This window comes from Lithobates pipiens, unplaced genomic scaffold (assembly GCF_037356315.1).
Source record: "Lithobates pipiens isolate NorthernLeopardFrog02 unplaced genomic scaffold, aLitPip1_a1.2 Scaffold_41, whole genome shotgun sequence".
NCBI classification, from domain to species: Eukaryota; Metazoa; Chordata; class Amphibia; order Anura; family Ranidae; genus Lithobates; species Lithobates pipiens.
In genome coordinates, this window is record NW_027507861.1 from 7677018 (window position 1) to 7749106 (window position 72089).

General features: G+C 46.7%; 3 protein-coding genes across 3 annotated transcripts in view; 1 reads left to right on the forward strand and 2 right to left on the reverse strand.

The window, feature by feature from the left end:
• Nucleotides 1-805, forward strand: part of OR52M1 (olfactory receptor family 52 subfamily M member 1) — a 1040-nt gene extending 235 nt beyond the window's left edge. Inside the window, exons 1-2 of the mRNA XM_077466952.1 lie at nucleotides 1-464; nucleotides 554-805. The exon at nucleotides 1-464 is cut by the window's left edge and continues 235 nt beyond it. Coding sequence (XP_077323078.1) covers nucleotides 1-464; nucleotides 554-805 — 716 coding nt within the window. The remainder of the gene's footprint in view (nucleotides 465-553) is intronic.
• A 33204-nt stretch (nucleotides 806-34009) lies between these two features.
• On the reverse strand, nucleotides 34010-35988 carry LOC143956828 (olfactory receptor 52K1-like). Its single transcript, XM_077467003.1, has one exon. It carries the CDS (start codon nucleotides 35975-35977, stop codon nucleotides 34967-34969), a length of 1011 nt encoding a protein of 336 aa, XP_077323129.1. The 5' UTR covers nucleotides 35978-35988; the 3' UTR covers nucleotides 34010-34966.
• Nucleotides 35989-66008: 30020 nt separating this feature from the next.
• On the reverse strand, nucleotides 66009-67033 carry LOC143956734 (olfactory receptor 52K1-like). Its single transcript, XM_077466924.1, has one exon. The coding sequence runs from the start codon at nucleotides 67027-67029 to the stop codon at nucleotides 66052-66054; it is 978 nt and encodes a 325-aa protein (XP_077323050.1). The 5' UTR covers nucleotides 67030-67033; the 3' UTR covers nucleotides 66009-66051.
• Nucleotides 67034-72089: the final 5056 nt, after the last annotated feature.

The following is a 72089-nucleotide window of genomic DNA, read 5'->3' on the forward strand; positions in this document are numbered from 1 at the left end:
CGGTGCCCAAGCTTCTCTGCATCTTCTGGTTCCAGCAGAATGAGATTGACTATCATATGTGTTTTCTTCAGATGTTCTTTTTACATTTGTTCTCTACCATTGAGTCAGGAATCTTTGTAGCCATGGCTTATGATCGATATGTAGCCATATGCAACCCTCTACTGTATTCTGTCACAGTGACCCCAAGTGTTATTATTATAAGTGGAGTATTATCGGTTATACGTGGGGTGGTCTATATGCTTCCCTTGCCTTCTCTGGCTCAGAGACTCCACTTGTATGCCAGTAATGTTATCTTCCACTCGTACTGCGAACACATGGCGGTGGTAAAGCTGGCTTGTGGTGACGTCTTGTTCAACAATCATCTTGGCATGATCGTTGGCTTCCTTGTGTTGGGTATGGATTCCGTGTTCATTGTTTTCTCTTATGTGATGATCCTTCGAGCCCTTCTGAAGTTAAGCATTAAGGCCGCGTACACACGGGCGGACTGTTCGCCCAACTTTGTCCACTGAACAGTGTTTCAGCGGACAGTCCGCTCGTGTGTACGCCGCCTTAGGCTCACTTAAAAGCCTTCGGGACGTGCAGCTCTCATGTCTGTGCTATCCTGGCATTTTTCACACCAATCCTTTGCTTGTCCTTAGTGCACAGATTTGGGAAGAACGTCCCTCATCATGCACACATCCTGCTGGACAACTCTTACCTTCTCATCACCCCCATGCTGAACCCTTTGGTGTATGGTATAAGAACCAGGCAAATTCGAGAGAGGGTGGTCAAATGTTTCCTTAAACAGTCTCCTGATTTGTTTTAAAGCCTAAACCAAGCCAAAAATATAATTTTGGATAGAACTGGGGAGGGTAAGGCTCTCATTTTCACCCATACAACAATCTTCCCAACAAAGACAAAGTCGAATGAGGAAGGGTTGGAACTTCTGACAATGGTTTTATTGCTGGGGGGTTGTAGACAGAAATTAAACCATCAGAGAAACTGTGTTTTTTTTTTTCCACTCAACCCTAAACTGAAAAAGAAATGGTATTGCTATTAAGAATAAATGTTCCGTGTATTGATATTCACATACTGCTAGATCTGTTTCTGTTTTCCCTTTTTTGTATTTAGCCAATAAAATCAATTTACGGTGCAAAAATCTGTTTGTCTTTTTATTCTCTGAGTATTTTGGGGGCATATGTTGTAGATTGAGGCCAAACCTCCAGAGGAAAGGAATTTCTTCTGGTGACGGTGACAAAAGCATTTACAACCTACTTTATGTTTTGGAAGTCTACGAGTGGGTCATTGCTCGACTGATCACTCAGGAGATGGAGTGAGAAGTGTATAAGTGGGTCAGTGGTCATCTGATCCCTTGCGAGATGGACTGAGAGGTCTGTGAGTGGATAAATGGTCATCTGATCCCCTGGGAGATGGACTGGGGGGTCTATGAGTGGGTAACTGGTAATCTAAACCCTTAGGAGATGGACTGAGAGGTCTATGAGTTGGTAACTGGTAATCTAAACCCTTGGGAGATGGACTAAGAGGCCTTTGAGTGGATAAGTGGTAATCTGATCACTTGGGAGGTGGACCGAGAGGTTTGTGATTGGGTAAGTGGTCATCTGATCCCTTGGGAGATGGACCGAGAGGTTTGTGAGTGGGTAAGTGGTCATCTGATCTCTTGGGAGATGGACTGAGAAGTCTGTGAGTGGGTAAGTTTTCATATGATCCCTTGGAAGATGGACTGAGAGATCTGTGAGTGAAAGCTCATCTAAACTTCTGATGCATTTTGGAGATTGGTCTGTAGATGGTCTATGGAGAGGTCTATGAGGGGGTAAGTGCTTTTCTGATCACTCAAGAGGTGGTCTTTGGAGATGTCTAAGAGTGGTTGAGTGTTCATCTGATCACTCGAGTAGTGGCCTATGGAGAGTTCTATGAGTGGGTGGTTGCTCATTTGATCATTCGAGAAGTGGTCTATTGAGAGGTCTATGAGTGAGTAGGTGTTCATCTGATCACTTAATAAATTGGTCTATAGAGAGGTCTATGAGTCGGTGAGTGCTCATCTGAGCTGGTGGTACATTGTGGAGATTGCTTAGTAGATGGTCTAAGGGGGTGCTCATCACCAGAGAGATGAATTGAGAGATCTATGAGTTGGTGAGTGTTCATCTGATCCCTTAAGAAGTCACCTATGGAGAGGTCTATGAGTGGTTGAGTGTTCATCTGATCACCTGAGAAGTGGTCAGTGGAGAGGTCTATGAATGGATGAGTGCTCATTTGATCACTTCATAAATGGTCTATGGGTGGGTGAGTGCTCATCTGATCACTCGAGAAGTGGTTTATGGAGAGGTCTATGAGTGGTTGAGTTTTCATCTGATCACTCGAGAAGTAGTCTATGGAGAGGTTTATGAGTGGTTAAGTTTCACTCTGCTCTCTCTCGAGAAGTGGATTATGAAGAAGTCTATGAGTGGGTGAGAGTTCATCTGATCACTCGAGAAGTGGTCTATGGAAAGGACTATGAGTGGGTGTGTGCTCATGTGATCACTCGAGAAATGGTCTGAGTGGGTGTGCGCTCTTCTCATCATTCAAGAAGAGGTCTATGAGAGGGTGAGAGTACATCTGATCCCTCAAGAAGTGGTCTATAGAGAAGTCTATAAGTGGGTGAGTGCTCATCTGCTCTTGTAGTACATTGTGGAGATTGCTTAGTAGATGGTTTATGGAGAGGTCTACGAGTGGGTGAGTGCTCATCTGATCTTGTGGTACATTGTGGAGATTGCTTAGTGGTTAGTCTATTGGAGAGGTCTATGAGTGGGTCAGTGCTCATCTGATCACTCGAGAGGTGGTCTATGGAGAGGTGTATGAGTGGGTAACTGATCATCTGATCCCTTGGGAGATGGACAGTGAGGTGAGTGAATGCTCATCTAATCTTGTGTGGAGATTGCTCACTAGATGGTCTACAGAGAGATCTATTAGGTGGTGCTCATCACCAGAGAGATGAATTGAGAGGTCTATGAGTGGGTGAATGCTCATTTGATCACAAAGGTGATGGAGTGAGAGTCCTTTGACTTGGTGAGGGCACATTTGATCATGAAGTGGAGGAGTGTGGGAGTGAGGAGGGGGGGGGGGGGGTCTATGAATGGGTCAGTGCTCATCTGATCATGTGAGAGATGGGTTGAGAAGTGGATGAGTGTCCATCCTACCATCTGAGAGATGAATTGAGAGGTCTATGAGTGGGTGAATGCTCAAAGGTGATGGAGTGAGAGGTCTTTGATTAGGAAAGTGCTCGGGTGATGGAATTCAAAGTACTTTAAATGGGTGATTGCTCATCTCATAATTTGGTAGATGGATTGAGAGATCTATGAGCTCGGCTGGTCATTCAGGACACAATGTTAGGGGCCATTAAGTGGGTGAATATTCGTCTGACCACTTGGAACATGGAGGGAGAGGTCTGCGAGTTGGTAAGTACTCATCTACAGTAAATACTAGGGAGATGGCATGAGAGGCGTTTGTCAGTAGGTAGGTTCTCTTCTAATTGCTCAGGAGATAGGAAGTCTACGAGTGCTTGAGTGATCATCTTATTAAATGGAAGATGGAGGGAGAGGCCTTTTTTAAATACACGAGTGCTCCTCTAATCACTGGATAAATGGTGGGAGAGGTCTATGGAGAGCCACTCTGTACTGTGTACAATCTCCAGGAACAGCTAAGCTTTGTAAACAGTATAATAAGTGTTGATTCATCCTCCTCTCCAGTCTTCCGGTCCATCCGTACACTGACCGGATAAATTAGTCACATCCCTCTAATTACTAATAGAATTACCTCTACACAGCTCATTAGACCAGGTGACAGATGGTGACCTGGAAAAACTCAGATCCTCCAGCACCATAAAACAGATTGAGGTGTACAGACCCGGGAACTCAGAACAGGGATGGTGGGAACCCCTCATAATGGGCACAGCGGGTGTACAGACCCGGGAACTCAGAACAGGGATGGTGGGAACCCCTCATAATGGGCACAGCGGGTGTACAGACCCGGGAACTCAGAACAGGGATGGTGGGAACCCCTCATAATGGGCACAGCGGGTGTACAGACCCGGGAACTCAGCACAGGGATGGTGGGAACCCCTCATAATGGGCACAGCAGGTGTACAGACCCAGGAACTCAGCACAGGGATGGTGGGAACCCCTCATAATGGGCACAGCGGGTGTACAGACCCGGGAACTCAGCACAGGGATGGTGGGAACCCCCCATAATGGGCACAGCGGGTGTACAGACCCGGGAACTCAGCACAGGAATGGTGGGAACCCCTCATAATTGGCACAGTGGGTGTAAAGACCCGGGAACTCAGCACAGGGATGGTGGGAACCCCTCATAATGGGCACAGAGGGTGTACAGACCCGGGAACTCAGCACAGGAATGGTGGGAACCCCTCATAATGGGCACAGTGGGTGTACAGACCCGGGAACTCAGCACAGGAATGGTGGGAACCCCTCATAATGGGCACAGAGGGTGTACAGACCCGGGAACTCAGCACAGGGATGGTGGAAACCCCTCATAATGGGCACAGCGGGTGTACAGACCCGGGAACTCAGCACAGGGATGGTGGAAACCCCTCATAATGGGCACAGCGGGTGTACAGACCCGGGAACTCAGAACAGGGATGGTGGGAACCTCTCATAATGTGCACAGCGGGTGTACAGACCCAGGAACTCAGTACAGGGATGGTGGGAAACTGCCATTCCTCTCCTTGACAGTGAGGTGAGAGGTTGCTAGTTCCTTTGCTCCTGTGCTTCCAGAGACCAGGGGCTAGAGTTACTCCTCTGCCCCAGGAGGGATGCTGGATCCTGGGGAGGACCCCGGCGGGGGTCCCCTGGCTAGGCCTGTGGAAGATTCTGGGCCTTGCCAAAGGAGTGAGGAGTCCCTGCCTGCCGTTAGACAGAGGATTGTTGGGAAGCTGAAGCAGATTGAGGAAGAAGAGGAGAGATTGTTGATGTTGATGACTGAATTTCGGAAGAAAAAGCAAGTTTGTGCCAAATTGTACAGCAAGAGGAGGTCAGCTCTGAGGCCTGAGTTGAAGGACTTGGAGCAAGCTGTTAAGAGGCAGAAAGAGCTGGTGAGCTCTCTGAAGGAGAACGGTGGCATTTTTAAAGAGAAATATAAGAATGAGGAGCGATTTAATCGCATGAGGAGAAGAGCCGCGTCCTGCATGGAAGGTGATCCAACCTGTGAGGAGATGCAAGTAAAGTCGGAGTCAGCAGAGAGTGAGAAAGTGGGCCCGGAGGATGAGCCCAGTGTTTCAACACCTCAGACACCTGCTGAGCCCTCAATGGCGGAGGCCTCTGTCCCCTTCCCTCCCCAGCAATATGGAACATCTGAGCCGGAGGATGAAGGTTCTGACATGTTGGATGTGATCAATAAACTAGAGGCCAGTCCAGATTCAGCTCCCCAGGAAGGTGAGGAGAAGATGGACACCATTCCTAGTCCTGTGGAAGAAAGACCTGTGGAGAGAGCAGGTGCAGGTACAATGTGTGTGCAGGATGGTGGGATCTTTAATAACAATGGGCCTGCTGAGGGTTGTAGTGCTACAGACAGTCAGCCCAGACCCATAGACAATGTACTGCAAGCAATAAATAACTGTCAGCTTCAGTCTGCAGAGAGGTCCATGGACAATACAGAGACTTTGCCTGGACCAGGCACAGCGGCTGTTCCTGTGTATGGTGGAGGAGATGCTGGGAGCAGTAGTACTACAACTCTCCAGGAGTCTGCAGCAGCCAAGACTGTGATGGCTCCCAGGATTGAAGCTGAGTGTTCGGGGGAGGGGGTGGGTCCTGCTAATCAGAAGACTGCTATCCCAGCTGATTCAGACTCTCGGCCAGCAGGTTTGAATGTATCTGAGGACAAGACTGCAAAAGCTGGAAGAAAAACTTATGCTGGTGTTGCTGCCACAAGTTCTGGGAAGGGGGAGCAAGCAGGGAAGGAGCATGGGGATGTTCTATCTTCCTCCCTGTTTAAAAGGAGGAATGTTGTACAATTGAAATGGGAAGGTGATGGAAACCCCCCACATAGGAGGACAGTGGTGGATAAAATCCTGCAGATGGGGTTTAGGCCTGCAGATATCTTCGCCCTGATCAGTCCAGCAGGTTCCTATGAATATGATTTGTCCTTTATCCGTCCCGAGTCTCTGGACATATTTTGGGAGAAGTTTGAACACGTGTGTAGGGGCCTGCCGGACTGGAAAGGGCTCATCCCCAAACTTATATCCCGCCAGCCCCTCATTAAAATGGTGACAATACTTGTGCGCAATGAATCCATACCACAAGGGGATCTGACTGTATGGTTGAGGAGGTATGGGGACGTCCTGAGCCCCCTAAGAAAGATTTTGGACGATCGGGGAATATGGACAGGGGGATGGTCTGTGCAGCTGAAATTAAAAGTCATTGATAATGTTGTGCAGCATCTGCCATCCTCAGCTTTCCTGGGGAGGGACAGGCTGACCATCTTCTACCCGGGCCAGCCAAAGCTCTGCAATAAATGTGGAGATAAAGGGCATCTTGCATCCTCCTGTCCAGTGATGAAGTGCTCTCTGTGTCAGGGTATAGGGCATTTGGCAAAGGACTGTAATATTATCAGGTGTAATCTGTGCAATGCAGTGGGGCATCCTTACAGTCAGTGTCCTGAGGCAATGCACAACAAGCCGGAGCTCATGAGAGAGTTTTTCCGTCTGGACATGGAGGATGCTCAGAGCTCATCAGCTGGAGGGCCTGTGATCCCATCTGAGTCTGTGCCAATACCCAATGTGTCTGTGTCTCCCCAGTCTGTGCCCATACCCAATGTGTCTGTGTCTCCCCAGTCTGTGCCAATACCCAATGTGTCTGCGTCTCCCCAGTCTGTGCCAATACCCAATGTGTCTCCCCAGTCTGTGCCCATACCCAATGTGTCTGTGTCTCCCCAGTCTGTGGGTAAGGTTTCAGTTGCCAAGAATGTGTCCAATCCTTCTGTGTCTTATCCTTCTGTGTCTTCTAAAATTGCAGAGGCAGCAAGAGGTGCTGAGGCTGGTGCATTAAGTGCGGTGCCAGTCCCCCTCCCCCGACGCTGCAGGGTCTCTGTTAAGGGTCATGGGGTGCAGAGGAGTGGGGTGGATGGTGAAGAGGCTGGCCTGGTGGTAGATAAGGGAAGGGAGAGTGGGGGGGAGGATAGGTGTGGGGAGGTTGTTGACTCTGATTTGTCCAAGGATGATATGGAGTGGTTGGAGGATAAAAGGAAGAGGGGCAAAAGGAAGGGGAAGAAAAGAGGTGCAGTTACCTTAAGTCCTGAGGTTTTGCATGTAGAAAATAAGTTTGGGGTCCTGTCAGATGATGATGATGATGATTGGGACTCGTTCAGTTCAGCGTCCTCCATGGATGATGAGTGTCAGGGTGCAACGAAGCGTGCTGGTTCTCCCGGCAGAGGGAGTAGTCAGGCTAAGAAACGTCTGCCCCGACTACCCTAATGGCAGTTCCCACTCCGTTTCTATAGAAGGTTCCATGCATGGTGATGGTGATGTTCCTTAGTCTGGCTCTCCCGTAGGGATTATGTTGTATGCTTTTTGGTTTGCACCATTTATTATGTTCTTGTTTTGTATAGTCATATTCAATTATTTTGTAAATATGTTTTATTTATTTATTATGGTTTTATTGTATATAAGTTGTTGTTTGTAAGATTTTCAATAAACAAAATTAACCCCTCATAATGGGCACAGTGGGTGTACAGACCCGGGAACTCAGCACAGGGATGGTGGGAACCCCTCATAATGGGCACAGCGGGTGTATAGGCCCGGGAACTCAGCACAGGGATGGTGGGAACCCCTCATAATGGGCACAGCGGGCGTACAGACCCGGGAACTCAGCACAGGGATGGTGGGAACCCTTCATAATGGGCACTACATAAACCCGGGAAATCATTTCTGGATGGATTGACGCTTAATTAAAACAGGGAATTGGATGATTTGTGGCGGGTATCAGTTTGCCAGCTCACTATTACAGAGGGAGGTCAGTTCAATATTCCCCTCTCAGCTTCCTGTTTTTTTTTTTTTTACAGATTAAAGGAGAGGCCCGGAGTAAAAGAAATAGACGCAGGGCCGGTATCACAGGGGTTAGAGGGGCTGGGGAGAGGGTCATGAGCATCAGAGGGAAGCTGCAGGATAGGTTAGTAGCCGGCTGTATGGGGCATGGTTTGAGCTGGGTGGAGCAAGGGGGGAATTGGTCAGTAGACCGGAAGGGGAAGGTCTGCAGTCAGAGCAGCAGAGTGGAGCAACTTCCCACCCTCCCGCCCTGCATGTGGTGGGTTTTCTGCTGGTTAGGGAAATGGTGGTTGGTTTAGCCAGATGTGGCGATTGGCGGGGTGCAAGGTCCTTTTTAGGTTCATATGGGCACAAAAGTAATGGTGTAGGGACCTGACTGAGGTACGGCTCCCAGTTGGTGGATGCGTACCTGCTAGTTGTCTCCTAGTTGGTGGATGCGTACCTGCTAGTTGTCTCCTAGTTGGTGGATGCGTACCTGCTAGTTGTCTCCTAGTTGGTGGATGCGTACCTGCTAGTTGTCTCCTAGTTGGTGGATGCGTACCTGCTAGTTGTCTTCCAGTTGGTGGATGCGTACCTGCTAGTTGTCTCCTAGTTGGTGGATGCGTACCTGCTAGTTGTCTCCTAGTTGGTGGATGCGTACCTGCTAGTTGTCTTCCAGTTGGTGGATGCGTACCTGCTAGTTGTCTCCTAGTTGGTGGATGCGTACCTGCTAGTTGTCTTCCAGTTGGTGGATGCGTACCTGCTAGTTGTCTCCTAGTTGGTGGATGCGTACCTGCTAGTTGTCTCCTAGTTGGTGGATGCGTACCTGCTAGTTGTCTTCCAGTTGGTGGATGCGTACCTGCTAGTTGTCTCCTAGTTGGTGGATGCGTACCTGCTAGTTGTCTTCCAGTTGGTGGATGCGTACCTGCTAGTTGTCTCCTAGTTGGTGGATGCGTACCTGCTAGTTGTCTTCCAGTTGGTGGATGCGTACCTGCTAGTTGTCTCCTAGTTGGTGGATGCGTACCTGCTAGTTGTCTTCCAGTTGGTGGATGCGTACCTGCTAGTTGTCTCCTAGTTGGTGGATGCGTACCTGCTAGTTGTCTCCTAGTTGGTGGATGCGTACCTGCTAGTTGTCTCCTAGTTGGTGGATGCGTACCTGCTAGTTGTCTTCCAGTTGGTGGATGCGTACCTGCTAGTTGTCTCCTAGTTGGTGGATGCGTACCTGCTAGTTGTCTCCTAGTTGGTGGATGCGTACCTGCTAGTTGTCTCCCAGTTGGTGGATGCGTACCTGCTAGTTGTCTCCCAGTTGGTGGATGCGTACCTGCTAGTTGTCTCCTAGTTGGTGGATGCGTACCTGCTAGTTGTCTCCCAGTTGGTGGTTTCCTGGCTGGAGGCCTGTGAAGTGACAAGCAGGTCCTGGTTTTTATGCCTATTAGGACCTTGTGGCTCTTTTTATTTAATAAACTGTCTGGTCTGGTTTGTTTTATGTTATTGATTTGTTAATTATTGATTATTCATATTTTGTTTATTAACCCTTTCCCGCCGAGCTTACGCAGATATGCGTACTCGGCTTCCGGGGGAGTATACCGGGATGATGCCCGCACCTGCAGGCATCATCCCGGTACCGTTTTTTGCAGCAGGCGATTGGCTATCCAGGTATAACAACCGATGCGGCTAAAAGCCGCTCGGCTGTTATGCCGGAGGAGCGGGAGGGGACGTCTCCCCCCCCCCCCCCTCCCGCCGCCTCCCGCCGCTGTTACCGGTGCTCCCGCTCGATCTGGAGCACCGATTCCGTGTCCAATGCCTCCGGCTGCTGCGGAGGAACTGGAACGAAGCCGTAATCGGCTTTGTTCCAGTCTCCTCATCGTAAACACGGAAGCGACGTCATGACGTCACTTCCCGTTTACTCGGCTGCCAATGGCGCCGGTTTTAAAAAAATATCCGGTATTCAGAATCGCCGTTTTCAGGGATCTGAATACATTGAAATCTAAAGGAGGGGTGGGGGGTCTTTTTTTTTTTCCCATAAAGAGGACCTGTCACCACCTATTACGGTCACAAGGGATGTTTACATTCCTTGTGACAGCAATAAAAGTGATCAATTTTTTTTTTTTTTTTAAAACAATTTAGTTATTTTAAAATAAATAAAAAAAAATAAAAAATTTAAAGCGCCCGCCGTCCCCGCGAGCTCGCGAAGCAAAGAAAACGCATACAGAAGTCGCGCCCGCGTATGTAAACGGTGTTCAAATCACACATGTGAGGTATCGCCGCGATCGTCAGAGCGAGAGCAATAATTCTAGCACTAGACCTCCTCTGTAACTCTAACCTGGTAACCGTAAATTTTTTTTAAAGCATCGCCTATTGAGATTTTTAGGTACCGTACTTTGTCGTCAATCTACAAGTGCGCGCAATTATAAAGTGTGACATGTTTGGTGTCTATTTACTCGGCGTAACTTTATCTTTCACATTATGCAAAAAAATTGGGCTAATTTTACTGTTTTTTTTTTATTATTCATGAAAGTGTCCCTTTTCCCAAAAAGTTGCGTTTAAAACACCACTGCGCAAATACCGTGTGATACGTAGTTGTCTAGTTTTGTGTCTACGTAGTCAAGCTTGGCCTAATTTATAGCCATCTTTTGTGGTACCTGATTGGCTGTGTTCAGGAATTGTTGTATAATATTGTTGGCAGTGTGTCTCTATTTTCTATATTCTGCATATTAGTAGTAGTTAGCTTTAGGGGGGTTATATATGTACTTCCCTTCCCTCTCTCCTCCTGTGTAATTCATATATACACTCCTCTGGATAGGATCTGATATCTATATGACACCTCTTGTGGCTCTGTGATAGGCTAATGGTGGAGGCGTACCTCTATTTTATGTACACACCCCATTTGAGCAAATTTACAGTGGCGCCGAACCCCTTTTATAAATAACCTCCCCTGATCTCCCAACGCTCGCCTAGATTTTTTTCCAACTCTCGCCTAGATACTCTCAACGCTCACCAAGATTTTTTCCAACGCTCGCCAAGATACTCCCAATGCTTGCCAAGATATTTCCAACGCTCACCAAGATATCTCCAATGCTCGCCAAGATTTTTTCCAACACTCGCCAAAATATCTCCAATGCTCGCCAAGATACTCCCAACGCTCGCCAAGATATCTCCAAATGCATGGTGCCTTGATACAGAGGCATAGCTTAAAGCTTGTGGGCCCTGATACAAAAGTTGACCTGGGGCCCCCGACTATCACCACTTTCACTGTGCACCAAGATACTCCCAACGCTCACCAAGATACTCCCAACGCTCGCCAAGATATCTCCAAATGCATGGTGCCTTGATACAGAGGCATAGCTTAAAGCTTGTGGGCCCTGATACAAAAGTTGACCTGGGGCCCCCGACTATCACCACTTTCACTGTGCACCAAGATACTCCCCAATGCTTGCCAAGATAATCCCAACGCTCGCCAAGATACTCCCTATGCTCGCCAAGGTACTCCCAAAGCTCGCCAAGATACTCCCAACGCACGCTGCCTTCATACAGAGGCATAGCTTAAAGCTTGTGGGCCCTGATGCAAAAGTTTACCTGGGGCCCCTGACTACCGCCACTTCCACTGTGCGCCAAGATACTCCCAACGCTCACCAAGATACTCCCAACGCTCGCCAAAATACTCCCCAACACTCGCCAAGATGCTCCCCAATGCTCGCCAAGATACTCCCAATATTAATAATATTTATATTTCAAATTAAATACTATTATTAAATACATAGTTATTCAGGTTGAATAAGTCCATCTAGTTCAACCGATAAACATAAAAAAATAAAATATTAAATAAAATATATGCAAACAAATAATACAAAATAATGAAATTTTTTTAATATTTAAATATAATTAATAATATTTTTTAAATACATTTTAATATATATATTTTTTTTAAATAAGCATAATAAACTTTGAAATGATTTGACATTTAGCATGTAAGGTTATAGAAAACATTTTATTGTTATTATACATATTTTTCAACAGCCAGAACAAAAACTACAAAATTGTGTCGTAAAAAAAAAAAAAAAGTCTAAAGAACGCAAGATAAAATTGTATCTTAAATTTTGTGTATTTGATCGATGGACTACTTGATCTTTCTACTGTCATAGTCACTCTTGCTATGTTTCTAATATTTAAAAATAAAATTTGAATAATCAAAAACATAAAATAAGGTACAAATATGTTTCTGTAGTAGGACAATGGCATTCACCTATGTGTGTAAATTAATATAAAATGAATAATTTATGACGATGATTATTAATATGATTATTAAAATTATTAAAATAATTTAAAATGATTTTTATTATATTCTTTATATATCATGTATATCATGTATGCATATTAAACATTATTAAAAAAAATACATCGTTGTATAGTTATTCAGGTTGAAAAAAAAGACCATCTAGTTCAACCAATATATATAAAATAATAAAATTATTAAATAAAATATATGAAAACAAATAATACAAAATAATAAAATAGTAGTAATATTTATATATAGTTCTTATTTTTTTAAATACATTTTAAGAATATATATTTTTTAATAAGCATATTAAACTTTGAAATTATTTTATATTTAGTATATAATGTTATAGAAAACATTTTATTGTTATTAGACATTTTTTTCCACACCCAGAACAAAAACGTCAAAATTGTATCGTTTAAAAAAATAAAATGTCTAAAGAACGCAAGATAAAATTGTATCTTTATTTTTGTGTGTTTGATAGAATATCAACTCAATGGACTAGTTGGCCTTTTTACTGTCGCCAGCAATTTTGCTATGTTTCTAATATGTAAAAAAAAAAAAAAAAATTTGAATAATCAAATACATAAAATAAAGAAAAGATACAATATCTTCCTGTAGTAGCATGATGGCATTCACCTATGCAGATAAATTAGTATAAGATAATATAATTTAAACAATATATCACTAAGTATTATTTGTAAAATGTTTATGTATATGTGTGTGTATACATATATGTATATATATATATATATATATATATATATATATATATATATATATATATATATATATATATATATATATATATATATATATGTGTGTGTGTGTCTATGTGTATAGATATATATATATATAAAAACACATAAACACACACACACACACATAATTATTACAATTAATAAATAATTAAGACAATAAAATGTATACAAAGTAAAGTGATAAAAGATTCAAAAATAAAAGTTTATTATTAATTTAATATTATTAATAATAATTGCTTAAATCTTTTTATATATTTGTATTTATAATACTTTGTATTATAAGTATAATATACCTTGAAATGTTTTGACATTTTGCAAATAATGATATAGAAAGAAAAAAAATGTCTAAAGAACGCAAGATAACAGTGTATCTTTTTTTTTTATATTTGATAGAATATCAACTCGATGAACTATTTGGTCATGTTACTGTCATCATCACTTTTGCTTTTTTTCTAATATGTAAAAAAAAAAAAAAAAAAATGTGAATAATCAAATACATAAAATAAAGAAAATATACAATAGTTTGCTGTAGTAGGATGATGGCATTCACCTATGCAGACAAATTATTATACGATAATACACATTTTTATTATTACTTAAATTTAAATGATTATTTTTGTAATATCTATCTATCTATCTATCTATCTATCTATCTATCTATCTATCTATCTATCTATCTATCTATCTATCTATCTATCTATCTATCTATCTACACACACACACACACACACACACATAATTATTACAATTATTAAATAAATAATACAATGGAATTAATCCAAAATAAAATGATAAAAGATTAAAAATAAAAGATTATTATTAATGAAATATGAATAATTATTGCTTAAATCTTTTTTTATATTTGTATTTATAATACTTTGTATTTAAGTATAATATACTTTGAAATGTTTGGACATTTTTCAAATAATGATATAGAAAGAAAAAAAAGTCTAAAGAACGCAAGATAACAGTGTATCTTTTTTTTAATATTTGATAGAATATCAACTCGATGAACTGTTTGGTCATTTTACTGTCGTCATCACTTTTGCTATGTTTCTAATATGTAAAAAAAAATTAATATTAAAATACATAAAATAAAGAAAAGATACAATAGTTTCCTGTAGTAGGATGATGGCATTCACCTATGCAGACACATTATTATACGATAATACGCATTTTTATTATTACTTAAATTTAAATGATTTTATTTGTAATATCTATCTATCTATCTATCTACACACACATATAATTATTACAATTATTAAATAAATAAGACAATGGAATTAATACAAAACAAAATGATAAAAGATTAAAAATAAAAGATTATTATTAATGAAATATTAATAATTATTGCTTAAATCTTTTTATATATTTCTTGTTATAATACTTTGTATTATAAGTATAATATACTTTGAAATGTTTTGACATTTTGCAAATAATGATATAGAAAGAAAAAAAATATCTAAACAACGCGAGATAACAGTGTATCTTTTTTTTTTTATATTTGATAGAATATAAACTCGATGAACTATTTGGTCATTTTACTGTCATCATCACTTTTGCTATGTTTCTAATATGTAAAAAAAATAAATAAAAAATTTGAATAATCAAATACATAAAATAAAGAAAAGATACAATAGTTTCCTGTAGTAGGATGTTGGCATTCACCTATGCAGATAAATTATTATACAATAATATGTATTATTATAATTATAACTTACATTTAAATGCTTTTATTTGTAATATCTATCTATCTATCTATCTATCTATCTATCTATCTATCTATCTATCTATCTATCTATCTATCTATCTATCTATCTATCTATCTATCTACACACACACATAATTATTACAATTATTAAATAAATAAGACAATGGAATTAATACAAAATAAAATACCAATTATTAAATAAATAAGACAACAGAATTAATAAAAAAATAAAATGATAAAAGATTAAAAATAAAAGATTATTATTAATGAAATATTATTAATAATTGTTTAAATTTTTTTATATATTTGTTTTTGTAATACTTTGTAGTATAAGTATATTATACTTTGAAATGTTTTGACATTTGGCATATAATGTTATAAAAAAAAAAAAAAAAAAAAGGTCTTAGTTAGGTATAGTAAATAAAATCAGGCATGAGTTAATGAGATAGAGAATACAAATATTTCTGTATTTGGTGATGTAGATATCCTGGTCTCTGCGGAGATCTGCCGGTGATAATCAGATAAAACGTTTTAATTGTGAGACCTAATTATGTCCGAAGTCTAAGAGGCCTCCTGGCCATAGACCTGTTTACTAAGCACAGAATCCTTGGGGACCCGCCCCTGAGGAGTCTCTGAAGTTTCTAATCAGACAATTAATGATAACTTGGCAGAACGCTGACCAGGGACCGAGCACTGTCCAGAGGAAACAGCGGCCTCCCCGCAGCCTTCATTACAGTGACTGAGAGGCTGGAAAGGGATGTCCAGCTCGTTAGGATAACTATGAGAGTCACAGAGGAGGATCCTCGGGGGGGGGGGGGGGGGGGCAGAGCAATGATGATAATTAGACCATTATGTCGAGACGAACAATTAATTCAGAGCCGGAGAAACTGTACAAAGAAAAAAGCCGAGACCCTGAAAAAATCAGCACATCTTTAAATTAGTGAACATTTTCAGCCCATATACACCGCCCCATGTACCAAAATATTTTCTGTATTTTAGCTGTGAGTCTTAAATGACAATTTTGTTTCCAAATCAAGAGAAAAAAAAATAGAAGGGCGATGTCAGAAACCACCAAGTGGTCCACCAGGTCTGCCTCCATTTTTCAAATTTTTTTTTTTTGTTTAATAATTTTTTTGGCGTAGATGTATGTTCAGACAAAAAGGTAGACGAATAAAAAAAATAAAAAAAGGCAGACCACTTTGGTCTTTTCTCTCACTTCCATGTTTCTAATTCTTTCATTTTTTTTTTGGTTTAATAATTTTTTTGGCTTCGATGTATGTTAAGACAAAAAGGTAAAAAAAAAAAAAAAAAATACTTTTCTGATTTTTATTTTAACCTTTATACATCTACTTAGACAAGACGAATAAAAAAAATAATAAAAAAGGCAGACAACTTGATCTTCTCTCGCTCTTCCGTGTTTCTATTGATTCAGAAATAATTATATATGTACACACACATATTTGATAAGAATAATAAAATAAATATATATAAAAATAATATTAAAAAAAATATATATATAGTTAAAAAAAGATAAAAAAAACTACAGAGACATAAGGGGGTCTAATAGACCCCTAATATCTCCATAAAGAGGATCTATCCATGCCCATGGGCGATTGTTTGCCTTCTTGTGATAACAATAAAGTTAAAAAAAAGTTTAATAAAAAAATAAAATAAACAAAATAAGTGGCTTCCTCCTTTTCCTCCCACCGGCTTTCAGCTGTTGCAGGGAAGAGCCACACAGAGCTGGGGATCAGTAATTGCCCCACCGGCTACACTGATCACCCCCTCTCCTGTCCATGATCTGATACCCCCTGCTGCCCAGGTCCTCCCCGTGTGACCTCTCCCCCCCCCCACGGTTTCCTTCCACTCCCTCCTAACCGGTGCTTCGGGCACACAGGGGGATGTTTCAGGATGAAGAGAGCGGGGGGGGGGGGGGTGATAAATATGTTATTACATACAGCCCCTCCCAAAATATATCACAGACCTTTGAGTCTGGTTAAGATTTTAAAGTGGTACATAAAAAAAGTAAGATCCCCCTAAAAATAAGGAACAAGGAGGAGGGGGGTAGACCCCCTGGCATGGCACCTTGTCCCCATGTTGATGAACACGGGGGGGTTTGTTGGGGGGGTAGACTCCCTGGCATGGCACCTTGTCCCCATGTTGATGAACACGGGGGGGGTTTGTTGGGGGGGTAGACTCCCTGGCATGGCACCTTGTCCCCATGTTGATGAACATGGGGGGTGGTTTGCTGGGGGGGAGACCCCCTGGCACGGCACCTTGTCCCCATGTTGATGAACATAGGGGGGGTTTGCTGGGGGGTATACTCCCTGGCATGGCACCTTGTCCCCATGTTGATGAACACAGGGGGGGTTTGCTGGGGGGTATACTCCCTGGCATGGCACCTTGTCCCCATGTTGATGAACACAGGGGGGGTTTGCTGGGGGGTATACTCCCTGGCATGGCACCTTGTCCCCATGTTGATGAACACGGGGGGGGGGGTTTGCTGGGGGGGAATACTCCCTGGCATGGCACCTTGTCCCCATGTTAATGAACATGGAGGGGTGGTTTACTGGGGGGGGGGGACTCCCTGGCACAGCACCTTGTCCCCATGTTGATGAACACAGGGGCCTCACCCCCACTACTCTAGTCCTGCGGTTGTCCCCACTTTGTAGGAGGTACTTCAAACGAGAGACACAATGAGGTACAACTATCACCCCCGGCACTCTGACAGATGCCACCCTTCCACCCTCTCTGTTCTGCCCCTTCACAGAAGGTAATTCCCTAAACTCTGGAGTTTTTGTGCCAAGTAATGGGCATATTCCGTGTACCATTCATTAGGGATGCCATCTGGGGAATTAACGATATGGCGGTCTCAATTTAGAGGGGGAGATATCTGCGCCCGATGCCATAACTTCTTTCTTCGTAAGGGGGCAGGGTAGGGAGAATGTACCCAGTTTGGCAGGCAAGGGACATGGCAGGGGCTGACTATACAGAGGGCCAGTGGGGGTGCGTCCATTAGGGGCACCTGGGCGCCGCCTTCTTTCTTCAGCCTCCCCCCTCTATGTATAACAAATATATTGACGTATTGCATGAATCTATCTATGGCTGCTCTAGCCACCCCCTATTTAGACATCCAGCCCCTTTTTGGATGCCGGGTGCATGAATTACAGTGGTGGGGGGGGGGGTTGAAGCACCAGATTAGAGCCATAGACTCTAATAGGCTTCAAGATAGGGTGGGCTCTGGACCCAGAGCATTGTGCTCGGAGTCCACCCAAGTGCGTTAGAAAAGTGAATGAATATTGCCAGGCAGAGGCTGCATTTGAAGGGCGCAGTGAGGCTGCAATTGATGGCCACAGGGGCTGCAATTGATGGCCACAGGGGCTGCAATTGATGGCCACAGGGGCTGCAATTGATGGGCACAGGGGCTGCAATTGATGGGCACACTGAGGCTGCAATTGATGTACACAGTGAGCCTGCAATTGATGGGCACAGTGAGGCTACAATTGACGGGCACAGCGAGGCTGCAATTGACAAGCACAGTGAGGCTGCAATTGAGGGGCACAGTGAGGCTGCAATTGAGGGCCACAGGGGCTGCAATTGATGTCCACAGGGGCTGCAATTGATGGGCACAGGGGCTGCAATTGATGGGCACAGTGAAGCTGCAATTGATGGGCACAGTGAGCCTGCAATTGAAGGGCACAGTGAGGCTGCAATTGACGGGCACAGTGAGGCTGCAATTGATGGCCACAGGGGCTGCAATTGATGGCCACAGGGGCTGCAATTGATGGCCACAGGGGCTGCAATTGATGGGTACACTGAGGCTGCAATTGATGTACACAGTGAGCCTGCAATTGACGGGCACAGTGAGGCTACAATTGATGGGCACAGCGAGGCTGCAATTGACGAGCAAAGTGAGGCTGCAATTGAGGGGCACAGTGAGGCTGCAATTGATGGCCACAGGGGCTGCAATTGATGTCCACAGGGGCTGCAATTGATGGGCACAGGGGCTGCAATTGATGGGCACAGTGAAGCTGCAATTGATGGGCACAGTGAGCCTGCAATTGAAGGGCACAGTGAGGCTGCAATTGACGGGCACAGTGAGGCTGCAATTGATGGCCACAGGGGCTGCAATTGATGGGCACAGGGGCTGCAATTGATGGGCACAGGGGCTGCAATTGATGGGTACACTGAGGCTGCAATTGATGTACACAGTGAGCCTGCAATTGACGGGCACAGTGAGGCTGCAATTGACAGGCACAGGGAGGCTGCAATTGACGGGCACAGTGAGGCTGCAATTGAGGGCCACAGTGAGGCTGCAATTGATGGGCACAGGGGCTGCAATTGATGGGCACAGTGAAGCTGCAATTGATGGGCACAGTGAGCCTGCAATTGAAGGGCACAGTGAGGCTGCAATTGACGGGCACAGTGAGGCTACAATTGACGGGCACAATGAGGCTGCAATTGATAGCCACAGTGAGGCTGCAATTGATGGGCACAGGGGCTGCAAATGATGGGCACAGGGGCTGCAATTGATGGGCACAGTGAAGCTGCAATTGATGGGCACAGTGAGCCTGCAATTGAAGGGCACAGTGAGGCTGCAATTGACGGGCACAGTGAGGCTGCAATTGATGGCCACAGGGGCTGCAATTGATGGGCACAGGGGCTGCAATTGATGGGCACAGGGGCTGCAATTGATGGGTACACTGAGGCTGCAATTGATGTACACAGTGAGCCTGCAATTGACGGGCACAGTGAGGCTGCAATTGACAGGCACAGGGAGGCTGCAATTGACGGGCACAGTGAGGCTGCAATTGAGGGCCACAGTGAGGCTGCAATTGATGGGCACAGGGGCTGCAATTGATGGGCACAGTGAAGCTGCAATTGATGGGCACAGTGAGCCTGCAATTGAAGGGCACAGTGAGGCTGCAATTGACGGGCACAGTGAGGCTACAATTGACGGGCACAATGAGGCTGCAATTGATAGCCACAGTGAGGCTGCAATTGATGGGCACAGGGGCTGCAAATGATGGGCACAGTGGGGTTGCAATTGATGTTTTTTTTTTTTACAGTATTTTTCAGAATTTTTCAGCTTGTTTGCACCCCCCAAAAATTTTGAGCACCAGCCACCACTGCAGAGGGCTGTAAAATTTTTGAAACATGTGTAGTATGGTGAGATTCCATCTTGCTTGAGTTGGGAATGCCACCAGGGTGGCCGCTGCCTCCATCTCATGGTCCAGAGGCGAGAGAGGAGAATGTCACAGACCTTTGAGTCCCGAATCCACTTAGAGGTGTGGTAGAATTTTGGCTGCATGCTATGCACACCGCCACATCTATTGTGCTCATATAAGCACCCATTCCCATCTAAATGATATAATACTTTACCTTTCAACCCACTCATCCAAATGAAGAGACATCACCAGCATCCTTACGCTCTCAAATCGGTCAGCATCTCTGAGCCGTGCATCTGCTTTTATTTACACATAAACAGGAAGCCACGCCCTGGAGGGTTTGCCTCCAACAGCTAAACCTCTCCTACACAGTTTGTGACCTCACAGGAAAATTAACAACACAGGATATTAATGACCATATAAGGACATGACCAAATAAAGACATGACACAGAATAAAGGAATTTATACAATAACCAATGAATGTGTCAGGTCACCTTGAGGCCAGGTGACAGATGCACCCCGTAGGGATTAGGTGTGCACCGCAAGGTTGTGGACCCTATGGCTGACTTCTGTGGACGGGGGTCAAGGTGATAGGAAGGCAGGGCCGCCAGAACACCAAGATGGATCCCACCGGGGTTAGAGCGTAAGATTCCCTGGGGCGCGGAGTCTAAGAGCCAGCAGGTGTTCACCAGAGCCTTGAGTGGTGAGGATGGACTTGGCTGCAACTGGCTCCAGGTCGCGACCCCCAGGGTCCCCCAGCTCACACCCACAGTAGGCAACAGGAGGATAGGGATGGTGAGGGACAAAGCCAAGGTCGGGGCCACAAGCAGACAAGAATAGTCAGGGACACGCCAAAAGGTCAGGATCACAGGCAAACAGGGATAGTCAAGGACACACCAAAGTCGGTAACGGAATAACAGCAGAGCACACGGCAGGTAACAGGAAGCTAACACACAAAGGTTGATCAGCAGGGTTGGCTTGCAGTGCACAGGTTAATATAGAGTTCTCTGATAGGAGCTAGGGTGGAGCCATGCCAGAGGATGGATTATAAAAGCAGTCAGGTGAGGGTCGGCTGATCTCTAGAAATGAACATATGGAGACAGGTAAGCAGACAAACTCTATTGCATAACCATGACAGTACCCCCCCTCTTACGAGGCCTCCCCCTTCCCCGCCTGGGACCAGATTTAGAGGGGAACTTCAAATGAAACTTCCTCAACAGACGAGGTGCAAAGACCTCGGAAGCCGAAATCCACGACCTCTCCTCAGGACCAAAACCTTTCCAGTGAACGAGGTACTGGAGAATAGGGATGAGCCGAACACCCCCCGGTTCGGTTCGCACCAGAACTTTCGAACGGACCCCAAATTTGAACGAACGTTAGAAACCCGTTGAAGTCTATGGGACTCGAACGTTCGAAATGAAAAGTGCTAATTTTAACGGCTAATATGCAAGATACTGTCCTAAAAAGGGTTTGGGGACCTGCCTCCTGCCTCAGGGGACATGGGTCAATGCCTAAAATGTTTTTAAAAATGGCTGTTTTGGCGGGAGCACTGATTTTAATGACGATTAAAGTGAAAAAAAAAGTGAAATATTCCTTTAAATATGGTGCCTGGGGGGTGTCTGTAGTATGCCTGTGAAATGCCACGTGTTTCCCGTGTTTAGAACAGTCCCTGCACAAAATGACATTAAACGGAAATAACATCATTTAAAACTGCTTGCGGTTTTAATGTAATATCTGGTTCCTGCAATATGGATGAAAATCATTGAGAAAAATGGCATGGGTCGCCCTCCCTGCCCATTACCAGCCTATTTGGGTCTTGTACGCATATTAAGGGGAACCCCGTACCCATATTAAAAAAAGGAAATGAGTGTGGCCCCCAGGCCCTATATACTCAGAACAGCAGTATACAGGCGGTGCAAACAAGACAGGGACTGTGTAGGTTTGTTGTGTTAAGTTGAATCTGTTTGTAATTTTCAACTGGTACATTTTTAAAGTGTAGCTCCAGTCAAAAAAACTATTTTTAAGCTTTTTGGAAAACATAGGGAAGGGTTATCACCCCTGTATAATTTGTTTTGTCGTCCGTCTTTTTTCATCTCACTTGCTGCTGTCTCCTTGCGTTTGCAAGTAGGAGATGTTTGTAAGTTGGATGTTTGAAAGTAGGGGCCTGCCCTATATGCTCTGCAGAAATGGCGGAACAAGGTGTTGGTTTTGCCACAACATTGTAAGCCCTCAAAGTGACTCTTGGTGGGCGCTGGAGCGCCCTGCTGTGAACGATTATATCAAGAATTGTAATTACATGCCATTGTTGAACAGTGGTAGAAAAATTGACCTTTGGTGGTTGTGGTGCTGGTGCCACAACACTATAAGTCCTCACCGTTACTCTGGGTGGGCACAGGAAGGGGCCCTCCTGTGAAATAATATATCAAGAATTGTAATTACATGTCCCTGTTAAACAGGGGCAGAAAAATTGGGCCTTAGGCACTGGTGCTGGTGCCACCACACTGCAACCTCTCCCATATACTCTTGTTTGATTGCAGGAATTAGCCCTGCTGCAAAGCATTGCATCAAAAATTGTACTTAAACGCCCCTGTTAAACAGGGGCAGAAAAATTGGGCCTTAGGCACTGGTGCTGGTGCCACCACACTGCAACCTCTCCCATATACTCTTGTTTGATTGCAGGAATTAGCCCTGCTGCAAAGCATTGCATCACAAATTGTACTTAAACGCCCCTGTTAAACAGGGGCAGAAAAATTGGGCTGATGGCATCAACCAGAACCAGAAATGTTCTTCCAACATATCAGCGGAGGAGGAAGAGGATAGACAATCAACATAACAGGACAGTCACTCAGCATAGGCAGTCTTGAAGGGATGTGGTATTTCAAAAAAAATTATTCTGTTACATCAGCTTCAGGTGCTTGGTAGCTGTGGGTGATCCAAGACTGATTCATCTTGATGAAGGTCAGTCGATCAACTGACTCGGTGGACAGGCGCACCCTGTGATCGGTAACAAAGCCGCCAGCAGCACTGAAGGTGCATTCCGAAAGAACGCTGGATGCAGGACAGGCCAGTAGCTCAATTGCATACTGTGCAAGCTCTGGCCAGTGATCCATCCTCAAGACCCAGTAAGCCAGAGGATTTTGGGTGGGAAAGGTGTCCAAGTCTGACCTTGCCCCTAGGTATTCCTGCACCATGTAAATCAGACGCTGGCGATGGGTGCTGGAACCGATCATACCTTGGGGCTGCGGACTAAAAAATTGTCTGAAAGCATCAGTCAGACGGCCACCTTCTCCACCGCTCCTTCTGACCGATGCCTCAGCAACACGTTGTCCAGGACCAGGAGTTTGTGACCTCCCAGTCTCTGGGAACGCGTTGCACAGACCTTTCTGCAAGGCCTCCCGGAGATGTCTCATCCTCTGCTCCCTCTGCGATGGCAAGATAAGGTCGGCAACCTTACCCTTGTACCGTGGATCAAGGAGAGTGGCCAGCCAGTAATGGTCCCTCTCCTTGATCCGAAGAATACGAGGATCCTTCCGCAGGCTTTGCAGGATCAGGGAGGCCATGCAGCGTAGGTTAGCTGAGGCATTCGGTCCGGAGTCCTCTGGGTCACTAAGGACAACATGATCCGCAGCTACCTCCTCCCAGCCACGTACAAGTCCACGTGTTTCTTGGGACTGTAAATCATCCCTACAAGACTGCTGCTGCTGCTGCTGATGCTGAGTGCCAGCCTCCACCTCCATGCTGACACAATCATCCTCCTCCTCCTCTTCCTCCTCCTCATCCTCTTCCTGTGTGATGGGTGGCAGAGCAGGAACACTGTCTGGATAAAGGGGGCCTTGAGAGGCAAGGAAGTCCTCCTCTTCCTGCCTCTGTTCTGCCTCAAGTGCCCTGTCCATTATTCCACGCAGCGTATGCTCCAAGAGGTGGCCAAGAGGTACAGTGTCACTGATGCATGCACTGTCACTGCTCACCATCCTTGTGGCCTCCTCAAACGGTGACAGGACAGTGCATGCATCCCTGATCATGCCCCACTGGCGTGGTGAGAAAAAACCAAGCTCCCCTGACCCTGTCCTGGTGCCGTAGTCGCACAGGTACACATTGATGGCCCTCTGCTGCGTGTGCAGCCGCCGCAGCATGGCCAATGTTGAGTTCCATCTGGTGGGTATGTCACATATAAGGCGGTTCTTGGGCAGGTTCAACTCCTTTTGGAGCTCAGCCAGCCGAGCACAGGCATTAAATGATCGGCGGAAATGCACACAGACTTTCCTGGCCTGCTTCAGGACATCCTGTAAGCCGGGTTACCTGCCCAAGAACCGCTGCACCACCAGGTTAAGGACATGAGCTACACAGGGCACATGGGTCAGTTGTCCCTGTCGGAGGGCGGAGAGGAGGTTGGTGCCATTGTCGCAAACCACCATTCCTGGCTTAAGCTGGCATGGCATCAACCACCTCTTGGCCTGCCCCTGCAGAGCTGACAAAACATCCGCCCCAGTGTGGCTCCTGTCCCCCAAACAAACCAGCGCAAGCACGGCATGGCATCGTTTTGCCTGCGTACTTGCGTAGCCCCTGGAACGCCTACGGAGCACCGCTGGTTCTGAGCACAGAGCACTGGAAGAGGCCATGGAGGAAGAAGAAGAGGAGGGGGTGGAGGAGAGAGGTGTGTCACAACCAATAGTAGCATTTTGGAGGCGTGGTGGCGGAACAACCTCCAACACTACTGCACCTTGTCCTGCATCCTTCCCAGCTGCCAGAAGAGTGACCCAATGGGCCGTGAAAGACAGGTAACGTCCCTGTCCATGCCTGCTGGACCATGAGTCAGCGGTAATATGCACCTTACCGCTGACCGCCCTGTCCAGCGAGGCAAGGACATTGCCTTCCACATGCCGGGAGAGAGCCGGAATCGCCTTCCGTGAGAAAAAGTGGCGTTTGGGGACCTGCCACTGAGGAACCGCACATTGTACAAACTCACGGAAGGGGGCCGAGTCTACCAACTGAAAAGGCAGCAGTTGAAGTGCTAGCAATTTAGCCAAGCTAGCATTCAACCGCTGGGCATGTGGATGGCTGGGAGTGAACTTCTTTCGCTGGTCCAGCAGCTGGGGCAGGGACATTTGTCTGCTATAATCGGACGTGGATGTACCGCTAGCAGAGTTCCCGGAAGCACTTGGCTGTGACACACCTAATTCTACACCTTCATTCCTCTCAGAGCAGGTTTCAGAGAGGACTGAAGGTCTAGTGGGGTTGGAGATGCCAGCTGATGAGGAACAAGGAGAGGTCCGCTTTGTTCTTTGGTGTGGGTCTTTGAGGTACGCTTGCCAACGAGCTGCATGGCAGGTCAACATATGTCTGGTCAAGCATGTGGTGCCCAAGCGGCTGATGTTTTGGCCGCGTGAGATACGCTTGAGACATATGTTGCAAATAGCAGCGGTGCGATCTGATGCACTCGTCTCAAAAAAGGCCCACACCAAAGAACTTTTAGAATAACGCGCAGAGGCAGCGCTCTGCACAGGCGGAGCTCTGCGGTGTGATTCAGTCGGTGTGCTGCCCCTAAGCTGGCCCCCGGAGGGCATCCTGCCTCGTTGGACATGTGCCTCCTCCTCCTCCTCCTCCCTCCTTCCAGGCACCCACGTGGAGTCAGTGCCCTCATCATCCCCTCCCTCTTCATCGCTGTAGCAAACCTGGCAGTATGCTGCAGCTTGTGGAACATGACTGCCAGATTGCTGTCCTTCTTGAGCATCCCCTCTCTCTGCGCTCACGCTACTGCCTTCCTCCAGCTGAGTGTCATCATCAGAGCCCACAAAACACTGGGCATCCTCCTGGAGCATGTACCCAACACTGTGCTCAAAGAGTTCAGGAGACTCCTCAGGAGGACGTGGTGGGTCTAGGGAAGGAGTCACTGATGATGACATTGAGAGGAGGGAAGACGATGCGTTGGCAGCTGCTTTGCTAGTACCCTGAGACTGGGTGAGAGAGGATGAGGAGGATGAAGAGGGCTTGTTCATCCACTCTACCAAGTCGTTGGCATGTTGCGGTTCAACATGCCCAGCTGCCGAAAAGAAGGACAAGCGTGTCCCATGGCCACGTGCTGATGACAATGCACGGCGTCCACGACCAGCACTGTTGTCTCTAGACACAGAGCCTGCTTGCCCTCTTTTATCGGCTCGCGCCTGTCTGCCTCTCCTTGCTGGCCTTCCAGACATGGTAATGGCCTGAAGGGAGTTGGGTAAAACAGCAGTTGGGTAGTGTATATTGTGCTGGAGGCACACAACACCCACTAACTCCTGCAGATGCCTTTATTATAGAACACCAGAGATAAAGGGGTATATACAGATGTATACTGTGCTGTGCTGGAGGCACACACAACTTCCAATAACTCCTGCAGATGGCAAGTGGGCTCAAATAGAGAACAGCTATGTAGGTGGATATAGCGGTATGTACTGGGTACAGAGCAGGCACACAGCACGCACTATCTCCTAACACTACTGACTGCAAGCTCTATTATAAAAGATAGATCACTAGCTATATAGGTGAGGTGAATATAGCGGTGTATACTGCGGTCAGGGCACGCAGACAATAACCACTACACAACAGCAAGATAGAAAATCGGCCGAAAACGATCGGTGTGTACTGTGTTGAAGGTACACAGAACACCCACTGCTTCAGACGCCAACACACTACACGAGGCCGCTGCGATGGCGGCCTTATATAGTGTGGGGCGTGCACTACACAGCCTGAGCTATGATTGGCCACAGGCATCCTGCCTGTGGCCAATCATGGCTCTCCTTGCTGCTGGCGCTGCGATTGGCCAAGCATGCGGGGTCACAGTGCATGCTTGGCCAATCATGAGCCAGCAAAGCACTGCGCCATCGCAGTGCATTGTGGGCCGTAAGCGCCACACGAATTTGACGCGAACGGACCAAAATGTTCGGACTTCGCCGAATGGACGAACAGCCAATGTTCGAGTCGACCGTACATTCGACTCGAACACGAAGCTCATCCCTACTGGAGAATGCCTCTACAGAGTTGGGAATCCAAAATTTGGCTAACCTCATACTCCTGATCATCCTCAGAGACCGGTGCTACGGTAGAGAGAGGACGAGAGAACTTATTGAGGACTAAAGGCTTCAGAAGGGCAACATGGAAGGAGTTAGAGATTTTGAGTCTTTTGGGAATCTGAAGCTTGAAACAAACTGGATTCAGTTTAGAAATTATTGTGTACGGGCCAATGAATCTTGGAGCAAATTTGAGAGAAGGAACCCAGAGTTTTATGTTCCTGGTGGAGAGCCAGACTTTGTCTCCTGGCTGAAGAGAAGGTGGCTTACGCCTGCGATGGTCAGCAAAACTCTTGAATTGGTTGGCAGCTTTCTGGAGGGAATCATGAACGTCAGCCCACATGGAATTGAATGATTCCTGAACAGTAGCCAAAGCTGGAATGTCAGAAGAACAAGTCATAGGAAGAGGAAGCTGAGGATGTCTTCCATAAACAGTGACAAAGGGTGTTTTCTGAGAACTGACGTTGACATGATTATTGTGGGAGAACTCAGCCCACGGTAATAGTGATGCCCAATCATCATGATGGGCAGAGACCAAGGTAGGGAGAAAGACCTCCAACTCCTGATTAACTCTCTCAGTCTGGCCATTGGATTGGTGATGATAAGAAGAGGTAAAATCCAAGGTAATGTCGAGGGATTTGCAAAAGGCTCTCCAAAAACGAGAAGTAAACTGCACACCCCTGTCTGAAACGACATGAGAAGGAACACCATGAATGCGGAAAATCTCTCGTACAAAAATGGGAACCAAGGCAGGGGCAGAAGGGAGACCAGGAAGAGGAACAAAATGAGCCATCTTGGAGAACCAATCGATTACTACCCAAATGGCCGTATTATTCTCCGACAGTGGAAGATCAGTGATGAAATCCATGGCGATATGAGACCAAGGCTCCTTAGGAATGGGCAAGGGCATGAGAAGACCAGCAGGGGCTTGAGTGGAAGATTTAGACTGGGCACAGACGTGACAAGCCTTAACATAGTCTTTTACATCCGAGCGGAGATTAGGCCACCAGTAGTGACGACTGATGAGCAGGAAGGATCGGAGGAACCCAGCATGACCTGCCACCTTGGAATCATGTCCCCAACGAAGGATCTTAGTTCTTAGCTCTGTGGGAACAAAGGTCTTACCAGGAGGAATTTTTGATTCCAGAGTGGTAGAATGGGCAACAATCGAAGAAGCATCTACTTCAATAAAAAATGGGTCTTCAGGATTTGGTCTCCTCAAGAGAGGTCCAGAGACAAAGGCCTGTTTCAGATCGTGAAACGCAGAGAAAGCCTCGGGGGGCCAGTCTTTGGCATTCGCACCCTTCTCGGTCAAAGCGATAATAGGCGTGGCAATGGAAGAGTAATTCCTTATGAACTGCCTATAATAATTTGTGAAGCCAAGAAAGCGCTGTGTGGCCTTGAGGCTAGCGGGAAGGGGCCAGTTGGTAATGGCTGAGACCTACCCGGGATCCATGCGAAGACCCGCACTAGAAACAAAACCTCCCAGAAACAGGACCTCGGAACATTCAAAGGAACATTTCTCCATCTTGGCATAGAGATTGTTCTCTCTAAGGCGCTGAGGTATGGTGCGTACATGGTTTCTGTGAGCAGGCAGATTTTCGGAAAAGATGAGAATATCATCCAGATAGATGACAACAAACTGGTACAGTAGATCCCTGAATATTTCATTGACAAAGTTCTGGAACACAGCTGGAGCATTACACAAACCAAAAGGCATAACCAGGTATTCGTAATGCCCGTCCCTAGTGTTAAATGCGGTCTTCCATTCGTCACCTTCCCGTATTCGAATGAGATTGTATGCACCTCTGAGATCCAACTTAGTGAAAATGGAAGCCCCCTTCAACCTGTCAAATAGCTCAGATATTAGAGGTAAAGGGTATCGGTTTTTAATAGTCACAGCGTTTCAACCTCTATAGTCGATGCAGGGTCTGAGGGTACCATCCTTTTTGGCAATGAAAAAGAACCCTGCTCCTGCAGGCGATGAGGATTTCCGGATCAAACCTCTCTCCAGATTCTCGGCGACATACTCAGACATGGCCTAGGTCTCTGGAATGGACAAAGGGTAGGTACGACCCCTGGGCAGGGTTGCTCCAGGGACAAGATCAATAGCACAGTCAAAAGATCTGTGGGGAGGAAGCACCTCAGCAGACTTTTTACAGAACACATCCCGGAAATCGCTGTATGCCGCGGGAAGATCAGACGTTACAGATGTGGTAGCAATGGGAAGTTTCCTCTTGGGGGTCACCTTGAGAAGACAGGATGAGAAACACGAAGGACCCCAAGCCAGGATCTGCCCAGAGACCCAGTCCACATGTGGCGAGTGGAGCTGTAGCCAAGGAAAGCCCAATACAATGGGGGTAGAGGCCTTGGGTAGGATGAGGAAGGAGATCCACTCCTGGTGGAGTTACCCTACCGACATCCTAATAGGTAGCGTCTGGAAACGGATGGGGCCCCTTGGGAGCACAGTGCCATCAATTGCCGAGACTACCAGTGGAGTAGCGAGGGGAGAAAGGGTAAGCTTCATAGAAGAAGCAGTTCTCCAGTCCATAAAATTGCCGGCAGCCCCGGAGTCCAGATATGCTAGGACCGATTGGGGAGAAGTGCCTACATGGAGGAACACCGGAAGAAGAAGACAAGAAGGTGATGTTTCTGGGTCCAATACTCCACCTTCCAAATGTATTAGACCCGGACGGAGCAAGCAGGAGTCACGAAAATGACCCTTGCCCCCACAATAAAGACACAAGCCCAGAGTTCTGCGTCTAGCACGTTCTTCGGGGGTTAGTCTGGTCCGGCCCAGCTGCATGGGTTCCTCAGCAGACAGAGGATGCTCCACAGCACGACGGGAAAAAAGCTCAGGCTGACTAGGACCTATGGGGTGCTGGCGTCTTTTTTCTAAGGACCTCTCCTGGAAACGAATGTCAATCTGATTGCATAAGGAAATTACATCATCCAGACCGGCGGGGATAGCTCTTCCTGCTAATTCGTCCTTCACTCGGTCAGAGAGGCCATGTAAAAAGGGTGCGACCAGGGCCTCATTGTTCCAGCTCAATTCAGCTGTGAGGATACGGAACTGAAGTGCATATTGTCCCACTGAACAAGATTCTTGGTGAAGGCGTAAAAGGGCACTAGCCGCAGAAGAAACCCGAGCTGGCTCCTCGAAGATATTACGAAAGAGCTTCAAGAAGTTGGACAGGCTGGAAACCACAAGATCATTTTTCTCCCACAGGGGAGCAGCCCAGGCTAAAGCTTCACCGGAGAGGAGGGAAATTATATAGGCTACCTTTGCCCGATCAGACAGAAAGTTTTGAGGCTGGAGCTCAAAATGAATGGTGCATTGGCCGAGGAAGCCCCTGCAGGCCTTGGAGTCCCCAGAGAAACGGGACGGAGCTGGTAGTAATAATGAATGCGTGGATGCGACTGGTGCGATAGGTGCAGTCACAGACTGTACTTGAGGCTGCAGGTTCGGGGTCCCCAAGGAAGCCTGTAGCTGCTCGAAGCGGGAAGCCAGATCTTGAAGGAATCGCAACACCTGAGTCTGATTAGATTCCTGGGTTTCAAGTCTCCGAACTATGCCCTGCAAAGGATCGACTGCAGGAAGTGGCACGTCAGCTGGGTCCATGGCTGATCAAACTGTCAGGTCACCTTGAGACCAGGTGACAGATGCACCCCGTAGGGATTAGGAGTGCACCGCAAGGTTGTGGACCCTACGGCTGACTGCTGCGGACGGGGGTCAAGGTGATAGGAAGGCAGGGCTGCCAGAACACCAAGATGGATCCCACTGGGGTTAGAGCGTAAGATTCCCTGGGGCGCGGAGTCTATGAGCCAGCAGGTGTTCACCAGCGCCTCTAGTGGTGAGGATGGACTTGGCTGCAACTGGCTCCAGGTCGTGACCCCCAGGGTCCCCCAGCTCACACCCACAGTAGGCAACAGGAGGATAGGGATGGTGAGGGACAAAGCCAAGGTCGGGGCCACAAGCAGACAAGAATAGTCAGGGACACGCTAAAAGGTCAGGATCACAGGCAAACAGGGATGGTCAAAGACACGCCAAAGTCAGTAACGGAAAACAATAGAAGAGCACACGGCAGGTAACAGGAAGCTAAACACACAAAGGTTGATCAGCAGGATTGGCCTGCAGTGCACAGGTTAATATCGAGTTCTCTGATAGGAGCTAGGGTGGAGTCATGCCAGAGGATGGATTATAAAAGCAGTCAGGTGAGGGTCGGCTGGTCTCTAGAAATGAACACATGGAGAAAGGTAAGCAGACAAACTCTATTGCATAACCATGACAATCTCTCTGTCATTCTGCTCACTCATCCTATCAGCATGCTTCTTGCCAGCATTGATTGGTTACTTCTTCTGTGTTTTCAAGTCTGAGCTTTACTGTATTGGTACTTCAAGAGGCCCATACCAGGTCACATACTGCTTTAAAAATGAATCGAATGACCCATTTAGGAATTGCAGAGCTGCGTTTATTTTTTATAACCGCCCAGAAGGAGGAAGTCTAAACCAACTGAGCACACATGTGTGCACAGAGACTGGCGCAGCAGCAGGGACGGCCTGCGGCTCAGGTTGTACCGCAGCAGCCACCGAGGGGGATTCCAGGTGAGCCGTGCGATTCAGGAGCATTTGTAACGCCAAGGCAAACTGATCCATGCGGCGATCTTGCTCATCCAATCTGGAAAAAATATTACCAACAAGTGGATTGACTGCATCTTCTGAATTTATGGCCTTCGCCTACTGTCAGAAATCATGAAACAGACTGAGACAGAAGTACAATCAAATCACACTTGTTTATTAATAAAAATAAAAAGAACAAACGTAGTCAAAACATAACCAGAGTTCAGGAACCGGAACGGATAGTCAGACAACCCAAACGTCACAGAGCCAGAGATTAGCGTAGTAAAACAGCAAGCAGGATCTTGAACCAGAAGGAATGTCAGCCAAGCAAGTCTTTTAACAGGAAAGCAGGAGAGATTTTCTGTGATGTGACCAAGGCGAAGGCAGAGATCCACTGGGCCGGACAGCTTAAGTAGGCAGGACTGACGAGCAGGATATCATCAACAGCTGAATACCTGTGGAGAGATAGGAGTTGGCAATTAGCCGACAGCTGAGCGGACAGCCCTAAGAAGGAAGGGCTGAGCCCAGCCCTGATAGTGAGGGAGCATCGGAGGGGGTGTGGCGGGAGGTGGAGAGTGAGATATGATGGCGTGGGGTGGTAGTGGAGAGGAGCAGACAGCAGCCCCTCTGTCCTCCAAGGACAGTGACTGGATGGCGGGAGCAAATATGAGCCAGACTGGTATGTTAATTGTAACCCCGTGCCATGTCTCTGAGCCTGCTTTGCCCTTCTGTCCCTGAGCCATATACCAATCAGTGGGAGGGGGAAAGAGGACCTGTCATGGGGAGAGGCTTAAGAGACTGGTAACCCCACCCCCTGTCCCTGAGCCCTTCATGGTTTCTTGCACCGGGGCCCTGAAGGTTCTAGTTACGCCTCTGTAGAGAGCCACCGCCCGCCCATCATTTGACAATACCGCAGATGGGAGGCAGTTAAAAAATAAATAAAAAAGTGTCCCCCGAAGTAGATGCAACATTAGTCACGATGAACACCGGCGGCCAAACCGAAAAAAAAAGAGGTCTGCACCCGAAGCTGCCAAAGTGACAACTCTGCCGCCTAAACTAAGGGGAGGGGCCACCCAGTGACATCACTGAGTGACCCTGCCCCTTGTGAGTTCATCGACCCAGCATGCCCCCATCGATGACATCATTAGCTGGCCACCCATCGTTTATTTAATGGCAGCTATAAAGTGGAACTGTTTTTAAGCTGCTTCCGGAACGGCCGTCGCAGTTTTACTGAGGCAGGCTGTCTCCCCTACGCGAAAACCACCTTACTGTACGTGATCTCGTGGGGTCTGGATAGCAGGCGGCACGTGCGCGCCCGCTGCACAGCGGGGGTGCCGATGCTCGTAGTCAAAAGTCGCGATGACCGCCGCCCACGAGCGATCGTGCCCAGGCGAGACAGAACAGGGATGAGTGTCGGTAAACACCCACTTCCCTGTTCTGCTCTGGCAGGAGTGGCCGAACGCGTGTTCTTAATAGCTAGGAACCACGATCCGTCACTTCCTGTGGTTAGTCCCTCCCCCTTCAGCTAGAATCAACCCCCAGGGAACACAGTTAACCCCTCGAGTGCCCCGTAGTGTTAAACCCCTTCACTACCAGTGACATCTTTTCAGTAATGAGTGCATTTTTAATCGCACTGATCGCTGTATTAATGCCAATAGTTCCAAAAATGTCAAAAAGACCAAAAATGTCTAAAAGTGTCAAAATCGCTGATTGCTGCCATTACTAGTAAAAAATGTATTAAAAAAATGCCATAAAACTATCCCCTATTTTGTAGACGCTATAACTTTTGCGCAAACCAATCAATATACACTAATTATGATTTTTATTACCAAAAATATGTAGAAGAATACATATCGGCCTAAACTGAGCAAAAAAATTTTCTTATTATAAATTTTTGTGGGATATTTAGCAAAAAATATTGCGTTTTTTTTCAAAATTTACGCTTTTTTTTTGTTAATAGCGCAGGGAGGCGATCAAATACCACCAAAAGAAAGCTCTATTTGTGGGGAAAAAAGGACGTCAATTTTGTTTGGGTGCAACGACGCACGACCGCGCAATTTTCAGTTAGAACAACGCAGTGCCAAATCGCAAAAAAGTGCTCTGGTCAGGAAGGGGGTAAAATCTTTCAGGGCTGAAGTGGTTAAAAAAAAGGAATTGTCAAAAACTCCCTATGTTTTTATTTATTTTTGATACTTTTTTGATGAATGAGTAGGGTTACTATGTACCCCTATACTCATGCACATGGGGGGGGGGGATCTGAGGACTCACTGTGTTGTTGGGAAGAAGCCCTTGTCCCTATCAACATGGGACAAGGTGCTTTTTGAAGGGAAGCCACCCTTCCTCAAACCACCCTCCCCATGTTGAGGGTTATGGCCTAGCATGGTTCAGGAAAGGGGGGTGTTCTTTCGCCCCCCCCCCCCTTTCCTGACCTGCAGGGCTGCATGCTTGGATAAGGGTCTGGTATGGATTGGTGTGTGCACTCCCAGGAACCGCTGAGGAACCAATTAGAAACCCATCGCCATTCCATCTACTTAGCAGATCTCCCATAACAAGGGAGTCGCAAGAACCCTTCACTAGTTTTAGTGAAGAAAGTGTAGAACGTGGAACAGTCATTGGATTGGGTGATGCATCTAACGTTCCATTTTTTTGGATCATGGAGGTACCATTGAAGACCTGCTTAAGGGCAACCCCTCCCTACAATAAATCATTGCACCCAGAGCCACTGCCCCTCCCACCCACCCCTTGTACTGGCCCTGGTAGGACCACCCCAGACACTCCTGATCCAGAAGCTTTTATCACAAAGATACATTTCTCCAGAAACATGGACCATAACCTGAAATAAATGAAGATCCAGGGATGAGAATGATTGTCACTTATAAGGCCACAAGAGATTCGGAACCCCCCCCCCCCCAAAAAAAAACATTGAAAGCTAATTTAATAATTATATTACTATAATTGATTGATGAAGATCAACACAAAACTCCTCAAAGGCCACCCTCTGACCATCATACTCATCCTCTACATGCTTCAGCAAATCCAAAGCTGCCATATCAGTCATATATACAGATAAGCTATCGAAGGGCCACCCCCAACCCCCCCAACCCTCATACTCATTGTCCCCACATTTCCCCCTTTTTCTAGAGTCCAGAGTCAAAGCTTTCATACGTTCTGTGTTGGATTGTGTTGAAGCTCACACGGGGCTAATGACATTGTCCTTCTCATGTGGCAGTGTTTCTACTTGGAAATTGAACACTAAGGCCTGTGCACTACATCCTTGGAGGGCTACAAAGATAATCTTTCACATTGCTCTGAAAAGTCTCTTTAAGCCACATAATTATTTTTCATTTCACCTTTCTTTCACCAAGAACAGATTCATCACTTTGTATGGGATGTGTTGGGTTGGGCCTGGTTGGTTCTGTTCACATGGAATTTCCTTCTTTCATAAGCTCTCACTAAGCAAATGCTTATCTCCTTCACCCTCAGCCCATAGATGATTGGGTTGACAGTGGCAGGTAAAAGGAAGTAGATGGCGCTAACTAGGTTTTGCCCGTTGGTCGGAACAGCTGTACCCATCCGGTAAACAATGGACGACAGGAAGCCACAAGTGTAGATGAGTATGGCCACAATCAGGTGAGTGCTACATGTGTTCAAGGCCTTTCTTATAGCTTGTCCCTTCACAGTCTTCATTGTGGTACGGAGAATGTCCAAGTACGATATGAGGATGAGGCTCCCGTCCAGCACCGAGACAAAGACCCTGATCACAAGGCCGGTGATGTGCATCTTGGAGATATCTCCACATCCGAGCTTCAGGAGCACCATATTTTCACAGGCAAAGCCCTCGATGATGTTGGAGCCACAGAACTGAACTTTGGAAACAGATATGACTATGGGGCACACAAGGACGATGCTTCTGATCACACAAAGGAGGGCCAGCTGTCCCAGAAGCCGGTTGGTCATGATCTCATGGTAGCGAAGAGGTCTGCAGATCGCCATATGCCGATCAAAAGCCATCAGCAGAACCACCGCTGACTCCATAACCACTGATAGGTAGATGAAGAACATCTGCACCAGGCAACCGCCCAGAGAAATCTGATACTCGGTGAGGACCAGGCTCACCAGAAATGGAGGCAGGATGGTGTTTGTACAGGAGAGGTTCACCACGAAGAGGAGAGAGATCAGGGTGTACATCATAGACTGGAGGGTCTTCTCCACCCAGATCCGGTAGATAAGGAGACAGTTCCCAAACAGTATCGCCATGTAGACAGACAGAAATGGAATGAGGAGGAGGGCTCGGAATTCGGTGAATTCCGGGAATCCGAACAGGAAGAAACTGGTGTGGGAGGATTCAAAGGTCAGGTTAGAGATGGAGGACTTCCATAACCACATAATCCACGTGTAAGAAGTGTCTGCAAAGAAAGATGAAGGTGGTAAATAGAGGGAAGGACGACTACCCCACCCCTACAGCAACCAAGTCATTAGACGCTTTAGGATTGGAACAAGGACTACAAGCACAGGGTCAGTCCCAAATCCAGGACTACTACTACGGAAGAGCATCAGACATATTTTTCAAGTGGTTACCATGACTTGGTAAGCTTGGACAATTTTGGGCACTGTAGTTTGCCGTCATTTCATTGGTGTGCTCAATGTTAAGGCCTGACATGTTTGGTGTCCATTTACTGGCCGTGACCTCATGTTTTAAATTTGTATAAAAAAATGGGCATTATATTGTGTCCCTGTGCAATAAGATTAATTTCAGTGTAATTTTTTAATGAAAATATTGATGCCATAAGCTGTTGTGGTAATAAAAAATTTCAGCTGCCACCGTTTTATTCTCCAGGGTATCTGCTTTCAGAAAATATATCATATATGGGGGTTCTTAGTATTTTTGTAGCAGGCATTAGACGTGAAGTGGTTAAACAGCAGGAACGTAGCTCTGCCCATGGTGAGTATAATTGGGTGGTGCTGGTAGGACACACCCCTGAGTATCCCTCATCATTGGATCCTAGAATAAGGAACCTACTTCAGGTATTCATAGGGCGGCTCTGTCATTACCAACAAAACTGACCAACAGGAGGAGGCCTCCAACCTTTGGTGAGTGTGATTGGGTCATGCTGGTAGGACACACCCCTGAGTATCCCTCATCATTGGATCCTGGAGTATGCACGTACTTCAGGTATTCATAGGGCGGCTCTGTCATTACCAACAAAACTGACCAACAGAAGGTGGCCTGACCTCCAACCTTTGGTGCGTCTGTCTAGGTAACAAAGGAGCTTAGTGGTTAACATTTCTACCTGGGACACTGCAACCTCTCCCATATACTCTAGTTGTAGTGCAGGAATGAGCCCTGCTGCAAAGCATTGCATCAAAAATTGTAATTAAACGCCCCTGTTAAACAGGGGCAGAAAAATTGGGCTGCTGGTGCTGGTGCCACGACACTGCAACCTCTCCCATATACTCTAGTTGTAGTGCAGGAATGAGCCCTGCTGCAAAGCATTGCATAAAAAATTGTAATTAAAAGCCCCTGTTAAGCAGGGGCAGAAAAATTGGGCCTTAGGCACTGGTGCTGGTGCCACGACACTGCAACCTCTCCCATATACTCTAGTTGTAGTGCAGGAATGAGCCCTGCTGCAAAGCATTGCATAAAAAATTGTAATTAAAAGCCCCTGTTAAACAGGGGCAGAAAAATTGGGCCTTAGGCACTGGTGCTGGTGCCACGACACTGCAACCTCTCCCATATACTCTAGTTGTAGTGCAGGAATGAGCCCTGCTGCAAAGCATTGCATCAAAAATTGTAATTAAATGCCCCTGTTAAACAGGGGCAGAAAAATTGGGCCTTAGGCGCTGGTGCTGGTGCCACGACACTGCAACCTCTCCCATATACTCTAGTTGTAGTGCAGGAATGAGCCCTGCTGCAAAGCATTGCATCAAAAATTGTAATTAAACGCCCCTGTTAAACAGGGGCAGAAAAATTGGGCCTTAGGCACTGGTGCTGGTGCCATGACACTGCAACCTTTCCCACATACTCTAGTTGTAGTGCAGGAATGAGCCCTGCTGCAAAGCATTGCATCAAAAATTGTAATTAAATGCACCTGTTAAACAGGGGCAGAAAAATTGAGCTGGTGGCATCACCCAGAACCAAAAATGTTCTTCCAACATATCAGCGGAGGAGGAAGAGGATAGACAATCAACATAACAGGACAGTCACTCAGCATCAGCATAGGCAGTCTTGAAGGCATGTGATATTTCCAAAAAAATTATTCGGTTACATCAGCTTCGGGTGTTTGGTAGCTGTGGGTGATCCAAGACTGATTCATCTTGATGAAGGTCAGTCGATCAACTGAGTCGGTGGACAGGCACACTCTGTGATCGGTAACAAAGCCACCAGCAGCACTGAAGGTGCGCTACGAAAGAACGCTGGATGCAGGACAGGCCAGTAGCTCAATTGCATACTGTGCAAGCTCTGGCCAGTGATCCATCCTCAAGACCCAGTAAGCCAGAGGATTTTCGGTGGGAAAGGTGTCCAAGTCTGACCTTGCCCCTAGGTATTCCTGCACCATGTAAATCAGACACTGGCGATGGTTGCTGGAACCGATCATACCTTGGGGCTGCGGACTAAAAAATTGTCTGAAAGCATCAGTCAGACGGCCACCTTTTCCACCGCTCCTTCTGCCCGATGCCTCAGCAACACGTTGTCCAGGACCAGGAGTTTGTAACCTCCCAGTCTCTGGGAACGCGTTGCACGGACCTTTCTGCAAGGCCTCCCGGAGATGTCTCATCCTCTGCTCCCTCTGCGATGGCAAGATAAGGTCGGCAACCTTACCCTTGTACCATGGATCAAGGAGAGTGGCCACCCAGTAATGGTCCCTCTCCTTGATCCGAAGAATACGAGGATCCTTCCGCAGGCTTTGCAGGATCAGGGAGGCCATGCAGCGTAGGTTAGCTGAGGCATTCGGTCCGGAGTCCTCTTGGTCACTAAGGACAACATGATCCGCAGCTACCTCCTCCCAGCCACGTACAAGTCCACGGGTTTCTTGGGACTGTAAATCATCCCTACAAGACTGCTGCTGCTGCTGATGCTGAGTGCCAGCCTCCACCTCCATGCTGACACAATCATCCTCCTCCTCCTCCTCCTCCTCCTCCTCCTCCTCCTCTTCCTGTGTGATGGGTGGGACAGCAGAAACACTGTCTGGATAAAGGGGGCCTTGAGAGGCAAGGAAGTCCTCCTCTTCCTGCCTCTGTTCTGCCTCAAGTGCCCTGTCCATTATTCTATGCTCCAACAGGTGGACAAGAGGTACAGTGTCACTGATGCATGCACTGTCACTGCTCACCATCCTTGTGGCCTCCTCAAACAGTGACAGGACAGTGCATGCATCCCTGATCATGCCCCACTGGCGTGGTGAGAAAAAACCAAGCTCCCCTGACCCTGTCCTGGTGCCGTAGTCGCACAGGTACTCATTGATGGCCCTCTGCTGCGTGTGCAGCCGCTGCAGCATGGCCAACGTTGAGTTCCACCTGGTGGGCATGTCACATATAAGGCGGTTCTTGGGCAGGTTCAACTCCTTTTGGAGCTCAGCCAGCCGAGCACAGGCATTAAATGATCAGCGGAAATGCACACAGACTTTCCTGGCCTGCTTCAGGACATCCTACAAGCCCGGGTACCTGCCCAAGAACCGCTGCACCACCAGGTTAAGGACGTGAGCCACACAGGGCACATGGGTCAGTTGTCCCTGTCAGAGGGCGGAGAGGAGGTTGGTGCCATTGTCGCAAACCACCATTCCTGGCTTAAGCTGGCGTGGCGTCAACCACCTCTCGGCCTGCCCCTGCAAAGCTGACAAAATATCTGCCCCAGTGTGGCTCCTGTCCCCCAAACAAACCAGCGCAAGCACGGCATGGCATCTTTTTGCCTGCGTACTTGCGTAGCCCCTGGAACGCCTACGGAGCACCGCTGGTTCTGAGGACAGAGCACTGGAAGAGGCCATGGAGGAAAAAGAGGAGGGGGTGGAAGAGAGAGGTGTGTCACAACCAATAGTAGCATTTTGGAGGCATGGTGGCGGAACAACCTCCAACACTACTGCACCTTGTCCTGCATCCTTCCCAGCTGCCAGAAGAGTGACCCAATGGGCCGTGAAAGACAGGTAACGTCCCTGTCCATGCCTGCTGGACCATGAGTCAGCGGTAATATGCATCTTACCGCTGACCGCCCTGTCTAGCGAGGCAAGGACATTGCCTTCCACATGCCGGTAGAGAGCCGTAATCGCCTTCCGTGAGAAAAAGTGGCGTTTGGGGACCTGCCACTGAGGAACCGCACATTGTACAAACTCACGGAAGGGGGCCAAGTCTACCAACTGAAAAGGCAGCAGTTGAAGTGCTAGCAATTTAGCCAAGCTAGCATTCAACCGCTGGGCATGTGGATGGCTGGGAGTGAACTTCTTTCGACGATCCAGCAGCTGGGGCAGGGACATTTCCCTGCTATAATCGGACGTGGGTGTACTACTAGCAGAGTGCCTGGAAGCACTTGGCTGTGACACACCTAATTCTACACCTTCATTCCTCTCAGAGCAGGTTTCATAGAGGACTGAAGGTCTAGTGGGGTTGGAGATGAGGAGCAAGGAGAGGTCCGCTTTGTTCTTTGGTGTGGGTCTTTGAGGTACGCTTGCCAACGAGCTGCATGGCAGGTCAACATATGTCTGGTCAAGCATGTGGTGCCCAAGCGGCTGATGTTTTGGCCACGCAAGATACGCTTGAGACATATGTTGCAAATAGCAGCGGTGCAATCTGATGCACTCGTCTCAAAAAAAGGCCCACACCAAAGAACTTTTAGAATAACCTGCAGAGGCACCGCCCTGCACAGGCGGAGCTCTGCGGTGTGATTCAGTCAGTGTGCTTCCCCTAAGCTGGCCCCCGGAGGGCATCCTGCCTCGTTGGACATGTGCCTCCTCCTCCTCTCTCCTACCAGGCACCCACGTGGAGTCAGTGCCCTCATTATCCCCTCCCTCTTCATCGCTGGAGCAAACCTGGCAGTATGCTGCAGCTTGTGGACCATGACTGCCAGATTGCTGTCCTTCTTGAGCATCCCCTCTCTCTGCACTCACGCTACTGCCTTCCTCTAGCTGAGTATCATCATCCGAGCCTACAAAACACTGGGAATTCTCCTGGAGCATGTACCCAACACTGTGCTCAAAGAGTTCAAGAGACTCCTCAGGAGGACGTGGTGGGTCTAGGGAAGGAGTCACTGATGATGACATTGAGAGGAGGGAAGACGATGCGTTGGCAGCTGCTTTGTTAGTACCCTGAGCCTGGGTGAGAGAGGATGAGGAGGATGAAGAGGGCTTGGTCATCCACTCTACCAAGTCTTCGGCATGTTGCGGCTCAACATGTTCAGCTGCCGAAAAGAAGGACAAGCGTGTCCCATGGCCACGTGCTGATGACGATGCACCGCGTCCACGACCAGCACTGTTGTCTCTAGACACAGAGCCTGCTTGCCCTCTTTTATCGGCTTGCGCCTGTCTGCCTCTCCTTGTTGGCCTTCCAGACATGGTAATGGCCTGAAGGGAGATGGGAAAACCAGCAATTGGGTAGTGTATATTGTGCTGGAGGCACACAACACCCACTAACTCCTGCAGATGGCAGATGGCTCAGTTAGAGAAGAGCTATATAGGTGGATATAGCGGTGTATACTGTGGTCAGGGAACGCAGACAACACGCACAATCTCCTACAACTGACTGCAAGCTCTATTAAAAAAGAGCAATATAGCTAGCTATGTAGGTGGATATAACGGTGTATACTGTGGTCAGGGCACGCAGACAGCACGCACAATCTCCTACAACTGTCTGACTGCAAGCTCTATTACAAAAGAGCAATATAGCTAGCTATATAGGTGGATCTAACGGTGTATACTGTGGTCAGGGTATGCAGACAGCACGCACAATCTCCTACAACTGACTGCAAGCTCTATTACAAAAGAGCAATATAGCTAGCTATATAGGTGGATATAATGGTGTATAGTGCGGTCAGGGCACGCAGACAACAGGCACAAACTCCTGCAGATTGCTAACAGCTCAATTACAGAATAGCAAGAACGCAAAATCGGCCAATAACGAACGGTGTATACTGTGTTGAAGGTACACAGAGAACACCCACTAACTCCTACAGACGCCAACACACTACACAAGGCCGCCGCACTGGCGGCCTTATATAGTGTGGGACATGTACTACACAGCCTGAGCTATGATTGGCCACAGGCCAACGTATGTTCGACTCGAACACGAAGCTCATCCCTAGTCCCATGTCCATCCCTGTGCTCATGGATTATAGATTTCCTCACAAACAGGGATGAGCCCCAATGTCAGAGTCCAACGTAAGTTCCACTCCGACATCGGGTGTTCGGACGTTTGCCAAACAGTGAACAATATGCGCCGTTTGCGGCAATTTCAAAAGCGTGGAATGCCGTTAAAGTCTATGGGACATGAATGCGAAAATCTAAAAGTGCGATTGTGCCTGAAGGTTCTACTTCAATGTTGGTCCTCTGTATGAGACCAAGCTGTGTAAAAGTCTCACACATGTGGTATCACCATACTCAGGAGGAGTAGCAGAATGTGTTTTGGGGTGTAATTTTTGCTATATACATGCTATGCGTTAGAAACATCTTATAAATTGACAATTTTGTGTAAAAAAAAAATGCATTTTCATTTTTTTAACACATTTTCCAAAAACTTCTGGAAAAAAATAAACCGTTCAAAACACTTATTATGCCTTGTAAATTATACCTTGGGGTGTTTGCTTTCCAAAATAGGGTCATTTTGTGGGAATTTCCATTTTCCTGGTGCTCCAGGGCCTTCAAAAGTGTAATAGGTGGTTGTGAAGGTGTTACTTCAATATTGGGCCTCTGTATGTGGCCAGGCTGTGTAAATGTCTCACACATGTGGTATCGCCATACTCAGGAGGAGCAGCAGAATGTGTTTTGGGGTGTAATTTGTGGTATGCATATGCTGTGTGTGAGAAATAACCTGATAATATGACAATTTTGTAAAAAAAATGAAAAAAATCTTAATTTTGAAAAGAATTGTGGGAAAAAATGTCACAATCCATATGAGTATCCGAGTACCTGTCACAGTCCATATGAGTACCTGTGTAGTGTTTTAGCAATTGTATGTGGAATTTTTTTTTTTTAAATAACATTTTATATTTTGTTATATTTAAATAGATCTGTGGGCGTGTGCTTGGAGTATGTAGGTGTGGTTTTGTTGATAAATGTTTTATGACTGCTATAGAGAGTATGCAGATACATTTTGTTGTATGTATACAAAGACACTAAAATATATTTATACTCAGAGTCCCCCATCAGCTCACACATGCCCAGCAAGGCTGGGAGTCTGGAGAACCCGGGAAGGCAGAGGAGGGCCGGTGTCCTATCATATATGGTCCCCCATCGGATAGTGTCCGCTGTGTACTGCGCATGTCATTGGTTGATTGGACACCGGGGGTAACAATCAGCGTTGGGTTTTTAAGAGGGTAAAGGAGAGCAACTGCCCTGGGCCCCTTGACAGAGCCCCCCCTACAAAAATAATATAACAGTTATATAAAATAATACAAAATAAATATAAATAATGATAACAATAATAATCATAATAATAATAAAATATCAAATCTACAATAATATAAAATGACTTTCTTTTATGATATGCATCTTGGGAAATAATATAAAAATGATATATAATAATACAAAATAAATAAATAATAATAATAAAATATCAAATCTTCAATAATATAAAATGGCTTTCTTTTATGAAATGCATCTTGGGAAATAATATAAAAATTATATAAAATAATACAAAATAAATAAATAATAATAAAAATAATAATGTTATTTATTATTTCCAAATCTACAATAATATACAATGACTTTCTTTTATGAAATGAATCTTGGGAAATAATATAAAATAAAAAATATAAAAATGATGTAAATAATACAAAATAAATAATAATATTAATAATAATAATATAAATATTAATACAAATAATATTAATAAAAATAATAATTGTATTTATTATTCTATTAATCTAAATTATATAAAATAATACAAAATAAATAAATACATCGTAATAATAATAATAATAATAATAATAATAATAATAATAATAAAATATCAAATCTTCAATAATATAAAATGGCTTTCTTTTATGAAATGCATCTTGGGAAATAATATAAAAATTATATAAAATAATACAAAAAAAATATAAATAATAATAATAATATAAATAAAAATAAAATATCACTATAATAATATAAAATGAAATGCATCTTGGGAAATAATATAAAAATTATATAAAATAATACAAAATAAATATAAATAATAATAATAATATAAATAAAAATAAAATATCACTATAATAATATAAAATGAAATGCATCTTGGGAAATAATATAAAAATAATATAAAATAATACAAAATAAATATAAATAATAATAATATAAATAATAATAAAATATCACTATAATAATATAAAATGAAATGCATCTTAGGAAATAATATTTTTCCGACCATCGTCCTGTAAATGTTTTTGACCTGGTCTGGAATATTTGAAAGAAGACACATTTTGGCAGCACATAGAGCGCTAAGACTGCATCTCCCCAGAATGATGGGGTGTGGTGCACTCTGAAGGGCCCCCCAAACCTGAAGTTCCCCAGCCCCCCTTCCCCCCAAGATCTAAATCTGGCCCTAGGTAGAGCAGCCGGGGGGAGGCTGTACTGGAGACCGGAGGGGGGGTTGTGGATATCGGGGAGAAACAAAGACTGGATGCCAACCTAAAGACCCGTGTGAGAGCTCACTGACCCCCCTTTGAGCCAGATAAGGTCTTGCAGTGGGTGCAGATTTGGCCCCGTGGGGGGGGGGGGGTGGGGCAGGGCCACAGTTTGGAGACCCCTGGCTTAGAAGATAGATTTTTATGTGTTGGTCAGCAATGGCCCCCATAACAGTCTCTAATAACCTGAAAGTCACTCACCTGAGCTCCTCCGGGGGGGGGGGGGGGCGCCATTCCACCCTCCTCACTGGTCACATGATCCTCTGAATACCAGGACCAAGATGATGTCCGGTGATGTCCTGAGGACGGGTTATTCCACACCGTACCGCTGCACCAGTACCTGCACTGAGTATTGTACATCAATTCACAGCAACTGAGAGCAAAATACACTCCCTATGATAGGAGACAGAAGATAAACTGCATTGTGTGTAATGGCTTCTCTGTACAGCCCTGCAGTATATGTCAGAGCTATATATAAAGAGCTGTAGAGAAGTGTATCCCTGGTGTCATTGTGGAATATATTGATAATAATGATGTAGGTGTATTATGTATTGATAAGCGGGGCTCTCACCTTTCTCCTGTTTTTCAGGGTTCGTTTAGAAATGATTTGGACTTCTTGTAGAGATGATTTGGGGTTCTTGTTGAGATGATTTGGGCTTCTTGTAGAGATGATTTGGGCTTCTTGTAGAGATGATTTTGGGGTTCTTGTAGAGATGATTTGGACTTCTTGTAGAGATGATTTGGGCTTCTTGTAGAGATGATTTGGACTTCTTGTAGAGATGATTTGAGGTTCCTGTAGAGATGATTTGGGGTTCTTGTAGAGATGATTTGGGGTTCTTGTAGAGATGATTTGAGGTTCCTGTAGAGATGATTTGGGCTTCTTGTAGAGATGATTTGGGGTTCTTGTAGAGATGATTTGAGGTTCCTGTGGAGATGATTTGGGGTTCTTGTAGAGATGATTTGAGGTTCCTGTGGAGATGATTTGGGGTTCTTGTAGAGATGATTTGGGGTTCTTGTAGAGATGATTTGGGCTTCTTGTAGAAATGATTTGGACTTCTTGTAGAGATAATTTGAGGTTCTTGTAGAGATGATTTTGGGGTTCTTGTAGAGATGATTTGGACTTCTTGTAGAGATGATTTTGGGGTTCTTGTAGAGATGATTTTGGGGTTCTTGTAGAGATGATTTGGGCTTCTTGTAGAGATGATTTGGGGTTCTTGTAGAGATTATTTTGGCTTCTTGTAGAGATGATTTGGGCTTCTTGTAGAGATGTTTGAGGTTCTTGTAGAGATGATTTGGACTTCTTGTAGAGATGTTTGGGGTTCTTGTAGAGATGATTTGGACTTCTTGTAGAGATGATTTGAGGTTCTTGTAGAGATGATTTGGGGTTCTAATATAGATGATTTGGGCTTCTTGTAGAGATGTTTGGGGTTCTAGTAGAGATGATTTGGGGTTCTAGTAAAGATGATTTGGGCTTCTTGTAGAGATGATTTGAGGTTCTTGTAGAGATGATTTGGGGTTCTAATATAGATGATTTGGGCTTCTTGTAGAGATGATTTGGGGTTCTTGTAGAGATGATTTGACTTTCTTGTAGAGATGATTTGGGCTTCTTGCAGAGATGATTTGAGGTTCTTGTCCAGATGATTTGAGGTTCTTGTAGAGATGATTTGGGCTTCTTGCAGAGATGATTTGAGGTTCTTGTAGAGATGATTTGAGGTTCTTGTCCAGATGATTTGAGGTTCTTGTAGAGATGATTTGGGCTTCTTGCAGAGATGATTTGAGGTTCTTGTAGAGATGATTTGAGGTTCTTGTCCAGATGATTTGAGGTTCTTGTAGAGATGATTTGGGCTTCTTGCAGAGATGATTTGAGGTTCTTGTAGAGAGGATTTGGACTTCTTGTAGAGATGATTTGGACTTCTTGTAGAGATGATTTGGACTTCTTGTAGAGATGATTTGGGGTTCTAATATAGATGATTTGGGCTTCTTGTAGAGATGTTTGGGGTTCTTGTAGAGATGATTTGGGGTTCTAGTAGAGATGATTTGGGGTTCTAGTAGAGATGATTTGGGCTTCTTGTAGAGATGATTTGAGGTTCTTGTAGAGATGATTTGGGGTTCTTGTAGAGATGATTTGGGGTTCTTGTAGAGATGATTTGGGGTTCTTGTAGAGATGATTTGAGGTTCTTGTAGAGATGATTTGGGCTTCTTGTAGAGATGATTTGGGGTTCTTGTAGAGATGATTTGGGGTTCTTGTGGAGATGATTTGACTTTCTTGTAGAGATGATTTGGGCTTCTTGCAGAGATGATTTGAGGTTCTTGTCCAGATGATTTGAGGTTCTTGTAGAGAGGATTTGGACTTCTTGTAGAGATGATTTGGGCTTCTTGTAGAGATGATTTGGGCTTCTTGTAGAGATGATTTGAGGTTCTTGTAGAGATGATTTGAGGTTCTTGTAGAGAGGATTTGGACTTCTTATAGAGATGATTTGGGGTTCTTGTAGAGATGATTTGGGTTCTCGGTAGTTGTAGATATTTTCTTTGTTGTGCTCTGTAGATTCTCCGGCACTATTTATGAAATGTTGAATATTCCCGGGAGGACGGACTCCTGATATCTCAGAGCTCATTAATCCTCCTCTCTCCTCCCAGAGATCCCATAATACATCCCTGACCTCTGACCCCATCCTCACACCTCTAGGGTCCCTTTTTATAGATATTGTCCTCTCCTGAAAAATAATCACAAAATCTAACAATTAAAATAATGAAACGTAATGTACAAAATCTGTGTCTGATCATTAAATGATGGATTTGTGGTGATAAATTACTTTGGATTTTTATTGGTGGAAAATAACGAGATAAAAACAAATGCGCAATCGAAAAGATAGAAAAATAAACTAAATACATAAAAACAGAAGAACAAAATTTTCTGTATTATTAGGAAAACTCCCATGCAATACTTCTTTTCTGTCACTAGGTGTCCTCAGTCTGGCAGCCAGCATCAATCAACCTACTTCCTCTGATCCCAGCTCTTCCAAAAACCACCCCCAGCCTTTGATTGGACAGTGAAAGGAGAAGCAGCACAGCAGTGAGCTCATCTCTCTGTCACTCAGCTCATTCATCCTATCAGCATGCTTCTTGCATGCATTGATTGGCTCCTTCTGCTGCTTCTGTGTCTCCCAGGCTGAGCTCTGCTGTATTGATACTTCAAGAGGCCAATACCAGTCACATACTGTTTTAAAAATTAATTGAATGACTGATTTAAGAATCTCAGAGCTGCATTTATTCGGGTCTCTTATATCCGCCCAGAAGGAGGAAGTCTAAACCAACTGAGCACACATGTGGCAAGGTGATTGTCCAATCAAATGGCTGTAGATGGAACGCTATAGGAATCTATAGGTGGACAAAGAGATATATTGTATATCAGGGCTCAAAATTTCAAGTCCTGAGCTACTAGCCATGGCCTCAAGGGTTACTCACCACCAGTTGCCCCGCCCCTAAACACGCCCTCATAAATTATGTAATGAAGGCGAGTGTTTTTTTTGAGGGCTGGTATATATTGTGTGTATTGTATTATATGAAGGTATTCAAAGAGAATAACACCATATATGGCCAAACATTTGTTGACACCTAACCATCACACCTATGGAGCTTAGTGGGCATTCCAAAACTATGGCCAATAATATGGAGTTATCCCAACTCATGGTCATTAATATGGAATCGCCCCAACCCATGGCCATTAATATGGAGTCGCCCCACCTTCCATGGCCATTAAAATGGCGTTGCCTCACCTCCCATGGCCATTAATATGGCATTGCCCCCACCTCCCATGGCCATTAATATGGCGTTGCCCCATCTCCCATGGCCATTAATATGGATTTAACCCACTTTCCATGGCCATTAATATGGCGTCTCTCCACCCAATGGCCATTAATATGGAGTTATCCCACCTCCCATGGTCATTAATATGAAGTGACCCCAACCCATGCCCATTAATATGGAGTCATCACACTTCCCATGGCCATTAATATGGAGTGGCCCCACCTCCCGTGACCATTAATATGGAGTCCCCCACCCCATGGTCATTAATATGGCGTCCCCCACCATGGCCATTAGTATGGAGTGTCCCGCCCCGTGGCCATTAATATGGAGTGGCCCCACCTCCCATGGCCATTAATATGGAGTTATCCCACCTCCCATGGTCATTAATATGGAGTCCCCCACCATGGCTATTAATATGGAGACCCTCCACCTCCCATGGCCATTAATAGGGAGTCCTCCCACCCCATGGCCATTAATATGGAGTCCTCCTACCCCATAGTCACTAATATGGTTTTGCCCCACCATGGCCATTAATAAGGAGTCCCCTACCATGGCCATTAATATGGAGTCCCCCCTACCTCCCATGGCCATTAATATGGAGTGGCCCCGCCTCCCATGGCCATTAATATGGAGTGGCCCCGTCTCCCATGGCCATTAATATGGAGCCCCCCACCCCATGGCCATTAATATGGAGCCCCCCACCCCATGGCCATAATATGGAGCCTCCCACCCCATGGCCATAATATGGAGTGTTCCACCATGGCTATTTATATAAAGTCCCCCCACCCCATGGCCAAAGATATGGAGTCCCTCCAGTCCATTACCATTAATATGGAGTCCCCCTCACCCAATTACCATTAACATGGAATCAGCCCACCTCCCAAATGGTGTAAAATAGAGTCCCCCACCCCATGGCCGATAATTTGGAGACCCCCCCAACCCATTGCTGTTAATGTTGCATTTCCCCACCCTATGGCTATTAATATGGAGCCCTCAATGACCATTAATATGGAGTTGCCTCCCCCTCTCCCAAGGCCATTAATATGGAGTTGTCTCCTTTGTAGCTATAATATCCTCCACTCTTCTAGAAAGATTTTTCATACGATTTCGGAGGGAGTCTGCCGGAGTTTGTGTCCATTTGTGAGGTCAGGTACTGATATTAGATGAGAGGACTTTGCTCATAATCAGCATTCCAATTCATCCCAAAGCTGTTCAGTAGGGTTGAGGTCAGAGGTCAGAGCTCGTTGGATATCCCATTCCAAACCATAGCCATTATTATGGGATGTCTACCCTTTGTGGCAACTTCACACATCTGGGAAGACTTTCCTCAGAAATGTCTAACTCATCCCAAAGGGGATCATTAGGATTGAGGTCAGGGCTCTGTGCAGGACACTTGAGTTCCTCCACATCAAGCCCATCATGTCTTTATGAAGCTGGCTCTACTCGTTTGGGAAGACTTTCCACAAGATTTTGGAGGGTGCCTGTGGGAATTTGTGTCCATTTGTGAGGTCAGGTACCGATGTTGGATGAGAAGACCGGGCTCACCATTGGTGTTCCAAACGTGTTCATTAGGGATGAGGTCAGGGCTCTGTGCAGGACATTGGAGTTCCTTCACACCAAACTGGTCACACCATGTCTTTATGGAGCTTGCTCTACTCTTCTGGAAAGGCTTCCCACAAAATGTATGTCTGTGGGAATTTGTGTCCAGTCAGTCAAAGGAACATTTGTGAGGTCAGGTACTGATGTTGGATGAGAAGACCTAGCTCACCATCAGTGTTCCGATTCATCCCAAAGATATTCAGTAGGATGGGGCACTGATGAAGTGGCACGAATATTCCACACTTATGGGTACTGATCGGTGGTACTGATATGTGGCACTGATAAACACTGATAGGCAGCACTGATAGGTGGCACTGGGCACAGATAGGCGGCACTGGTGGGCACAGATAGGCAGCAGTGGTGGGCACAGATAGGCGGCATGGATAGGTGGCACTGATGAGCTGCATTGATGGGCAGCAGTGATGGGCATTGATGGGCATCACTGATAGCCAGCACTGACTGGCATCACTAATGGCCACTGATTGGTGGCACTTGTGGGCACTGATTGCTGGCAATTGTGGGCACTGGTTGACACTGATTGCTGGCAGTGGTGGGCAATCATTTCTGGCACTGGGGGACACTTAATTGTAATCAGTGCCCTGATTACATACCTAGCTGTCCCCTGTGAGTGTCAGTGCGAGGCGAGGAGAGCCGATCACCGGCATCTCCGTGTTTACATGTGACCGGCTGTGATTGGACACAGCCGGTCACATGGTTAATGAACCACGGGCGCGGCTCTTTACACAGTTTGAAGACGTACCGTGTCCTAGCAACACAGCGCGGCCGTGCTGCCCACCCCCCGGGGGCATGTGAGAGCGGTCATTATGGGACAGCCATGCTGGAATAGAAAAGGGGTCTCCACCAAACTGTTACCACAAGGCTGGAAGAGCGCAAATGTCTTTGTATGATGGAGTATTACCAGGACCCTTCACTGAAGATAATGGTGTACCTGAGCGGAAGGGGTGCAGCCTATCCTGGCTACAACCAGGGTATCCTAGAACTGCTTGCATCTCCCATAGCTTTGGACTGTTGCAATGCCCTACCGGACCCCAGGCACAGTAAGAAGCTCTTCCAGGCTTCTTCTTGGCTCTGAAGTCCAAGAGGTTGCTTGGGAGAATCTCTCCCCACTCCAACTTGCCGTTTCGAATCGTGCTCCAGGTACCAACACTGCTTAGGGCAGTGGCCTAACTAGAATCTTCAGTGCAAGAAACAATCAAGGGCCCCATGACCCCTGGCTGGGGCCCTCCTCTCTGAGCCTGGTGGTGGAATGCCAGGACCCAGTCACAAGTGCAACCTTTGTGACCCTGGTAGTTTCGCCAAGGGTGTCAGTAGTTTTGTTATTTTATTTTTTTATGTTTTTATTTTCTATCTCTGCGTCCTCAGCAGCACAGAATGAATGGACAGGAATAGCTCTGTACAGAGGCTTCCTGTTCATTCACATACTGAAGCCCTTTTCTATGTTTTTTATGTTTACTATGTTTCAGGTATAAACAGAGTCAATGATCGGTATGGATCACTGACTCTATTCATTCAGACAGGGAAAAAGCCCCTTCCTTCTTTCTCCACCCTGACCCATCGAGGGGAGGGGGGAACCCAGCAGAGCTGTGGGGGAGGGGGTTGGGGGGGTTTGTCAGGTGAGAGCACAGGGGGGGTGGAGAGCACACAGGGGGCAGCATAAAATAGCAGGATAGGAGGAGTGGAGGGGGCCACTGCTTATAGAAGAACTGATCTCTATATGCCCGCTTCCCCTCCTCTCCCTGCTGCAGGCATTCAGCAGCATTATTGGGCCAGGTCGCAAATGCAACCCCTGCGACCTCTGTAGGTACGCCCCCCCCCCCCCCCCCCCCGGCTCAGAGGATGTGCTTTTTCCAGCTCACTACTAAAGATAAAATAGTAACCTGTAAATATACAAAGAAGAAACGCGGCATAAATTGCTGCAATCTTTTGGGTGGAGCGACTTATTCATTTGTATTGTGGCTTTCTCTACATAAAGGACATAACGAGGCAAACATGATGTTAGGTTTAGGGTTAAGGTTTCCCCTTGAAGAACAAGGTTAGTAGTCAGGGATTGGAATAGAGACCTCCTCCAAAGGTCAAAGGTCAGCGGGCGTGTCCCTAGAGGTCAAAGGTCAAGAGGCGTGGCTGGCCCACCCCCACCAAAACACCAAAGTGTTCCGCCTACCCCAACTAAGTCAGGGAACTCTAAAGACATGCTGGTAGGTTGATCTCATCCTGGCTAAATTGACCCAAGTACAGTGGTCATCGATCCTGTCCTCGGGGCCCACTAACAGGCCAGGTTTTATGTATTACCTTGGGGGGAGATGCCGACTAGAATACGGCAATCCTGGCCTGTTAGTGGGCCCTGAGCAGGGCTGGACTGGGACAAAAATTTGGCCTTGGACTTCATCATGACCAGCCCACTTTAATTTTGAGTGTCTCCATCAGACCTTCCCCTTACATCAGAGTGTCCTCCCTCTCTTCCCCCTCCCACATGTACTCACAGTTTTGAAGGCAGCTTCTCATTCCTCTCTCCAGCCATGTGATAAGGGACAAGTGATAAGGGGAGAGAGGATGGAACGCCTGCCAGCTGTCTATCTCCCCCTGCAGGCTGGAGGGAGCAGAAGGCCTAATGTTCTCTCCAGTAAGTGACGGCAGCTGCTCCGCCTAACAGGAGCGAAATCACGACCACTCACTGTCAGAGAGGAGCGGCTCCAGGACTGCACCTGACCGGCCCACTGAGCCATCGGCCCCCCGGGAAACTCCCTGTAGTCCCGATGGCCAGTACATGCCTGGCCCTGAGGACAGGGTTGATGACCACTGCCCTAGTATATGTATGAATGTGTGCCACTTGGTAGCCCTTCTGCACAGGCTGCCTGTCCTTTGCCTTCCATCCAAGGGAGTAGGCATAAGTTAGCACCACTTTCAGGGAAGTCCTGCCCCTGGGTGCATCAAGTATGTTGGGCTGCCTTGTTCTTGTTATAAATCAGGAGCCGGGTGGTTTGGAGTACAAAGTTTGATGAAAAAATGGTAACCTACAGACAGCCAGCATGTAGATAGCAGGCTAGTGTTGGATTGCACCCTTTAGGGGTAGTCCTGGAGCAAGCAAGGGGAGATTGCCCATTTCACGAAACCTACAGCAAAAAGGGATAGCGGCAGAGCTGGTCACCTTCCCTTTTTAAGCTTGAAATTGCAACAATTTAACATCGTCGTAATGGTCTCATGGGGAGAAGGAGGCGTTGTGCAACTCTATTGGAAAGACCTTTGTTCATGTTCACAGTAAGATATTTGAAGTGGCTGACCACGTGAATATTCATTTATTTCGTGAGGTGAAATCGCCTCGGGACAGGAGTACATGACTAACCAAGATGAGGAAGATTCCTCCATCACATAGGTGTTTGGTATCCCCTCTGTTGCAGGAGTTCGGTGGGAGGTGCCCTTGGCCAACATGACCATTGCTGATGGCGAATTAGGGCCCTGCTTACAAGTGCCCTCTGTTAACAGATCTCCTTCACCCCCATGCCATAGATAATTGGATTGGTGGCAGCAGGAAGCGTTAGGAAGTAGATGGTGCTGGTCAGGCTTTGGACGTATAAAGACACCAAGGTCCTAAGTGGTAGACGAAGGGCGGACAAGACACCACTTGTGTGAACTGTGAGGCCCCCAGTCACAGCTCAGTGAGGCTCGAAGCTCCAAAATGCTGGAGGAGAAAAAAAAATCAATTCTCTATAGAGAAGGTTCACACCTCCACTCCAAGTTGTCTGAAAAAGGTCCTGGAGCTTTTGTTGTAGCTCGGATTGGGCAGATTTGTGCGTTTTTGAAGAATTTTTTGGTCTATGGAAATACATGGAAATGCTTGATTTGAGTGTGTTTTTTTAAGCATTGTAGCACATTTCGCTGCATGTTTTTGAGTGTTTTTTCTGCTCAAATGCAATAATTAAAAACAATTATAAAAAATAATAAAAAAAAAATTATAATAATAAATAAATATTAAATGAAATAAATAAATAATTAAAATAAATAAATAAAACAAATAAAAATCCCCTAACTCCAACCCTTTACATGAACTAGGGATGCCCCAAAACCTTTTTTTTTTTAAATGAGTACGAGTACCAATACTTTTTTTTTTTTTTTTTTTTTAGTACTGGCCAATACCAATTACCGATACCTACAGGTAACTGTTTGGTTTACACTTCAGCTGTCAGCAATGGTACACAGCATTGGACAGTTATTTACAAATGAAATACAATTATTTTTTTTATTTTTTTTTAGATTTTGCACTTTTTTTTCAACGTGAAACATGTAAATAGATGTTAAAGATGTAAAAAATATTCATGAACAAAGCAAACACAAAAAAGTTTTAATTGGGGCGTGGCCTGGCACCGGACAAGAATGGCAGCTTGATTGCAGAGCTCCGCCGCCCAGACAACCATTCTTGCCTCAATCAGCGGGACGAACAATCCATAATCCGGCCACGATGACCGGGAGAAACCCCTCAGGCTCCCGACCGCAGCCAGACCCGGCCACACAGCTAAGCCGGAACATCCCCGCGATGTTCCGCACACAAGCGCAGGGAGACATGCAGGCCGCATCCCAGGCCTCGTAGCGGCGTACGGCGGGACCCGATCTGATCCTTCAGGCGCCTCTGCTCCAGGTACCTCTCCTTCACACACCTCTCCCCTACTGTGTCTCTCAGACCTCCAGAAAGTGGCGATGGACATAAAAAACACCTTATTTGCGGCCATAACTGACTTAAAAACAGATATCAGGGCTGTTGCTAGCAGGCTGGAGCAGGTGGAAACAGCCACCATGACACATGGGACAGCCATACATCAAGTACAAAGGGTAGTCAATGTTCATGCTCAACATTTGATCGAGATGCACAGGCACATGGAGCACCTTGATAATAGGGGTCGCAGACGCAATCTGAGGGTGAGGGGTATCCCAGAGACAGTGGAGGGACCCCAGTTGCAATCCGTAGTGTGGGCTATCTTCAACACGCTGCTGGGGAGACCGCCTGATGCCCCAGTGGAGATGGAAAGGTGCCACAGGGCTCTCAGACCAAGGGATAGGGATACTGACCCCCCTAGAGATGCAGTCTGCTGCCTAGTTGACTTCACGCAAAAAGAGGAGATACTGCGCCTGGCCCGCAATCATGAGAACATAATGGCGCACGCATACAACTATTCCAAGATTTGTCTACAATCACCTTGCAGCATAGGAGGGAACTGCGCCCACTCCTGCAGACTCTCCATGAACGACGCATAGCCTATCGATGGAAATTTCCATTTTGTTTGCAGGCGACATCAGGAAATCGCACAGCGCAGCTGAGAACCCCAGCTGATTTGCATCCCTTTTGTGAATCCTTAGGCATTCCTGTGACGGAAGTTCCTGACTGGTACAGCGCATTCATCCAACCTGATCCATGGATCCCCACACTGCCAGAGGGCACCCCGCGCACACAAAGACACAGCCAGAGGAGACGCAGAACGTCGGCCAACTCCCCGCCAAGGATGCGTGGAGATATGGAAACTGAGGAGAGCCCACGAACCTCACCATCATCTGTACGACGCAGAATGGATCGCTAGCTGTGTACTCTATGGTCTGGTGAGGCTTTTCCTATTATTCTTGCAGAACTACCTCTTTTTTGGAGACTATTCCCCTGGGGCCTTCTGATTACCCTTTTTTTTTTTTTTTTTTCTTCTCTCCCAAAAGGGGGGAGTAGTATTATCCTCCCAATCGAGACTGAGCTGCAGGGCTGACAGAATTGCGAGCAAGAGGTTCACTACATGCTAACTTTAATCCCATACCTCCAGCAGGTGGAGGTCTTAGGCTTCCTACAACAAGTGCATAATTTTTCCCCTCTTTTGTTTTGTCCCCTCCCTCCTTTTTATTTTTTTATTTTTTTTTTATTTCTTACTAATATGTGGTACCCTGAACCCCCAGACCCAATCTGATCACCCAGTATCAGATCACGGCAATCTTGGTGTAAGGGGCTCTATCCACAGGTCATATGAACTACCAAGACCAGGCCTCTCCGGCACAGGAGGATAGCACATGGGTCGCCCAGACTGCCACCAGTAAATGGGTTGCGAATACTCCCATATGGGGGGTTCATGTGTCCTTTGCAGCACAATACATGCAGGCTGAGAGGCCATACACCTGGCAGCCATCATGGAGGAGACACAAGACCTATCCTTCTCCCCTCCCCCCCCCTTCTTTTTTTTTTATTTTTTTATTTTTTTTTCCTCTCCCTAATGGCCCCATCCAACTAGTCTCGCAAGTGTCTGAACTACCATCTTACCATATTTTTTTTTTTTTTTCTCTCATCTTGCTTGAGATAGTTGTTCAAAATGTTTAACTGTTTGTTTAGCTCTGTGGTTCAAAAGGTGCTGTTCTCTCCTCTTTCTTTGAAGCTGAACATGCTCCCTGGTTATCACTGATTAATATGAGACGGGTCCCTTGAGGACCCCAGCGCCCTAGGGGTACTGCTTACAGGCAACCGGCGCGCTGGAGTCTTGACCAGGGAAGGCGTGGATTTTAAGTCTTGCGCACTTCCCATTGTGTCGGATTATCCCACCGTTCTTATACTGCCTGATAACTTTTTTATTGCTCTACTCACTGTTGAAGTTTGAAATGTTGATGTTTGAAATGTTTATTAAATCTCAACGTCCTCCTCTCTTCCCTCAAAGCTCAGGGTGATATGTGTTCCTCAAAGCCTTTAATACTCTGAATATGCGGTTTGCTTACACCCGGCGCACTAGAGTTCTGTTGATAGAAGGCACGGAGCTCCATTCTGACTCATACGCTACTGCCCCTGATTTAACTCATGGCTCCGGAGGGGTTACATATTCCCTCTGCTGCCCTGGGGAATCACAAGTCACCGCTTGCTATTACCCTACATAGGCCCAGGTCCTGTAGCGGAGCAGCAGAGGCGACTACCTAGATGCTAGGGCCAGTCTTCCTAAGAGACACCTAAAAGGGTCCCGCCAGAGTCCCCTAACCTAAGATGGTCCCACAGATGCTTCATTGTTACTATGGCTAGTTCTGGGTGGCGGGTGTAATAGATTTCTTCCCTGGTGTTAGACTATTCTCCCACCCCAAAGAGGCAGGTTCCCCTTTGACAACCACCGGTTTATATTTACCAACATCCCCGCACCCCTCGCTCACCTAGGTGGACAAGCCGGCCTCACTCCACCTCCGGTATACCCGTAATACTGCCTGTGTGGTGGAACCCTACCACTACCAGGTGACATTCCTCTGTCCATCACTTACAAAACCTGAATTGCACAAAGCAGACTTAGATTTCTTCTACTTTCTTCTTTCTCTACCCCAGACACCTTACCCACCCCTCCACCCCTCCCCCACCGTGATCCCTCTCTGTCTCCGTCCACAAGTGAAACCCACACGCATTGATAATCATGTCCTCCACTGTGCAAACATCAGCTACATTAACGCTTAAAATATATTCGTTAAACGCCAAGGGCCTCAATGTACCGGAAAAACGTAGCAGTGTCCTGGCGGAAGCCCATCGTTGCAGAGCAGGAGTAGTCTTCCTACAGGAGACCCATTTTAAAACAGGTTCAATTCCCCGTCTTGCCAACACCCTGATGCATATCATGCGACCTGCACTGACTCCAAAACTAAAGGAGTATCTATCCTGCTGGCTAAGTCACTCATGTTCCATCTGACGGACCAACTGCTGGATCCGGAGGGCAGATTTCTTTTTTTGAAGGGCACCTGGAAGGGAAAACCTATGACGCTTGCAAACATCTACTGCCCCAACTCAAAGAGGGTGACATTCCTTAAAGAGACGTTCCTGAAACTCACATCCTTTCAAACAGGCTTACTAATACTGGGGGGCGACTTCAATATAGCCTTAGACCCCCTATTGGACACCTCGACAGGTAACTCTTCCCTCCCTTTTGCAGCTCTAAGACAAATAAAACTACAATTATCATCCCTAGCATTGCACGATACCTGGCGAACCCTTAACCCCCAGGAAAGGGACTATACATTCTTCTCTTCCCCTCACAATCAGTACTCGAGGCTGGATTATCTCTTTATCCGCCAATCTGACCTGTCATACCTGATGGAAGCAACCATTGAAAGTATGGCCCTTTCCGACCATCACCCAATTACCCTGACCTTGAGATTACCGCAGACAGTCGTGTCCACCAAGACGTGGAGACTGGATGCGTCCATTCTGGCAGACCCTGGAGATCTGGCAAATATTACGCAGGCCCTTTCCGACTACTTTCGTCTGAATGACACGCCTGGGGTGTCTCCCATGGTTCAATGGGAGGCACACAAGTGTGTCATACGAGGACACATGCTCGCTATAGCTGCTCGGAAGAAGAAAGCACACCAAGCATTGATTGTCTCCCTTTCTGAGAAAATAGCTAAGCTGGAAGCGCAACACAAACAATCCCAGGCTCTTCGAGTAGCTAAGGAGCTCACAGATACACGGACTCAGTTAGTGGAAGAATTGTTTAAGAAAGCACAAAAGGGGCTGGTCCTGTCACACAAACTGTTTTATGAACAGGGCAATAAGCCAGGCAAACTATTAGCTAGACTCACACAGAAACGCACGCAGACCCATACGATACATCATGTGACCGACTCGTCGGGCACTACTCACTCCAAAAGCGAAGATATTGCTCACCAATTTTGTCGCTTCTATAGCACTCTCTACAATCTTAAAGGGACAAACCAAACCCAAGACCATACCAAGACTGCAACACGAACAAAGATGATAAGGGACTTTCTTCACAAATATAGCCCGAAAGCCCTTTCGGAGTCCGCCAAAACTGAACTGGAAGCCCCTTTAACTTCCGAGGAGTGGACGGCGGCTCTGAAAGCCACTAAGCCTAATAAATGCCCGGGACCAGATGGTTTCTCGGCGCAATACTATAAAAGTTTTGCAGAACTATTAGCACCACCCTTACTTGGGGCCTTTAATACCTTAGCCACCTCTACATGTCCCTCACCGACCCTACGAGAAGCGTATATTTGTCACGTACAGGAGCGAGGCCGAGATGCTGAGAGGGCTCCCCTTGCGGCCGAGTGCAGCACAACCCTGAAGATGACACAGGGATGCAATGCCCACAGTAGCACAGGTTGCCAGGTAGCAGCAGCAGAAGACAAGAGCCGAGTAAACAAGTCTCCGGGGGCAACCGTGCTAGGAAGTCCAAGAGTGGGGTAACAGAAGTCCAGTAGAAGAGTCAAGGCCAAGCCGAGGTTCTAGCACAGGAAATCAGTCCTAGGATCAGAGTAACGGGTACTGAGCTGAAGACCGGAGAGCAGGAGTCTAAGCCGAGCCAGGATCGGGTGCAGGGAGCAGACAAGGAACGTCGGGTACAAGCCAGGGGTAAGAGCCAGGAGAACAACAGGAGCAGGTCGAGCAAGCCGGGTCGGTACACAGGAGGTCAGACAGCAGGAATCACGGGCACAGGTACACAGGAGAGCTGACGATAATCCAGCGATGCAGCACTGTCAGGCGAACGTTTAAATAGGCAAGGTGCCTAGGTCACGTCGTGAGCGCGTCGAGGTGTTCGTCCGGCTACGTCGAGTACGTTATGCGTTCGTATCATCACCGCGTACGCCCGCTTGATCAGACGTAGCGTCGGGCGTTCGTCTTGGAACTACCTTGCGCCTCCGTGAGCGCTGACGCGCGTTAACACGAACGTACCTCGCGAGGTTGCGCCTACTTACCTGACAATATTTCTGTAATCCACAAAGAGGGTAAAGACCCGACTAATGTTGCCAATTACCGACCAATCTCACTCCTAAATACGGACATCAAACTTTTTGCAAAAATTTTGGCCAACCGCCTGGCCCTCCATATACCAGCCTGGATAGGCTTAGACCAAGTGGGTTTTGTCCCTGGCAGAGAGGCCAGGGATAATACTATCAAGGCCCTGAACTTACACAATTGGCTCACCTCCTCCCATCAAGAGGGCTTCTTCCTGGCAATGGATGCGGAGAAGGCGTTCGATAGAGTGGCCTGGGACTATATGGAAGAGACGCTGATTGCTCTCGGTTTGGGGTGCGGGATGCGCGCATTTATAGGCTCCCTCTATATGCATCCGAGCGCTAGAGTCCGGGTAAACGGCCACCTATCGGACGCCTTCCCTATCCATAATGGCACCAGGCAGGGGTGTCCTCTCTCACCCATACTCTACATTCTGACCCTGGAACCCCTGCTTCGCTGTATTAGAGAAAACCCAAACATAAAGGGTATTGCAGTCCGTCAAAAAGAATATAAGATTGCGGCGTTCGCGGACGACATCCTACTCTTCCTATCCTCACCACTGACGTCCCTGCCGAACCTCATGCTGACCTTAGATCTCTTCCAACACATCTCAAATTTGAAAATTAACCTAACTAAATCATACGCTCTAAATATCTCACTACCAAACGATCTAGTAAGTCAATGCCAATCCAACTTCCCGTTTAAATGGGAGAAAGAGGCCGTCACATACTTAGGCATTCAATTACCAGCCGATCTAAAGTCACTATACAATATGAATTTTCTATCAGAACTGAAACTTATACAACGAGACCTGTTGAGGTGGAACGTACCTACCCTTTCATGGTTCGGACGGGCCGCGGTCCTAAAGATGACAGTATTGTACAAAATGCAGACCATCCTAATACATCTACCCCCCACCTTCTTCACAACATATAAGAGGATGTGTAGGTCCTTTTTATGGGGCACCAAATCGGCTTGTATCAGTTGGGCTAAGCTAGTACTGCCTAAAGTGAAAGGGGGAATCGGCCTACCAGACATACAGCGCTATCATTGGGCTGTCCACATGGCTAGAGTAGTGGACTGGAATGTTCACGATCGATGCAAAAGCTGGGTGAATCTTGAAAAACTTATCACGGACGTGGAACTGGGTGTGATGCCTTGGGTATCCAAAATGTCGACACCATCTAAGTTACGCTCACATCCTCTTATTGGGGCAATGCTCCAAGCCTGCGAGAGGGCATGCAAGACCCATGCAATGTCTTCTAAAGAATGCCCGATCACCCCTATTAGGGGCAACCCAGACTTCCCCCCGGGGCTATCAAAGTCCTATCTTATAAAAGAATGGCCTTACCCGCGGATGCAGGCCAAACACTTTTTCCGCAGAGGCAGGTTCCTCAGCATACGTGATCTTGCAACATTGTCTAATACCAAATCTTTTCCCTCTTGGTCCTATATGCAACTCAAACACTTCCTGAATATGCCGACAAAAATCCCAAAATTCACGAACCCCCCCTCGGTATTCAAAGCTTTATGCTCAAGCTCATTGCCCCAGAGCCATGTGATCTCTGCCTTGTATGCCTCCATGTTCTTAGATCCGTACTCCTCCCTACACTCGGACCATGTATCCTGGGAGTCAGCCTTAGACAGGGAGATAGGAGATCCCGACTGGGATCGTATCCACTTATACATACACAAAGGCTCTCTGAATGTCCACACGCAGGAAAATGGCTACAAATTAAAAACAAGATGGTACAAGACCCCACAAGTGTTGCATAAGATTTTCCCGACAGTGCCAGACCACTGTTGGCGCTGTGGAACAGAAGAGGGTTCCCTCCTCCATATCTGGTGGTCCTGCCCCTGGATTCAGCCATATTGGCAGAAAATACATGAAGTGCCTACAGCAATTTCCTCTCTCCCGTTGGAATTCACGCCAGGACAATACCTGTTACACTTATCCAAAATCCTGCAGAAGAAGTATCTCAAGTCAGTAGCTATACACCTAATCAATGCCGCTAGGCTGTGTATACCGGTACATTGGAGGTCCCCACAACCACCGTCGCTAAAGGAATGGACCTTTAGAGTTGACCGCATAGCGACAATGGAGGAACTTATCCTCGCTGCACATGACAAAATCACTAGCTTCTCAGGTGTCTGGGAGTCTTGGAAAACTTTCAAGAGCTCTCAATCCTATCAGGATTTATTATAACAGACTATATAACTGATTACCATTAAACAACTTCACTATAGTGGGACCTTTCTGGGGAGCCGACAGACCTAGAGACTGCAACAGGTGGACGGTAGACGGAGGGGGAAGTGAGCGGGACTCCACCCCTCTTCCCCATCCTGTTTCCCCCACCCTATACCCCCCTATTACCCTTTCCTATCTTCTCTTTTCTTCTACTAGCCACAATTTGAACCCTACAACTGATGGACAGGGTGCTTGGTTAAGGTACTAATACCTGAGGCCGTGCCCCATGTCCATGAATACAGAAGTGGACAAGTGGGTGAAACCAACCCAACACACCAATGCCCCATCAGATGGCTCCGGAAAAGTTGCCAAAATAATAATAAACAAACTCATTTGACAGTTACGATACCATGATGGTGTAAATTTTTGCCTAGAACAATTTGTATTGAAACCTGTCACTCATTTTGTCATATTGTTATTTTGTTACATTTTGCTGTACTTTTTCTTGAAAACTAATAAAATCTTTATGGAAAAAAAAAAAAAAGTTTTAATTTATTAAAAGTTTATAAAATAGAAGTAAACAAAAAAAAAAAGAAAAACTGCAGGAAAATAATAATTAACTGGAGAAGGATAATAAGGAGTTAATTAAGATGGATTTGAGTAAATTAAGGGTTAATAAGGGGTTAAACAGTGGAACATTTACATTTTTTTACTTGACAGGTTGTGTTAAACTGACTTGGAAGTTGATCCCTTTGATCTGTAGATTAATATATAGAAAGATACAAAAGGAAACAATGTTTCTTTTTATCTTTCTGTTTTAGTAGCTGAGCAATGTTGTTGATAAACAAAATTGCCTGGCTGCTTTTTTTATTTTGACAGCTCCATTTGCCATGACTTTATTCACAATTCGTCTGTCAATAGGGGGACCCCATTGATAGCTGTATGAGTCAATGATTGTTAAGAAAATGGCGGCCCCACTCCCTAACAACTGATAATTGCTATGTTTTTATTTCTTTGAAGATTTCAGCTGTCAGTGGGGGAATCCTGCTAATAGCCCAATAGGAGCCCATCTGACTCCTGGGGTGAGATCTGTCTACTGGCGGTTGGCTGTGGTCCCTCTGACCCCTGGTTGAGACCTCCTGTCTCTTGACTCCTGGTTGAGCCACATCTGGCCTGTGGGTGAGACCTCCTGTCTCTTGACTCCTGGTTGAGCCAGATCTGGCCTGTGGGTGAGACCTCCTGTCTCTTGACTCCTGGTTGAGCCACATCTGGCCTGTGGGTGAGACCATCTGTCTCTTGACTCCGGGCTGAGATACATATGGCCTGTGGGTGAGACCATCTGTCTCTTGACTCCGGGCTGAGATACATATGGCCTGTGGGTGAGACCTCCTGTCTCTTGACTCCTGGCTGGGACACCTCTGGCCTGTGGGTGAGACCTCCTGTCTCTTGACTCCTGGCTGAGACACATTTGACCTGTGGGCGAGACCTCCTGTCTCAATTATGGGAGCTGTTTCCAAACTAGGAGCCCCGAGCAACACTTTGGATCTGGAGAAAACCAAAAACATAGCTTTCTCCACTCAGAAATGCTAGTCTGGAACTTTGCATTAGGCCTTAATGTGAATCCTATGGTATTTTCTCCTATATTTTCACAGTGGTGGGGCCTCACACTGTCACAAGGGTTATACCTCCATTATTTGTCCTGAGGACACCTTTGAAGGGTTTTATCTCTATTATCAAGCCTGGGAACACCCTTGTTATGCTTTCATAATGGGTTCTGAGACCACACCTTGGAGGGGTTATATCTCCAGCATTTGGCCCAGTAATACCTTGGCAGAGTTTTATCTCTCATCTGCCTTAGGAGCACTTTGGAGGAATTATATCTTCATCATCTGGTCTGGAAATACATTGGTGTTGAGTTATACCTTCGTCCTCTGATGTGGGGACACCTTAGAGGACTTATACCCCTATCATCTGACCTACAATCCTTATCTTGCCTGGAAACACCTTTTGAAAGGTTATATCTCCATTATATAGCCTGAGAAGAGATTGAAGAGGTTATGCTTTCATAATGTAATCTGAGATTACACCTTGGAGGGGTTATACCGCCATCATTTCACCCAGAATTACCTTGCAGAGTTATATCTCCCATCTGCCTTAGGAACACTTTGGAAGAATTATATCTTCATCATCTGGTGTGAGAATACCTTGGGGGGGAGTTATACCGTATATACTCGAGTATAAGCCGAGATTTTCAGCCTCTTTTTTGAGGCTGAAAGTGCCCCCCTCGGCTTATACTCGAGTCATCGCTGTCTGCCTGCTCGATCAGCGTATCGAGCAGACAGACAGCGGCCATTCTAACATTCAAACGCCGCGCCTCCGCCTCCGCCTTCGCCTGTGATAGGCGGAACACTGAATTTCCCAGCAGCCTGTGTTCCGCCTATCACGGACATCGTCTCATCCTCGTACTACGGACGAGGATGAGACGATGTCCGTGATAGGCGGAACACAGGCTGCTGGGAAATTGAGTGTTCCGCCTATCACGGACATCCGATAGGCGGAACACTCAATTTCCCAGCAGTCAGTGGGAAATTGAGTGTTCCGCCTATCACCGACGGAGGCGCGGCTTTTGAATCCTAGAATGGCCGCCGACGAAGAGCTGAAGGACGGAGGCTCGGCTCGGGACGGGACGGGCCGGGCCGGGCCGGGACGGGACGCAGGCTGGACGGGACGCAGGCTGGACGGGACGCAGGCTGGACGGGACGCAGGCTGGACGGGACGCAGGCTGGACGGACACAGGCTGGACGGACACAGGCAGGCTGGACACAGGTAGGCTGCACGGACACACACACACACACACACACACACACACACACACACACACGGATACATGGACACACACACACACACACACACGGATGCATGGACACACACACACACACACACACACACGGATGGATGGACACACACACAGGGATGGATGGACCCACAGGGATGGACGGACACACAGGGATGGACAGGCATGTCTCACCCTCGGCTTATACACGAGTCAATAATTTTTTCCAGTTTTTTGGGGGTAAATTGGGGGCCTCGGCTTATATTCGGGTCGGCCTATACTCGAGTATATACGGTACCTCCATCATCTGATGTGATAACGCTTTGGAGGAGTTATAGCCCCATCATCTGGCCTACAATTCTTTTCTTTCCTGGAAGCACCTTTGAAGGGTTATATACCTTGATTATATAGCCTGAGAACAGGAGAGGTTCTGCTTTCATAATGGGTTCTGAGACTACGCCTCGGATGGGTTATACATCCATCATTTGGCCCAGGAATAATTTGGCAGAGTTAAGTCTCCCATCTGCCTTAGGAGCACTTTGGAGGAATTATATCTTCATCATCTGGTCTGGAAATACCTTGGTGGGGAGTTATACCTTCATCCTCTGATGTGTGAGCAACTTGGAGAAGTTATACCCCCATCATCTGGACTGCAATCCTCATATTGCCTGGAGTCTTTAAAACTCCAAATATTTAGCGTGGAAACACCTTGGTGGAGTTATACCTCCATCATCTGATGTGAGAACACCTTGAGGGAGTTGTACCTCCATCATCTGACCTGGGAACACCTTGGTGGAGTTATACCTCCATCATCTGATGTGAAAACACCTTGGGGGAGTTGTACCTCCATCATCTGACCTGGGAACACCTTGGGGGAGTTATACCTCCATCATCTGATGTGAAAACACCTTGGGGGAGTTGTACCTCCATCATCTGACCTGGGAACACCTTGGGGGAGTTATACCTCCATCATCTGATGTGAAAACACCTTGGGGGAGTTGTACCTCCATCATCTGACCTGGGAACACCTTGGGGGAGTTGTACCTCCATCATCTGACCTGGGAACACCTTGGTGGAGTTATACCTCCATCATCTGATGTGAAAACACCTTGGGGGAGTCATACCTCCATCAACTTCCTGGTATCCTGGGGCAGGTTATACAGTCTTCATCTTGCCCTGAAACACCTTGAAGGCTTTATACCTCCATTATCTAGTGTGGCATTGAGAACACCTTTAAGGGGTTATTCCTCCATCATGTGACCCACGTATACCTAGAAGACCCAGGAAGAGTTTGAATCCATGAATGGGAAAAGCTACATACTGTATTTTCTGGCAGACTAAGGGATGCAGACTGGAGATAAGAATTGTGGAGATAAATCAATGCACATAACATTGTTTTTTGTTTAAAATGTATTTAATAAACTGATTAACCGAGACCTTATGATATGTTACATTCGAAAATTTAGCAGACTCATACCCATCAGATATTATTTAAACTTACTGAAGATTTCTTTTTCCAGGGCTTCATCAAACAGTCTTTAATTTCAGTTACCCTCAATCCATAAATAACTGGGTTGGCTATGGCCGGAAAAAGGAAGTAGACGGCACTGGAGAGGTTCTGGAAGTCATATGAAACTGACTCCTCTACCTTGTAGAAGATAGAAGACAAAATTCCGCATAAATAAACAGTAAGAGCTACAAGCAGATGGTTCCCACACGTATTCAAGGCTTTGCCCCGTGCGCTACTGGCTGCGATCTTCAGGGCCACTCTGAGAACTTTCACATAACAGACCAAGAGAATGGTCACATCGGATAAGGTGACACCCATCCTCACCATCAAACCTACCATGTGGATTTTGAAGACTTCTCCACAGGCCAAGCTGAGAAGGACCCCATATTCGCAGACGAAGTTCAGAATGATGTTGGATTTGCAGTACTGGGCTCTTGATGCCAGAAAAACAACTAGTAACACAAGAAGACTATTCCTAACCAACCCGACCATCCACACCTGGATCAGAGAGCTCCGGTTAATAATGTTGTGGTAGCGTAGTGGTCTACAGATCGCTATATACCGGTCAAAGGCCATTAATAGGAACACAACGGACTTGAACAAGGTAGTAGAGTAGACAAAGAACATCTGAGACAGACAGCCTGAGAAGGAAACCTTGTTTTGCCCAAACAAGCTTTGTATCATCAGGGGAACGACCGCAGTGGTGCCAATGATATTTAAGGCCAGAAGAAGAGCAATCAGAATATACATGGGGTTGTGGAGACTCTTCTCCCACCACACCGTGTAAGAAATAACAAAGTTTAGGACAATGATGGCACTGTAGATGGAGAAGAATGGGACAACCAGGATCTGTCTGTGATTGGTTACTCCAGGAAATGGGTACAGGATGAATTCGCTGAAGGAAAGGGAGATGTTCTGACCTGGACTCAGAAGGTTGACGAGTTCCATTTTTCAACCTGAAAAAGCAGAATATTTCTTAGTCTGATTTTCAGAGCAAATAAATGAGCAGAACAGTTAAAACGGGTAATTCCCTGCTATTTGGGGCTATATGTCATGGTCTCAGTCTTTCTTTGTGGCCCTCAGCTGTTTGAAGGGTCTTAGTTACACGAGGTTAGCTTGAGAATAAAATGTATTATATTTTAATTAATACATAGCTGCTTTCAATGGGATGGCCTTATATCTGCCTGTAGATCAGCTTTGGCTATCATGGTCAATCAGTATTTTGCTGATTATTTTATTTGCACCTTAGCGTCTATAAAGTGAGCCAATGGGAGTGACCTACTTCATTGTGTCAGAGTGGGGATGGCATACTCCTTCATATGCCACACCATGACATCACAGTTACACTATGTCCCAATATCCAACAACACTTTTCTGAATGAAGGGAACTGTCAGGGTCTGGACCTCAACATTGAACCTCTGCGGAAGCTGGCTGTAGCTCTTCTTGCTGAGCCACCTGAGATGCGGGACAGCTCCCCGTCTGATCTCTTAGGACAGGGCTAGGCAACCTTGGCCCTCCAGCTGTGGGGAAATTACAAATTCCATCATGCCTCTGCCTCTAGGAGTCATGCCTGTGATTGTTAGGGTCTTACAATGTCTCATGGGACTTGTATTTTGCCTACCCTGTCCTAGGACAATCTTGCTTTGTATCTTGCTTCTCGTGACCCTTGGACTCTTTTCTCCTCCATGAACTACCTCATTTAAGTCTCTGAACTTCCTATTTGCAAGATTATTGTGCTCTCTCCAGCTGATATCTTGCTCCTTTATGTACCTGCAGCTGCCCCAATCTCTGCTACCACTCATTACTGACCTTTGGCTTGTTTCTTGAATACGCTTCTGCTTGATCCCAACCTGCTATATCTGCTACTGGACCCCAGCTTGCTCACCTCCTGGTGGGGTGATCCTGAGGACCTCAACCTGGTACTAACACGCAGAAAAACCCATCTCCCCCATCAGGAGCTCGGGTGAAGACGTGCTTAGACTCTGGTCCTTGGGTGAGTTCACGTCGTCCATCAGGGTGACTTGTTTTTGTACTTATCCTGCTGGTCAGTGGAAGCCTCTCTACTGCTAAAGCTGCTGGTCTCTGAACCTGACCATGACAGGGGCACTGAATTACTTTTGTACTTTGTAGGGGGCCATCTTTGTTGAGGGATCTGTGGCAGAATATGAAAAGGTATCTTCACTCCCACCTACCCCCCCTTACTTTAATGGCCAGGTTATACAGAGAAAACACACTTACACACCTGGTGGTCCAGCAGTGTTTTCTAGGGATCCCACGGCTCTACACCAGCACATCTGGTCCTGCATGGCCATGTTCTTCTGATGCCATCAGGAGTCCCTTGGCTGTGTCGTCCAGGTTGTGCAGCGCCATGTCATCAGGGGCCACCCGCAACAACCATTACAATCAGCACTCCTGATGATGCCGCGTGGTACGCGCACCACAGAGCACCCCACAGCGGTGCGTTTTTTAAAATTAATGCAAGAACTACTTTTCCCGTAGCTGCGTTTTGCAGCTCATTCAAATTAATGGGCTATCAAGACGCACCCCATGGGAATTGCACAGAAACACCTGCCGCATTCTCATGTGATCCCAGTGCAAAACCGTTCCTAAATCATCTAAGACTCCCCTCAGGGTCCCCGTTTCAGCACACTGGGGTCCCATTTGGGGCTTTGAAATAGAAATTGATTGTAAAATACATGGCTACTATCAATAAATGCCGCCAGGGTAGGATAATATTGGGGCCTCTTTATATGAATGTAAAATTAGAGTGGAGAGGATAGAGGTGGAGAAGATAGAGGTGGAGAGGATAGAGGTGGAGAGGATAAGAGGAGAGGATAGTGTTGGAGAGGATAAGAGGAGAGGATAGAGGTGGAGAGGATAAGAGGAGAGGATAGAGGTGGAGAGGATAAGAGGAGAGGATAGAGGTGGAGAGGATAAGAGGAGAGGATAGAGGTGGAGAGGATAAGAGGAGAGGATAGAGGTGGAGAGGATAGAGGTGGAGAGGATAGTGTTGGAGAGGGTAGAGGGATAATGGTGGAGAGGATAGAGGTGGAGAGGATAAGAGGAGAGGATAGTGTTGGAGAGGGTAGAGGGATAATGGTGGAGAGGATAGAGGTGGAGAGGATAAGAGGAGAGGATAGTGTTGGAGAGGGTAGAGGGTAGTGATGGACGAACTTCCGACGGGACGTTTCGCGAACGCGAAACGCGAACGGACACAAACGTTCGCGAAAACGACCGTTCGCCGCGGGCTCCATTGACTTCAATGGGAGGCGAATTTCGCAAACCTTTAGGTCGAATTTGCGGCCACGGGGTAATTATTAGGGGGTAGCACGTAGTCCCACCACCTGGACAATAGCATAATACATGTATGAGGTGAATTTGGGATCGATAACTACAAGCATTTTTTTTTTATTTGGGAAATTGTTCTGACAATTCAGGACTATGGAGCTAATGAAGGCAATGGAGGAGAGGGAAGGTCAGGGACCAGGGTAGGCAAACAAGAGGGTGCAGGAGATACAGAGCACTGACAGCAGCACCGTAATACAGAGCACTGACATCAGCACCGTGACATACAGCGCTGACAGCAGCTCCGTGACATACAGCGCTGACAGCAGCTCCGTGACATACAGCGCTGACAGCAGCTCCGTGACATACAGCGCTGACAGCAGCTCCGTGACATACAGCGCTGACAGCAGCTCCGTGACATACAGCGCTGACAGCAGCACCGTGACATACAGCGCTGACAGCAGCTCCGTGACATACAGCGCTGACAGCAGCTCCGTGACATACAGCGCTGACAGCAGCTCCGTGACATACAGCACTGACAGCAGCTCCGTGACATACAGCGCTGACAGCAGCTCCGTGACATACAGCGCTGACAGCAGCACCGTGACATACAGCGCTGACAGCAGCTCCGTGACATACAGCGCTGACAGCAGCTCCGTGACATACAGCGCTGACAGCAGCTCCGTGACATACAGCACTGACAGCAGCTCCGTGACATACAGCGCTGACAGCAGCTCCGTGACATACAGCGCTGACAGCAGCACCGTGACATACAGCGCTGACAGCAGCTCCGTGACATACAGCGCTGACAGCAGCTCCGTGACATACAGCGCTGACAGCAGCTCCGTGACATACAGCACTGACAGCAGCTCCGTGACATACAGCGCTGACAGCAGCTCCGTGACATACAGCGCTGACAGCAGCACCGTGACATACAGCGCTGACAGCAGCTCCGTGACATACAGCGCTGACAGCAGCTCCGTGACATACAGCGCTGACAGCAGCTCCGTGACATACAGCACTGACAGCAGCTCCGTGACATACAGCGCTGACAGCAGCTCCGTGACATACAGCGCTGACAGCAGCACCGTGACATACAGCGCTGACAGCAGCTCCGTGACATACAGCGCTGACAGCAGCTCCGTGACATACAGCGCTGACAGCAGCTCCGTGACATACAGCGCTGACAGCAGCTCCGTGACATACAGCGCTGACAGCAGCTCCGTGACATACAGCGCTGACAGCAGCTCCGTGACATACAGCGCTGACAGCAGCTCCGTGACATACAGCGCTGACAGCAGCACCGTAAGCAGCCCCAGGAGGAAGTCAGCACAGCACAGGGATGGTGTGATCCCCTCATAATAAGAACCCCCAGGAGGAAGTCAGCACAGCACAGGGATGGTGGGAGCCCCTCATAATAAGAACCCCCAGGAGGAAGTCAGCACAGCACAGGGATGGTGGGAGCCCCTCATAATAAGAACACCCAGGAGGAAGTCAGCACAGCACAGGGATGGTGGGAACCCCTCATAATAAGCAGCCCCAGTAGAAATATGACACCGCTCAACCTCTTCAAAGAGGAGGGTAGGGGCATATAGTACGGTGTGCTTTTTTGGGTCAGGGAAGTGAGCCAAATGAATTAAGAAGGTCTGTGTGCTTGATTCCAAAAATTGTTTATAGACATATACATGGTCTACTGATCACATGTGTTGAATTCCTCCGAGATCCATGCCTCATTCATTTTTAGAAATGTGAGGTAGTTAACACTGTCGTGAGCTAGGCGAGTACGCTTATCGGTCACAATCCCCCCTGCTGCGCTGAACGTCCTTTCGGACAGGACACTGGATGAGGGGCAAGCCAACAGTTCGATTGCAAATTGGGCAAGCTCTGGCCAGAGGTCAAGCCTGCCCACCCAGTAGTCTAGGGGTTCATCACTCCTCAGAGCGTCCACATCGGCCGTTAACCCAATGTAGTCGGACACCTGACGGTCTAGGCGTTCCCTGATGCTGGATCCGGATGACACCTGTCGATGGGTCGGCTGAAAGAATGACCTCATATCCGAAGTCACCAACACATCTTCAAACCGGCCTCTTCTTGCAGGCGCTGTTGGATTGGTACCCGCAAATCCTTCTCTGGGAGTGGGAATTGCTCCTCTGCCAGCGCACGCAAAAGCAGAATGCAGCATTTCTCGAAGCAAGGCCTGGAAGTGCTGCATTCTGACAGCCCTCTGCGACGGCGGTAACATTTCCGCCATTTTGTGTTTGTACCGGGGATCTAAGTACGTTGCCACCCAGTACTGGTCCTTGACCCTCATGCTTTTTATACGGGGGTCCCTATTAAAACACTGGAGCATGAAGGCCCCCATTTGCACTCAAGCGGAAGGTATGTGGTGGTGGTGGTGTTGTTGGTGGTAGTGTCTTTGGGGGTGCACATAGCAGAGAGTGAAGAAGAGGGTGCAGATCGAGAGGATGAGGAGGGTGCAGAAGAATAAGGCTGAGTGAGCCACTCAACCAAGTCTGGTGCGTCCTTTAAAGTAATTGAACGCACCTTCTGCAACTTCCCACTTTGGCTCAAGGCTGTTGCTCCTGCCCTACCCCTACCACCCCTGCGGAAGGGCCTGCCTCTTCCTCTGCCTGTCATTTTTTAAATCACCCTGTGACAAAACTCTTAGTCCCTATACCGCTGAAGGACTGCTGCAGTATAGGGCAGCGGTCAGCAGTAGTGC

What these genes read in the sequence shown, in the direction of transcription:
- LOC143956734 (XM_077466924.1), bottom strand. Translation starts at nt 67,029, where the DNA reads ATGGAACTCGTCAACCTTCTGAGTCCAGGTCAGAACATCTCCCTTTCC.
- LOC143956828 (XM_077467003.1), bottom strand. Translation starts at nt 35,977, where the DNA reads ATGTGGTTATGGAAGTCCTCCATCTCTAACCTGACCTTTGAATCCTCC.